This window comes from Eulemur rufifrons, chromosome 2 (genome assembly GCF_041146395.1).
Source record: "Eulemur rufifrons isolate Redbay chromosome 2, OSU_ERuf_1, whole genome shotgun sequence".
Classification (NCBI taxonomy): domain Eukaryota; kingdom Metazoa; phylum Chordata; class Mammalia; order Primates; family Lemuridae; genus Eulemur; species Eulemur rufifrons.
Window position 1 is genome coordinate 9,713,671 of NC_090984.1, and position 71,731 is coordinate 9,785,401.

Here is a 71,731-nt window from a genome sequence, read left to right on the forward strand (position 1 = left end):
TGATATGCCTGGGTTTGGGTTGTTGGGTATTTATGCTGCTTGGTGTTCTCTGAGATTCCTGGATATGCGCTTTGATTTCTATCATGGGGGAGATTCTCAGTCATTCTTCTTCAGTTATTCCCATTAGGTGTGTTACAGCTTTTGCAATTTTTCCACAGTTCTTAAATATTGTGTTTTGTTTTTTTTGTCCTTTTTTTTTCCTTCACATTTCTGTTTTGGGAGGTTATATTGACATTTCCTCAAGATTGGTGATTCTTTCTTCAGATATTTCCACTGTATTGACACATCCTTAAGTGCAGGCTTCATTTCTGTTGGAGCGTATTTTATTTCTTGCATTACCTTTTGATTCTTTGTTAGAATTTTTATTTCTCTGGTTAAATTACCTAGTAGTTCTTGCATACTGTCCACTCTTTCTGTTAGAAACCTTAGCATAGTAATCAGGCTTCATTTAAATTTCTAGTCTGATGATTCTAGCATCTCTTTTATGTCTGAACCTGATTATGGAGCTTGCATTTGCTTTTCAAACTGTTTTTTAAGTCTTTTAGTATGTCTTGTGGTTTTTTGTTAAAATCTGGACATGGTATACTGGAGAAAAGGAAGTGAGGTAAGTAGGCCTTTAGTTATAGGTTTATCCTGCTGGTTTTAGGCTGTTTATTTTTGGTAGTGAGGTGTCAGAGGATAAAATTGCCTTGGTTTTATCTTTTCTGTAATTTTGGGAATACTCTAGAGACTTCAAGTTTGAATTGTGCAGAAACAAACAGTGGAAAATTCTTTCATTGTAACTGTTTTTTTTTTTTTTTTTAAGAGACAGGGTTGGCCGGGCGCACTGGCTCACGCCTGTAATCCTAGCACTCTGGGAGGTCGAGGTGGGCGGATTGTTTGAGCTCAGGAGTTCAAGACCAGCCTGAGCAAGAGCGAGACCCCATCTCTACTAAAAATAGAAAGAAATTATCTGGACAACTAAAAATATATATAGAAAAAATTAGCTGGGTGTGGTGGCGCATGCCTGTAGTCCCAGCAACTCAGGAGGATGAGGCAGAAGGATTGCCTAAGCCCAGGAGTTTGAGGTTGCTGTGAGCTAGGCTGATGCCACGCCACTCTAGTCCGGGCAACAGAGCAAGACTCTGTCTCAAAAAACAAAACAAAACAAAGCAACAACAAAAACAAAAAAAGAGATAGGGTCTTGCTCTGTTGCCCAGGCTGGAGTGCAGTGGCATTATCATAGCTCACTGCAATCTCAAACTCCTGGGCTCAAGTGATCCTCCCACCTCAGCCTCCCAAGTAGCTGGGACTATAGGCACATACCACCATGCCCAGCTAATTTAAAAAAATTTTTTTGTAGAGCCAGGGCCTTGATATGTTGCCCAGGCTGGTCTCAAGCTCCCAGCTTCATGGGATCTTCCCACCTCTGCCTTCCAGAGTGCTGGCATTACAGGCATGAGCCACCACACCTGGCTATATCCAACTATTTTTAATCAGAAGCCCTAATGACACACTGTTAAGCTGTGAGTGGAGGGGAAAAATGCTATGGTCTTATGAGTAGGTCTCAGTTTTTTGGTGAGCTGTACTCCTGAACTGTGGTTTGATAAGGAAGACATTTGGTTTTTAAGTGTGGTTCCTAGCACAGAGCTCCTAAATCTGCTGGATTTTCCTGTGTGATAATGGTGATAGGATTTACATTTGTTGTAAAGAAGTGACTCCAAAGTTCAGGGTGGGAATTCATGACCAGAAAAATAGCCTGCCTTGAACTTTTGGCCATACCCCTAACTTCACTGGAGGGAAAAGGGACTAGAGATTGAGCTAATCACCAATACCCAATGATTTAATCAATCGTATCTACTTAATGAGACTTCCATATAAGCCCATAAATATCAGGGTTTAGAGAACTTTCAGGTTGGTGATTGTATTGAGGTGCTAGGAAGTTCTCCACTCCCACTTCTCATACTTTGACCTATGCACCTTTTCTATTTGGCTGTTCTTGAGTTAAATTCTTTGTACTAAAATGGCAATATTAAGTTACAGGCTCTCCTGTGTTCTGAGAGATGTTCTAATGAATTATTAAACTATAAGGGGTACTGTGTGAACCCCCCCAATTCTATTTAGCTCAATAGAAGTATGTATAGGCTGGGCACCCCATTTTGTGGCTGGTATCCAGCATGGGGGCAGTCTTGTGGGACTGAGCCCTTAATCTGTGGATTCTGACACTAATTCCTGGTATTTACTATTAGAATTGAATTGAATTTTAGGACATGTAGTTGGTGTCAGAGAGTTGGAGAAGTAGTTTCGGAAAAGATACAACATATTTGGTTTTGGGAAGTGAAAAGCTTTTGCCTTCACATGTGCTTCTCAGTCACACCTCCATGTCTGTTAGGCTCTGGTAAAATGCTAGTTAGGCCTTGTTGAAATAGATTCTTGTTAGGACAGGCCTTCTTAAGAACAGCAGAATATTCTGGGCTATTACAAAATAGTTACATTTTCTGTCTGTCTCTCTAATTTGGGGGATAAAACTTTGCCCTATGGTTTCAATACTTTGATGGATCTAAGAAGAGTTATTCATTTTAAGTTTGCTTTTACTTCCATGGATGGGAATGACAGCTTCTAAGTTCCTTGTCAGATCAGGCATTGGAAGTCTCTGACTTCATTTTTCATGATGTTTGACTGCTGACAGCTTTAAAACCTCATTACTGCTTTCCACCCTTGTGTCCCACATCCAGATGTGGAAGGAGAAAATGCCAGGTCACCCTCATTTGGTACTGGCAAGACATCTAATTCACATAAGCTCCTGCCTGTGTGTTTAAACTCTCACACCAGCCCATTCCCTCACCTCAATAAAATTCCCCAGCGATGCTCCTTTTCTTGCTTTCATAGGCATTTCACGACTGCTTGAGTACTTGCCCTGCCCTCTCTGAGATCTCAAGGATGTGAGTAATAAACCTTTACATGAGTATAGGGATTTTGTAGAGGTCTAAGTTGCTATGCTTTATCATGCCTGTTTTTTAACTTCTCAATAATTCTAGAACCATGAAGTGTGACAAAGAGAAAAAGAGAAAACGGAACTTGTGATAAATTTTACACAAATTAAAATTAATACTCTGCAAAGGAATATATTAATTCAACCAGCCCAATGTGCATACTTCTAATGGCCTGGAGTCTTTCAGGACAACATGGCCAGTAGCTTCTTATTACACTTTGGCTTTCCACAGACTCTTCTTGGTCTCTGATGTTTTTTGATGGGATTAGAAGAATATCTTACATTTCTTATAGGTGTATTCATTTACTAAAACCTCATCCAGATTTGACCCCATGTATCATGAAATGACACAGAGCTATGTGGTATGTAATAAGGTGGGAAATGAAAGAGGTTTTTCTCACAAGGAATTGATGGTCTTAAAATTTATTTCATTTGTATAGTCTCCCTCTCATTTCTCTAAGGTGGTTTTGAGTCTGCCTTTAGAGAACAATGAGGCTTCAAGTGATCACAGTTAAATATAGAAGTAATTTCTATGTGTTTATGGTAGTGTTACATTTCTCAGGAAGTGATTGTGGAGATAGTTCTGACAAGCAAGTCATACACTAAATGTTTCTAGATCACAGAATTGTACGTGAACTTCTTATGAATTGAGTATAGATCCTTAGTACTGCCAGTCTCACCCATCTTCCTGTACACATGGGATATTTTAGGACTCAGTCTCCTTTGAGGATGTGGCTGTGAACTTTACCCAGGAGGAGTGGACTTTGCTAGATTCTTCACAGAAAACACTCTACAGAGATGTAATGTGCGAAACCTTCAATAACCTGGCCTGTATAGGTAAGGATAACAACATTTCTCTGCTTAGTTAAGTAGAACATGTTGCTTACTCATCAACTGTGTTCCAAGATTTGAAATTTGGAAGGGGAATAGTTTGGTGAATAATCCATACTAGGTCACAGTTAACCGTGGACCTAGAATGTTATAATTTTCTATATTTTCTAATGAGTTTTCTGGGTCTGCATTTTAGGGAAAAAATGGAATGACCAGGACATTGAAGATGACCACAAAAAGCAGGGGAGAAATCTAAGGTGAGTTGTATTCACGAGAGTACTTATGTGGCCCATGAGAGAATCTTAGTATTGCATGAAATTATAAAAATAAGCAAATAGGCTGGGCACTATGGCTCATGCCTGTAATCCCAAGACTTTGGGGGGTCAAGGTTGGAGGACCCTTTGAGGCTTGGAGTTTGAGACCAGCATCGGTAACATAGCAAGACCGTGTCTCTTCAAAGGAAAAAAAAATTAGCTAGGTGTGGTGGTGGGAGGCTGAAGTGGGAGGATCAGTTTGGCCTAGGAGTTGGAGATTGCAGTGATTGGGTGACTGCACTCTGGCCTGGACAACTGGGCAAGACCCTGTCTCTTACCACCCCCCCCCAAAAAAACCAACAAGCAAAATAATAAGCACAGTTCAAATTTATTCATTCTTAGAAAATTTTCTCCAAATGTTTTGTGAAAAATGTTTAGGATGTAAAAAAATAAATCACTTAGAAGTAGTACTGTAATTCTAATAATAAATATAAAATTGTTAGTAAAAAAGCCGCTAATAATGTGCCACTCATTTTTTACAGAGGTCATGTGGTTGAGAGACTCTGTAAAAGTAAAGAAGGTAATCAATATGGAAAAAGCACTACCCAGATTCCAAATCTTACTATGAACAAGGAAACTTCTACTGAAGTAAAGCCATGTGAATGCAGCATGTGTGGGAAGCTCTTCATGCATCATTCATTGCTTAATGAGCACATGAAATCTCACACTGGAAAGAAAACAAATGAATATCAGGAACAGGAACATGGAGAAAAGCCATATAAATGTAAAGAATGTGGGAAAACCTTCACTCGTTACCACAGCATTCGAATTCATGAAAGAATTCACACTGGAGAGAAACCCTATGAATGTAAGGAATGTGGAAAAGCATTCAGATTTCTCTTTTCATTTCGAAGCCATGAAAGAATTCATACTGGAGAAACACCCTATGAATGTAAAGAATGTGGGAAAGCTTTCAAGTTTCTCAGTTCCTTACGAGACCATGAAAGAAATCACACTGGAGACAAACCCTACAAATGTAAACAATGTGGAAAAGCATTTAATCATATCCAGCCTTTTCAAAGACATGAAAGAACTCACACTGGAGAGAAACCTTATGAATGTAAGCAATGTGGTAAAGCTTTCAGCTGTCCTATGTACTTACGAAGTCACGAAAGAACTCATAGTGGAGAGAAACCCTATGAATGTAAAGAATGTGGGAAAGCCTTCTTCTTTCACTCAAACCATCGAAGACACATGATAACGCATACCAGAGTTCATCCTTATAAACTTAAGGAATGTGGGAAAGTCTTCAAGTCTGATAATTCCTATGCAGTGCAAGAAAGAACTCATCTTGGAGACAAACCCTATGAATGTAAACAATGTGGTAAAACCTTCATTTGTTCAAGTTACTTTCAAATACATGAAAGAACTCATACTGGAGAGAAAACTTATGAATGTAAACAGTGTGGTAAAGCCTTCCTTTATTCCAATCACTTTCGCATGCATGAAAGAACTCATGCTGGAGAGAAACCCTATGAATGTAAACAATGTGGTAAATCCTTCATCTTTTTCAGTCACCTTCAAAGGCATGAAAGAACTCACACTGGAGAGAAACCCTTTGAATGTAAGGAATGTGGTAAATACTTCACTTGTGCAAGTTCTGTTCAAGTACACAAAAGAATTCACACTGGAGAGAAACCGTATGAATGTAAGGAATGTGGTAAAGCCTTCAGTTTTTCCAGATCCCTTCAAGTTCACAAAAGATCTCACACTAGAGAGAAACCCTATCAATGTAAGGAATGTGGTAAAGCCTTCAGTTATTCAAGGTCTTTTCAGTTACATGAAAGCACTCATAATAGAGAGAAACTCTAAGAATGTAAACAATGTTGTTAGGTTGTCAGTTGTTCTAGTTCCTATTAAATGTATGAGAGAACTCACACCAGAGAGAAATTGTATGAATGTAAACAATGCGATTAAGGCTTCAGTTGTCCTAATTCACTTGAAAGACGTGACTCACACTGCAGTGAAGTCTTTCTAAAATGTGGGAAAACCTTCCATTCTGCTAGGCTTGTAAATATATGAAAGGACTCTGGAGAGAAACCCTATGAATGTTAAGGAATGTGGGAAAGCCTTCATTTCACACAATCTTTTGAGGACACATGAGAATGTATGCTGGAGACAACCTCCATAAATTTAAACAATGTGGGTAATTCTTTATTCTTCCCAGTTCATTGTGAAACCGTGAAACCACTCATACTGGAGAGCAACTTCTTGAGTGTAATTGATATGGAAAGTCTTTCAATGATGTGTATAATACGCCTTTCTTCCACCTAGGGAGCCTTCTTAGGAAGAATTGAAGGACTGGGGAAGAAGGACTTGGGCCCTAACAGGCCTTTCTTAGAACCTAGTCTGTAGTTAGGAAACAACTTCTAGCATGGTACCTGCTCTCAGCTCACACACATGACTAGATTAAAGTGATAGGGCTCCCAGAATCTGTCTGTGTTTAAACCAGTTGTTCTGTTCAGATCTGTGGGAATGCTGTGTTTCTGAAACAAAATTGCATCCCATAGTTTTCCCCAAGTGGGATCTGCATGGAGACTTCTTAATTTATGGGCATCAACAAGGCCATTTCCAGCTCCCATTTTCCCATTTCAAGCTTACACTGTGTATGCTTACTGGGAAACATGTCTAAAAATTCACTCTTGCCTCACACTGGAACCTTTCTCTGTGGCAAACTCAAGGTGGTTCTGAGGTGAGAGGGCTGAAGAAGCAATGGCTGAACACATGCCACAGGACACATGCCCCTTGACCATGCAATATCCACTGTCCCATAATCACTAGCTCTGCACCAACCACCACAGAATAGTCTCAAAACCACTAATGGTGTCTCAAAGACACACCTTGCCATGTCTTAGCTATAGAACATACTCAAAGTTCTTACTTGCCCTAACCTGCCTGCCCCAAACTTTCTGGCTCATTCTACTCAGATATTCCGCGGTGTGTGCACTGACTGTGCTTTAGCCTCCATCACCTCAATGCATGCTGAATGTGTACTGCTTGAGGGCTAGTTTTATATCCTCCCCACCAAGACTACCATCTACTTCTTTTGGGAACAGTACCCACCCTGCAGAGCTCCAGCCCTGTGGTTCATGGGAAATGCTAGTGTCAGTTTTGCTTCACAGGCCAAGAGGTGACTCTTCACATCACCCCTATCAGGAAAGGTAAATTCCCAATCAGCTGGCTTCTGGAGCCACTGATGATTTCTCCCTTTTGTGAATTGAATAGGGGCAGTAGGTGTTGGGCCCTTCCCTTGTCAGAGGCAGTGCCCCCTGTTTCTTGCAGAACAAATCAGAGTGTCCTGGAAGGGAAGTGGCACTATGAAGGGAAAGAGGTCACTGTCTCCCCTTATGACAACTTCATTCTTTCTCTGGGCCTCGAAAGTGATCTTTCTCTCACTGGAGACCTATAGTCTGAGCTCACTAGGTCTACACCCTCCCCCAACAGCAGGTATGGGTCAAGTGGCAGCATGCAAGGCCTCTGTGAATACAGTAGGGCCCCTTGAGGCTAATTGGAGCAAGGTTTGCCAGCAGATGTGGCCTCTGGAGGTGATGGCTACCAATAAGTGGCAATGGAAGGCATGTCTGATGAGCCATGCGATATACACCCTTGCTGCTCTAACTGAGGTCTCAGTGGAAAAGCAGACTGACAAAGGATCAAGTCATGTGCGATATATTTCTGGAAACATTTAGAGCAGTTTGAGGGGCTGGGACATTATTACTCAACCCATTGCAGGTCCACCTTTTTGTATTCTTGGGCTCTTTTGTACTCTTATAGAGGTAAGATTTTTGTGCTCTGCTCTGGAAGTGTGAAATCCCTTTACCATCAGAATGGGCTCAAGGAGCCACATTTGTGATTGGTTTGGGAGCCAAGGAGTATCCCTCTGTCACATGGGATGGGGGTGAGAACAATGCAGTCTTTGAAGATCCGGTGTATTTTGGTCTATGATGAGGATTGTGTAAAACCCATTTATGTGTGTGTCTGTCTGAGTCCTGATACTCAGTAAATACCAGTCTCTTCTATATAACATGTTCTCTGATTGGTTTAGTGAACAAAGATGTGCTAATATCTCTGTCTCTTGATACTAACATTCTAGGACACAAGAAAACAAGCAAAAATATACAATGTATCTTTCCTAAAGAGCCAGAGAAGCCCAGAGATGAGATCAGAACAGCCAGGGTCTATGTGTCTCTGGGATCATCTTTTGGTGTCTGGGCTGTTAAATCTGTGGGATTGTGAGTTTATGTGCCTGTGCCTGAGTTTGCTCATCTGTGAGTATAGTGACAAAATGTTTGTGATTTTTGTTTGTCTATGGGATTCTGTATATATGTATTAATCTGGAATGCTTTTGTTGTCTGATTTTCCTGGGAATAGCTTTCTTAACACTTTGAGAGGGACGGGTGAGAGCACATATCCTTGTTTTGTTTTTTATCTTAGATATTAAAAATCTGTTTTTCCACCATCAAGAATGATGATGTAGGTTTTTCATATATGGCTTATAGCAGTTTGAGGAAGTTCTATTTCAAGTTTATTGTGTTTTTTTTTTTTTTTTGTGAATGTGTGTTGGATTTTGTCAAATGCTTTTTTTTTGCATCAGTTAAGATGATTGCTATTTTTCCCATTGTTTTGCTAATGTGTGTTATCACATTATTCGATTTCCATATCTTGAACCGTCTTTTTGTTCCAGGAGTAAATCTCACTTTGTTATGTTGCATAATGCTTTCATTATGTTGCTCAATATGGCTTGCTGTTACTTATTTGAATATTTTTGTGTCAATATTTGTAAGGGATATGAATGCCATTTACTTTGCTCTCTCATGCATTTCACACCTGCTTTGAAGGATTTCCCTGCTCTCCCTGTGACCTCAATTATGTGAGTAATAACCCTTTTCATACTCTCTCAGTGTGTGTGCCACATACCCATCCGTGTCAGCATCAGAACCACAGCTTTTCAGGTGACCATACCAGCTGGCACCTTAGCAGGATATCTAGATGGTGATCACCACCCTCTGGGTCTGTGTTTTGTTTTGAGTCATTAACCTCCCCTGCTGCCTGATGGCTGGCATGCACGTTGAGCTGCTGCTTGCTGGTCTGTGCTGTACAGGCCTGCCAAGTCTCAGTTCTTAATTTAGACGACCAAAGTAGGCACTTGCCAGAAGTCCTTGGTATCGAGGAGCAGGAATGTGGAGTTTGGGTCCTCCTTAAAGTGGTCCTGGGTCAGGCATTTTCACCTGGACACCTACCTGTGTTTTAGAATGAAGCTGCAACTGATGCTGGGCATTGGCCTTGACCTATAGGTCTAGGCTAGGGGTTGGTGGTGAGATTATATCCTGTGTATGTTGGGTGGTCATTTCTAAAAGAGCAGTTATTTGAAAAAGAGAAAGAGGAGAGTGGGTGGGAGGCTGCCATTAGTTGGCATCCTGAAGTTCACACTTACCAGGACACTTAAGTACCTCGCTGCTGATGCTGCTGCTGCCCTTGCCTCTGACTCAACAAAGACCCTGATCATAGCTTATCAGAGACAACACCCATGGCTCCCCTGTGGTTCAGCAAAGGTGTTCAAACCTGAACCAAGCCTGGTGTTCTTAAACTGTGAAGCTTCTGTTGCCATACAGGAGGCCTCTGCTATGCTTTGGATGTGGTCTGTCTCCACCAAAACTGCTACTGAAATTTGATCCCCAATGTGTTGGTTTTAGGCCTAGTGGGAGATGTGTGTGTCATGGGGGCAGATCCCTCATGAAAGCCTGTTCTGTTCTCAGAGTAGGAAGTGAATTCTTGCTCTGGTAACACATGATTAGTTCTCTCAGGGATGGATTGGTTCCCACAAGTGGGTTATGAAGCAGAGGTTCCTCCTCTTGTTTGGTCCCTCTTTGCATGTGCCTGCTGAGACCCTCCACCCTCTTTTGATGCAGCACCAAAGTCCTCACCAGAAAGCAACAAAAAGCTGTTGCCCTGCTTCTTGTACAGCCTGCACAACTGTGAGCCAAATAAACCTCTTTTCTTCTTAAACTACCCAGTCTCAGGTATTCCTTTGTAGCCACACTAAAGGGATTCAAGCAGCCCATAACCCTGATAATATTCTTTTGAGAATCTCTGGAGGAAAAAAATAATAAATATTACATTATGGAGAACCTTATTCTCCCTGAAGTTTTATCAGTAATGGAAAAAAAAAAAAAAAAAGGAGAATGAGAGGGAGGGAAGACACAAATTTGAAGCAAAGGTTCATAATTTGAACCAATTGGAAATTGAATACTAAAAGTACTTGACAAAATTGGACACCCTGTCTTCATAAAAAGCACTTAACTTGGAATAGAAACTTCGTGAACATAATAAGGCAAGGGTGCCCACTCTTACCACTTATAGTCAACCTACCTGCAAGTTGTAGCCAGAGAAATTAAACAAGAAAAAAAAAGAGGCATCCATATTGGACAGGAAAAAATAAAATTATGGTTTTGCAGATGATCAAATTCCTATGTAGAAATCCCTACTGATTCTCTTTGGCAAAAAAAAAACAAAAAAAAAAACAAAAAAAAAAAACTACGATAGGGAAGGTGGCTCTCACCTGCAATCCTAGCACATTGGGAGGTGGAAGCAGGAGGATCCCTTGAGGTCAGGAGTTCGAGACCAGCCTGAGCAAGGGCAAGACCCCATCTCTACTAAAAAGTAGAAAAATTAGCCAGGTGCAGTGGCATGCACCTGTAATACCAGCTACTTGGGAGACAGGCAGGAGGATCGCTTTGCTTGAGCCTAGGAGTTTGAGGTGGCTGTGAGCTTGGCTGACACCACTGCACTCTAGACGAGGCAACAGACTGTTTAATTCCTTTGACTGTTACAACCAGGTCATATGTTAATAAAAAGTGTTTTAAAGTCACATCCTAGGTGCCAGGCATTCCTCAGTATTTCTGTGTAGAATAACGTGGATAATACCCACAACAAGCTCATGAGATGACAGATAGTTACCCTTCATATTCCCATTTTAGAGATGAGACACTGAGGCCCACAAAGCTTAAGTCATTTGCTCCAGGCTACAGAGCCTTCTAAGTGACAGCCTGTGTTGCTTCCCCTTACTTTTATTGTTTTTTTTTTTTTTTAAGAGATGTGGTCTCACTGTTGCTCAGGCTGGAGTACAGTGGCATCATCTAGCTTACTGAAGCCTCGAACTCCTGGGTTCAAGTGATCCTCCTGCCTTGGCCTCCCAAAGAAATGGGATTACAGGCATAAGCCACCATGCTCAGCCATTTTTATTTTTTGTTTTGAATCTCATCGGGTGAGCCATCTCACCTGAAAAAGATTTTGACATTTGCTACAACATGGATGAACATAGTGGACATTATACTGAGTCACAAAAAGACTAATACTCTATGATTCCATTTATATGAGGTCCCCAGGGTCATCAGATTAATAGAGCCAGAAAGTAGAATTGTGGGTGTCTGACTGGAGGAGGGGGATGGGAAGTTAGTGTTCAATACAAACAGAATTTCAGTTTGGGAGGATGAGAAAGTAATTGAAATGGACGGCGGTGATGGTTGCACAACAGTGTGAGTGCACTGAATGCTACTGAACTGTACTCTTTTTTTTTTTGAGACAGAGTCTCACTCTGTTGCCCAGGCTAGAGTGAGTGCCGTGGCGTCAGCCTAGCTCACAGCAACCTCAAACTCCTGGGCTCAAGCAACCCTTCTGCCTCAGCCTCCCAAGTAGCTGGGACTACAGGCATGTGCCACCATGCCCGGCTAATTTTTTTTTTTTTTTTTGAGACAGAGTCTCACTCTGTTGCCCAGGCTAGAGTGAGTGCCGTGGCGTCAGCCTAGCTCACAGCAACCTCAAACTCCTGGGCTCAAGCAATCCTTCTGCCTCAGCCTCCCGAGTAGCTGGGACTACAGGCATGCGCCACCATGCCCGGCTCATTTTTTCTATATATATTTTTAGTTGTCCATATAATTTCTTTCTATTTTTAGTAGAGACGGGGTCTCGCTCTTGCTCAGGCTAGTCTCGAACTCCTGACCTCCAGCGATCCACCCGCCTCGGCCTCCCAGAGTGCTAGGATTACAGGCGTGAGCCACCACGCCCGGCCCCGGCTAATTTTTTGATATATATTTTTAGTTGTTCAGCTAATTTCTTTCTGTTTTTAGTAGAGATGGGGGTCTTACTCTTGCTCAGGCTGGTCTCGAACTCCTGATCTCTAACGATCCACCTGCCTCGGCCTCCCAGAGTGTTAGGATTACAGGCGTGAGCCACCGCACCCAGCCGGAACTGTACTCTTAAAAGTGGTTAAGATAGTAAATTTATTTGGTATGTATTTTACCACAATTACAAACTTAAAATATACAGAAAAGTACAGACGATAATCTTGAAAACATCTCTGTATCCACCACATGAAGCAAATGTTAACATTCTGTCATAATTGCTTCAAATATACATTTTACTTTTAATGAAAAGAAGCAGTAGAGATAAAATTGAAGGCCCCACCACTTGTAATTTCAATTTTAAAAATCCCAAATGGTTTTTTGAATCCTGACCCGTCCCCCAATTGGAGAGAACCAGTGTTGCTAGTTTTTTTTTTTTTTTTAATCTGCTAAAGCTTGGTAACTTAAGTTGAAAAATATACCATAATTTGGCTGAGTTTATTTTATATATATATATTTTTAAAAGAATGAGGTCTTGCTATGTTGCCCAGCCTGGAGTGCAGCTATTCACAGGCTCGATCATAGCCCACTGATGCCTCGAACTCCTGGGCTCAATCAATCCTTCTGCTTCAGCTTCCTGAGTACTTGGGACTACAGGCATGAGCCACATTGCTCAGCTATGTGGCTGAGTTTAGAAGTATTATCAGAATGTTTAAGACAACATAAGTTGCCCCCTTACTTATATGTTTACATTTTAGATTTGTATTATAACTGCTAGAGACCTCAGAAGGGTTTTATGGTGGAAACATTTAAAAAACATTAAAGAATTAAATATATCACATTTATAAATGCCATGTATAATGTTTACATGATTTCAGCTCACTAAATTTGTAGATGATCACAAATAGGTATCCAGTGCCTTGCCTTCTTAGAAAGTCACGATCCCGGGCGAGGTGTAGAGGCTCATGCCTGTAATCTCAGCACTTTGGGAGACTGAGGCAGGAGGATCGCTTGAGGGCAGGAGCTCGAGACCAGCCTGGGCAACATAGCAAGACCAACTTCTTTCCTTCGTTCCTTTCTTCCTTCCCTTTCCTTTCTTCTTTTCTTTCTTCCTCCTTTCCTTTCTTCTTTTTTGAGACAGAGTCTTGCTCTGTTGCCTGGGCTAGAGTGCCGGGACGTCAGCCTAGCTCACAGCAACCTCAAACTCTTGGGCTCAAGCAATTCTTCTCTCTCAGCCTCCCAAGTAGCTGGGACTACAGGCAGTGCCACCAATCCTGGCTAATTTTTTTCTATTTTTAGTAGATATGGGGTCTTGCTCTTGCTCAGGCTGGTTGGCGCTACAGTCCCTGGTACTGGGGAGGCTAGGGCAAGAGGATCATTTGAGCCCACGAGTTTGAGGCTGCAGTGAGCTATGATGACACTACTGCACTCCAGCCTGGTCAGCAGAGCAAGACCCTGTCTCAAAACAAAAACTGAGGATCCACTTTTCCATATGTATAAGAAACATAATCTCCGTAATTGTATCTAGAGGCTTAAGGGAAACTGTGTTTTTAAACCTAATTTGAATTGACTACACATTTACAAAGGAACCACAAAGATGGAGTTTTCTAGGCCTCAAAGCTTTGAAAACCCAAGTTAATCGTGAATTTGATTTGAGGAACCAAAAACAGCTTTGTGCCTGGAGCAGAGTGAGCAATGGGGAATGACGGTGGGGATGAAGACAGAGAGGTGAGGAGGGGGTGGGTGGCACAGATCTGTGGGGCTTTGGAGACTGCGGGGAAGGGGGCTTTTACCCCCGGTGAGGTGGGAGCCATGGAGGGTTCTGAGCAGAGGAGGGACTGATCTGACCTAGGCTTTGCATAATGTTCACCAGCTGTTGGGCTGTGGGTCATGGGCCCCTAGGTGGGTGGGTTAGGTGGGCACAGCTGGGCCATGGTGGCCCCCCCTTTATAAAAGGAGGGGATGTTTTGGGAAGGGAAGCTCTGGGGATACCGCGCTGGTCCGGCGCCTGAGCATCCTTTTCAGACACTTTGACCTGTCCACTGCTGCCCCCGTGTGGCCACAGCCTGGTCTGCGGCACCTTCCTACAGATCCCGTTTACTTTTTAATGAACAAATATTAATGAATGTTCCCTCCAGGCCGCTAAGTGCTGGGCTTGTGCAGGGCGCGAGGATCCTGGGATGGATCTGGCCAGAGACTGCCCCAGGGAAAATCCCAGGGACAGGATGAGCGAGGTACGCTGGGATTAAGATGTTTGGCGGATGAGCAGCCGGCTTCCCGGGAAAACTGCAAACCGAGTCTGCTCCGGAGGGATTCTCAGAGGAGGGATCTTTGGGGAGCGCCTCCAAGGACCGGTAGGAATAGTTCAGGGAGACACAATGAGAAAAGGCATCCTAAGCAAAGGCAACGACATATGCAAAGCAAAGTCAACACTGAAATCCATACCCGACCCCACCCCCTTAACTGCTCCTCCCAACCTGGCTCATGGGGTCACCATTCAAGTCCCATACCCAGTACTCATCCTAAGCTACTGTCTTTTTCTCACTCTCTCCATCCTGATGGCCACCTCTCAGGTCTAGACACACTCTGGGTGTCTGTCCCGGTGTCCTCCCCAGTGTCCCAAACTTCAATTCCTAGTCCCTGACTCTGGTCCCAAGGGGACCTTTCCCCGTTTCTCCCCTGCTCACACATCTCCATGGCTCCCCAGTGCTCTCGAGGGCAAGTCGAAGCTCTTCAGCCTGGCATCTGAAACCGTGAAAGACCCCGCCTTGCCTGTTCCACTGTCTCCTTAGCATGAAGAAATACAAAAAATACATTAATATTACTGATGAGAACTGCACTTACCCTGTTTATTGAGGGCCTACGTGGTGCTGGGCCATGTGTCTTGCAGTTTAAAGGCAGCTTCACAACCCCCTTATTTACACTTTACAGAAGGGACTTCTGAGGTTCAGAGAGCTCAAGGGCATTGTCCAACTTCCCCAGCCTGGGTGTGAACTCAGTTCCTTCCAACTTCAGAGCTCAGGCTTAATCCTAACACTCTGTTCCCTCCATGACAAACCTCTGGTGTGATGGCTGTAAATTCCTTGCTGTTCGTGTCTTTTGCTCTGCTGTAACAATACAATAGACTGAATGGCTTAAACAACAGACATTTATTTCTCACAATTCTAGGTGCTAGGAAGTCCAAGGTCAAAGTGTCAGCAAATTCTGTTCCTGGTGAGTGCTACCTTCTCGCTGTGTCCTCACATGGCAGAAAGAGAGGGGGAGAGCAGGCTCTTTGGTATCTCTTCTTACAAGGGCACTAATCCCATCAAGAGTGCCCCAGCCGCTTGGCCTCACCTAACCCTAATTATCTCTCAAAGGCCCCATCTCCAAATACCATCACATTGGGGATTAGGGATTCAACATATGGGGTTTTTTTGGGCAGGGGAGGGATAAAAACATTCAGTCTCTTCGAATAGTGGAGTTTAATTCTTCTCCCCTTGCATGTGAGTCAGACTTTAGTGATTCACTTTTCAACAAAACTTCTTTTTTAATTTTGAGATCATTGTAGATACACGTGTAATTGTAGGAAATAATACATCCATTTCCTTCCAGTACTAACATCATGTCCCAAGCAGGAAATTGATATAATCCACTGATCTCAGATGTCACCAGATATGTACTCATGTGTATGTGTGTGTATGTTATATCTATGTAGTTTTATCACACCAGTAGTTTCTTGTGACACCTACCACAGTGAAGATATATAATGATTCCATTATAATGGAATTGTTCATTCTTTTGCATGTAGATATCCAGTTTTCCCAACATTATTTGTTGAAGAGACTGTCTTTTCCCCATTGAATGATCTTGGTAGTGTTGTAGAAAATCACTTGATCATATATTCAAGCATTTATTTCTCAGCTCTCTATTTTATTTCCTTGTTTTCTATGTCTGTCCTTATGTCAGTACCATACTGTTCTCATTACTGTAGTTTTGTAGTAAGTTTTGAAATTAGTTAAGTGTGAGCCCTCCAACTTTGTTCCTATTTAAGATTATTTTGGGCTGGGCACCTTGGCTCACGCCTGTAATCCTGGAACTCTGGGAAGCAGAAGCAGGAGGATCACCTGTGGTCGGGAGTACAAGACCAGCCTGAACAAGAGCGAGACCCTGTCTTTACTGAAAATAGGAAAAATCAGCAGGGCATGGTGGCACATGCCTGTAGTCCCAGCTACTCGGGAGGCTGAGGCAGGAGGATCACTTGAGCCCAGGAGTCTGAGGTTGCTGTGAACTAGGCTGACGCCACTGCACTCTAGCCCAGGTGACAGAGCAAGACTCTGTCAAAACAAAACAAAAAGATTGTTTTGGTATCTTGGTCCCTTGAGATTTTATGTGAATTTCGGGATGGGTTTTTCTTTTTATGTGAATTTCAGGATGGGTTTTTCTGTTTCTGCAAAAAAAAAAAAAAAAAAGCCATTAGAACATTGATAGGAATTGCCTTGAATCTGTACATTGCTTTGGGTTGTATTGTCATCTTAATTGTAAGTCTTACAATCCATGCACATGGGATGTTGTTTTAATTTAGGATCTTTAAGATGGAAAGCACTCCCTTGGTGACTAGGAGAGACACAAGATGGAAATAAAGATTTTTTTATGACATACAGATCCTGGAGGGCACACATCCCTGGAATCCACATACACGGAGGTCATAGGGGACAGGCAGGGAGAGAGAGATGGATGTGTGGGCAAAAGCCTTTATTGGGGTCCAGCAGGCATTATCCAAACAGGTTTCCCTCAAAGAGTTCTAGTTGTGGGTTTGAAGCAAGCAGGCACAAGTTCCAAAAGGTTACAGTGAGACTGAGAGGTGGTCACTGTGGTATAACTGGATTGTCCATGCGGGGTGTAGGGGACAGTGGGGCGAGTCAAGTACTCTGTATGTAGCTGTCCCATTGGGAGGTGGTCACCAGGAGGGGATTGTGTACGGCAGATACCGGGATTGACTACATCGTGGAAGGAGGAGGAGGCGGAGAACTTGAAACTGTGTCAAGGAAGACTAAACCCTGCTTCTGGTACGAGAAAAGTAAACATATTTAAAATGGATGTTGAGTCAACATAAATTTATAAGAATTCAGTACAACTACACTTCTCAGAATCAGTGAAATCCAATCAAGTTTCACAGGATTTATCATGTTATTAACAACATAAGAAAACTTAAATCGTGTAAATAAAACCAAAGTGAACAGTGTTACCTGTACTTCTGTCAACGGTATGTTCCTATGTCTCTATGTAAAAGTCCTCCAGGGCCGGGCATGGTGGCTCACGCCTGTAATCCTAGCACTCTGGGAGGCTGAGGCGGGAGGATCACTTGAGGTCATGAGTTCGAGATCAGCCTGAGGAAAAGTGAGACCCCCATCTCTACTAAAAAATAGAAAGAAATTAGAAATTAGCTGGACAACTGAAAATATATAGAAAAAATCAGCTGGGCATGGTGGTGCATGCCTGTAGTCCCAGCTACTCTGGAGGCTGAGGCAAGAGGATCCCTTGAGCCCAGGAGTTTGAGGTTGCTGTGAGCTAGGCTGACGCCACGGCACTCTAGCCCAGACGACAGAGCAAGACTCTGTCTCCAAATAAATAAATAATAGTCCTCCAGAAAACTGCTTTGAGCCATTTTCCAGAAAGGGAACATGGCGGGGGTGGGGGTTCCCTCTTGTGGTGACAGCATTAACACCCACACACCCTGTCTGCACTGTGGATTTCACAGAGCTGTGCTGAGACCTTCAGTATTTACAGCCAGTGATGTCTAGTTTAGAACATTCTGGCTAGACGTGGTGGCTCATGCCTGTAATCCTAGCACTCTGGGAGGTCGAGGCAGGAAGATCACTTAAGCTCAGGAGTTTGAGACCAGCCTGAGCAAGAGCAAGACCCCACCTCTATAATAAGATAGAAAAATTAGCCGGGCATGGTGGTGCTCACTTGTAGTCCCAGCTACTCGGGAGGCTGAGGCAAGAGGATCCCTTGAGCCCAGGAGTTTGAGGTTGTAGTGAGCTATAATGGCGGCATGGCACTCTAGCCAGAGAGACAAAGTGAAACTGTGTCAAAACAAAAAAAAAAAAAAAAGAATATTCTGTCTGTGCTCTCAATGAGCAGATGGGGTGACAGGTTAAGGAGAATAGAAGCAAAGGAAACCGATGTGGTCTTCACTCAGGATATCACAATCTATCCTGGGAGACAATTTCAAATGAATAATTTAAATGGAGAGATATAAGAGAGCCGCAGGTGGATTCAGCGTGGAGACAGCCAGACTGCACACAGGGAAAGATAGTTATACAAGCCTTAGAATGTAGCTAAGCAAGGAGTGGTGGGTCAATAGTGTTGGTGTGGACTCGAGAGAGTTTCAAATGGGAAAACTGAACATGTACATCCCCAGGCAGAGAGTGCCTAGTGACAGCCATGAACTGTGACAGTCCTGGAGCCACTGAAGCACAGAAAAGGGGGGAGCATTCACATTTGATTAGTTGTTTTACATAACAATTCGTTAACCTGAAAATAATAGTTTACTGGTGTTTGGAAAAACTCAGACCACATTTTCCTCTGCTCTCATGCCACCACAGCAGTGAACACCAAAGACTTCTGTGTCCCCAAAATATGTGGGATTTTTCTCCCCACCAGCAAGCAAGCAATCTGGCAGCAGACACCAGCTGAGTGTCCTCCAATTCAGTTTCGACATTACCTAGAGACAGCATCAGATCCCACAGGTTGAGGGCTCAGTCCTGAAGACTACCTCCCTTCGGATACCAGGCACAAGTCCAGGCTCTGGAACTTCTTACTGAGTCACTTCAAGTTGGGGTTCCCACAATCCTCTCTTTGGGTTTGGTTGATTTTCTAGAGTGGCTCACAGAATTCAGGGAAACACATTTACTTATTGATTATACAGGATATTTTTAAGAGTCAAATAAACAGCCAGATGAAGAGATACACAGGATGAGGTCTGGAAGGGTCCAAAACACAGGAGCTCCTGTCACCATGGAGTTGGGTTATGCTACTCTCCCGGGATGATTTTTTATTTGCCTTCCTGTAACAAGCCTCCATGTGTTCAGTTCTCTGGAAGTTCTCCGAACGTGTCCTCTGGACCTTTTATGGAGGCTTTATTGGATAGGCATGACCTGAAGCATGGACAACCATGTTGCAATGTGATTGGACAAAAATGATATGATCTAAACCCAACAAGGCCAGGAGTGGTGGCTCACCCCTGTAATCCTAACACTCTGGAAGGCCAAGCTGGGAGGATCGCTTGAGCTCAGGAGTTTGAGTTGAGTAGGAGTGAGACATCGTTTCTACTAAAAATAGAAAAGTCATGGCATGAGTCTGTAGTCCCAGCTACTCAGGAGGCTGAGGCAGGAGGATCGCTTGAGCCCAGGAGTCTGAGGTTGCAGTGAGCTATGATGACACCACTGCACTCTACTCAGGGCAACAGAGCAAGACTCTGTCTCAAAAAAAAAAAAAAAAAATATATATATATATAAATAAAATTAAACTCAACAAGGCCTGTCTGTGCAGATTCTTCATTGCCTCTCTGTGCAGCTTCCTCCAGGGTGTGGGCAGGACTCTAATCTGATTGTGTGTCATAAGATCCTCATTCCAGAGAGGCAAGTGAAAGAAGGGTAGGAGGCTGGAGAGAGAGGTTCTGTTTACTGTAGCAAGGGCTGTGGGAGTTATGAAGTACAAACTGTGGATGAAAACCAATACAGACATGCACACACACACACATCTCATGAGATCACAGCTGGCATCTTTGTTTTCTCAGAGGAATAATTATTTGCCAGTTGTTACATCCATATGAAGTATTTTAGAATCTTCCTCTTCTACTTTATACATAAACGTAGGAGGAAAGCAGGGGCCCTGCTGGTGTCTCGTTCTATCACTGGGATTGCGGGTCTTTGTCCCATTTAACTGATCAGTGTTGGTAAGAAGCGGGTGAACACCCTGCAGTGGGCAGCAGAGCCTGAGGCCAGTAGCTTCAAGCTCAGGCCAGTCTGGAACCTGCAAAAGGAGGGACATGGGGCTCCCCTCAGGCTTCCCAGGCAGCCTGCCCCCCACTGCAGGTGCCCTCCAGCTGCTCAGGACAGACACAGCAGCAGTGCTGATTCTGGGAAGCCCCAGAGCACTGGACAGCAGGGGACCCACGTGCAGATGTGGTTGGGGGCTTCTGTGTTTCTGAGGTTGTATCTCTTGTTCCTGGGGCCATTTTCTGGACAGTGTTTTGGTTGTGGCATGCATAGGGTCACTGGAGTCAATACTATAATTTCTATATATGAATTAAGTCTGTGAAGGTCAGGTTCAGAGAAAGACTTGTCTGGGTTGTCTCCTGGAGAAAGGGTTTATGAATTAGAAAGTTTATTTAGGTCAGAAGCTTAAACTGACTCCAGGTGAGGGTTTCCTGCTGGTGAAAATGGAGGTTTTGAAGGAAGGAAAGTTTCCACACTGTGAGCAGGGGACAGGAGGGCATATTGAGCCTCCAGGGTTAAATTCTTAGGTATCTCTGCCTTATCACCAGGGAATGATCCACCCTGGAGCTCCATTTCAGCAATGAGAATCTGGCTCCTACGCTTGGGAATACGTTTAATCTTTTCAATGTGAAGTTTCCTTGTGAATTGTTCAAATGTTTGCTTTTTCTTCCCTGTTGATTTTTTTAATAGCATTTTGCTGCCATATAACTCTAGTTTATTCCTATGCATTTAATAATTTTATTTCCTTGTTGGTGTTTTTATTTTCTTGCCTGAAAATGAGTAGCTTGAGGGACAAGGCACGATAAAGCATTGGTGATGCTGCCAAAAGCGTCATTCCAAAATCTGACCCGTGGAGGTCATCAGCTCCTCCCTCCTGTTCCACCGTGGGCAGGCCTGGCCTGGGCGCTCCTCCTGCCCTGTGGCTAGGGGATGGCTCCACTGGACACTGAGTCTGGAATTCCGTGGGCACACACGTTTGACCCCGTGTCCAGGAGGAAGACGCAGCAAGGGCACACTGGGTGCAGAAAGACGCCAGTGTCTGCTCTGCGAAGCCCGAAACACTTTCTGCTTAAATGCAAATATCCTCCCCAGCATAGACAGTTACAGGCGCAGGGAGGGAGCCGGGCCTGCCGAGGGATATGGCCAAGAACCTGTCAATCTAGCGGCCACTCAGCCACTTATAGCATCGCATCTCCTGTCACTCAGGCTTCAGGGGCGGGGCCTGAAAAAACCATCCAATCAGGGGAGGCGGGGCGGGGCCGCGCGCACTGTCCAATCGGGAGCTCCGCAGGGGGGAGGGGGCAACGTTCAACAACTCCGCGGGGTCTTCCTTTCTTGCGTCCGCAGAGCTCGGGGTTCCGTCTCCGCTTCGCTGAGAGGCCTCGGTGCTCCACCACAGCCTCCGCCGCGCTGTGGCCTGCACAGGCCGCGGGAGCCGTAGAGAGGACGCCAGGTCACCCCGGAAGCCAGGAAATGGTGAGTGCGCGGGGCCGGGCATCCCCAGGCGGGGAGGAGGGGCTGGTTGGAACCGGCCGGAACCGGCTATGGCGGGACCCGGGCCTCTCCGCGGTCCGCTCCGGAGTCTGCGGACCCGAGTCACCGCTGGCGCAGCTCGCCCCTCGGTCCCTGCGGCCCTCTGAGGGTGGGGCTGGGCCGGCAGCCGGGCCCCCGAGCGTCCTGTTCGGTTCCTGCGCGGCTGCCTCGGCCCCGGCGCCCTGTCCGGGCAGCTCCGCCCACAGCCTCGAGTGTCCCCAGATTGTGCGGTGACTGCGGGAGGGTCATCGGGGAGAGTCCCACTCGGTGTGTGGGGGTCTTGCGTGGGAGAGGCTGCGGTCTGTGGGCTCCCCAGTCCCTCCTTTCTTCCTGGGGGGCTGGTTTCCTTTTGAGTCTTCTAAATGGATCGGAAACAGGGTCTCAAAGCCACGACTCTGTCCCCAAGCCTAGTGTTTTCTAGGGCTGGGAATAAATCCCTAAATTTCTGGTTCCCTCCCGTCATTCCCAGACGGGGACTTCCCTTCTCCAATTCACGACAACATTATCAACTATTTGTGTTTTTCCATATTTCAGACAGACACATTATTTTAAATGTTTATCGTTTTTTTCACAGAGCAATAGATGGCTCTTTTGAAAACATTTGTTTTCTGTTTGTGAATGTTGAATCTGAGAGGAAAAGGGATAACAACTACCTGAAAATCTGTAAAAACATCTTTGTGCTTCTCCTCCTTTTATTTTTCCTAAGTACTGATGCCTTGTCAGAATGTCTTTGGGTAGTGGATATTCTTTGGAAACTACATAGGGTCATGTGTCCTCAGCCAACATGACCCTTTAAAGGTCATGGGTTTCAGAACTGCCTGGGCCTGACCCAAGATGCCTACAGCTGCTAAGTCTTTTGGAGGGTCTGGCTCACTCCTCCTAGAGGACAACTTGAGCCGTCACCTTGAGGTTTGGGGGAGGGGGTCCTGGGGGGGCGCGGGGAGCAACTGGATGTCCCCGAGCTGGAAGGAGCCTCCTGGTGTACCCTTCATCTAAATAGCCCTCCCGTGGGACACACAGCTTTTCTTCCCTAGCCCAGTTTCAATTCCCTTCAATATCAGTTCGTATACTGGTATTGAGGGGATAAGACAGAAATTTCTGCCCTCTGGATCCTTCTAGATTAAAGAAGGGAGAAAAACTGTCCCAAAAGGACAAGAAAAACCCACTTCTTTGAAGTGGTGCAAGAACCGGAAAAGTAAAATGCACTTTGGCAGGCAGTGGGGCACAGCAATGTTGCTTCGGAGGGTGGTCAGTGAGCCAGGGTGGTGGTGGTGGGGGCGTGTGTGCAATATGATAGGTAGGTCAGCACTGCCCCACCCTAGACTTACCAGCTTGAAAAGATTTGTTTACTTGTTTTATCCTGTTCTTCATTAAATGTAAAGTACTTTATCAGTAGAGCTTGAATGATAAGATGATTACAAAGATGCAAAAAAGAGGTGGATTTGAGGAGAAAACATTAAATATCTTGTCTTATATTTATTCCATTTGTTAAAAATTCTTATTTTCTTCCGCAGACGTGTGGTAGGTTTCTCAGGTCTTTTTCTTTTGGGTGATTGCAAATGAGTTCCAGGGTTTAGCCTTGAGAATGCTGCTCTTTTTTTGTTTGTTTGTTTGTTTGGAGATGGTCTTGCTCTGTTGCCCGGGCTAGAGTGAGTGCTGTGGCATCAGCCTAGCTCACAGCAACCTCCAACTGCTGGGCTCAAGCGATCCTCCTGCCTCAACCTCCTGAGTAGCTGGGACTACAGGCATGTACCTCTATGCCCAGCTAATTTTTTCTATTTTTTAGTAGAGACGGGGTCTCGATATTGCTCAGGCTGGTCTGGAACTCCTCACCTGAAGTGATCCTCCACCTCTGGCCTCCCACAGTGCTAGGATTACAGGCATGAGCCACCTCACCTGGCTGAGAATGCTATTCTAAATAAGAATCTCAGAGAAATACGGAAAATTACTCTTCATTATGGCTGCAGAGAAGTGAATACATTTCCACAAGAAAGTGTTGTAGATAAATTGGTGAGAGATTCACTAAAACACCAGTTTTCCTTTGCAGGGTGGAGAATTTGTGATAGTGGATAATTCTGTTCTGTATCCTGTTATCTGGACATTTGAGATTAATCCTCAATCCTATCACATGGAACCTAGAAATATCCAAAAATAATTTTTTAGTAAATAATCTGTCATGGAAATAATAATTAAATTACATCTTTATCATCTGAAAGGAATAGATACTTGAGCTTTTTCTGTTGAGCTGTAGAATATAAATGCCTTACAATTTTCTTTCCTCCCCCTTACATAAACAGTGAATTTCAGTGGTTTTGTTGGATTCTTCAAACACTGGGTATTTTCTTTTTTAAAAGTAAAGCAGCCTTGACTGGGGAGCAAAGGGCTGAGGCTATTGACTCCAAGCTAAGGCCAATTTTGAGCCTGCAAAGGGAGGTCATTGCAAGCTCGGTTGTGTCTTCCTGGGGAGACTCCCCTGCAGGTATTCCAGCTGCTCACAGTGACCTTGGGAGGATCCCTTTATACTAAGAGAAGCTCAGAGCTCTGGAAAGCTGGGGACCCATAGGCAGATATCCTTCCTGAAGTTATACTTGTCCTGGGGCTGTTTCTAGATGTTGTCTACTGAAATAAATCTGGATTTAGGTAAGAAGTGACTTTATTTCAAAGGAGTATTGCAGTGGGGAAAGCACCCAGTATATTTCAAGCAGAAATAGCCTCTTTTTTTCCATAGAGAAGAGCAAACAATATTAGTAATAAAATAGGAGGGGAGAGGATGGTGGAAGATGGCAAAATCAAATGCTAGATCAGAGACTGTTTTACCCTGAGTTCAGCCTGGCTTAGGCTGAGGATAAGTTAAAGTTCAGAGGCCTGGAAGCAGAGAAACTTAACCAAAGTTTGGCTCACAAGTATTTTGTTTTGACTGATGAGTGAAGATATAACTGTTAGCTAATCACTCATGAGGCAAAGAATGGGGATTTGGAGAGTCTGTGTCTGGCCTTGTCAAATATACAAAGGGGACATCTAAGTTGTAGTGGGAAGGGTGTTTCTTTGCGGTAGCCTGCTTCTCTAGAACACTAAGGATGGTTTTGGTGGGGGTTTCTTTAATCATAGCTGTTTACCAGGATTACAGAGCTTGGGTAAAATTCAACATTGTCAGCAGTTTGCTTTTCCATCCACAGAGTTGCTTTAGTCAGAGTGTAATTTGTGCAAAATGAGAATGTCTGTAAGGGTCAAACTTACAAAAAGACACCTTTGAGTTCTGCCTCTTGGAGAAAATATATGAATTTAAGAGTTTATTTGTTTCTGTGGTATAATAAAAAATATATTTGGTGATTGTCTGCAGTTCCTTGAGCAGAGATCCTGTAACCCTTGGAATTTCCTGAGGGATAGGAAGAGTGTCTTTTGTTATTCCTAACAAAGCCCCTTCAGACCATACTTGAGTTTAGGCTAATGAACTGGGTTCTCTATTCTGTTCCATTGATCTGTGTGTCTGCTTGTATACCAGACTCACGGGGGGACTCCTGGATAGCTTCAGAATGGGTATTAGAGACCAGAAAGACCAAACCCATGATTGAAAGGTTGTCGCTTTCAGCGCCAGCCCCCAACCTCAGGAAAGGGAGGAAGACTGAAGTCTGTGTTCCGTAAAAACTGGTGAATAAAAACACTCAGTGAGCTTCCAGGTTGGTGAGAACAGTGATGTGCTGGGAGAGTGGTGCACCCTGAGAGGGGGAGCTTTGCCCATCCGCCCCTCTTTCCTTGCTGTATACATCTCTTGCATTGGCCGTTCCTGGGTTATATCTTTTGTGATATACTAATAAACTTAAGTACAGCGTTTTGCTGAGTTCTAGTTCTAGCGAATTATTGAAGCTAAGGAGGGGGCAGTGGGAGCCCATGATTTATAGGCAATTGTTTAGAAGTATGAGTTGTCCTCGGGGCTTGTGACTGGCATGTGAACTGGGACAGTGTTGTGGGACTGAGCCCTGAACTTGTGGGTTCTGTGCCAACTCCGGGTGGTGTCAGAAATGAACAGCTGGACATCCAGCTGGTGTTGGAAAATTGGTTGGTGTCACAAAAAAGACACTGGAGGTCAGAACCTTAAACTGACTCCAGATAAACATTTGGCTGCTGGTGAGAATTGAGACCCTGTTGGAGGGAGTGACTCCACACCGTGAGAAGGGGAGAGTAAGGTGTGTGGAGCTCCCAGAATTGAATTTCCCAGCTGTTCAGGTTTCCCTCCATCAACATGCAGATGTGAGTTAACTGAGGGCTGCATCTTCACAGGAGTGGTCCCCAGGCTTGGTAATGTGTTTAACCTGAATGTGGGTTTCCTTGTGGACTGTGGGTGAAACAGACTTCTAGGGAAGAGATCCCAGAGAGAAGAGTATAGCATGGCTTGTAGGCCAACGGGAGGGGGATAGCTGTCTGGGATGTGCACACTCAACCAGCAGGTGGGGAGCCAGAGAGGGATCTGTGGGTGGAAGCCTTTACTGGGACCCCTTGGGGAGTTCTAATTGGTGAGTGTAGAGTAAGCAGGTGGGAGTTTCGTGGCATCATGGTGTGGCTGAGAGGTGATGGCTACAGTCTGTCTGTGCAGTGCAGTCCATGTGGGGTGCAGGGGACAGTGGGGCCATTCTAGTAAGTTGTAGTTGTCCCATAGGGAAGTGGTCACCAGGAGGCGGTTGCATAAGGCAGATATCTGGATTGACTACATTGGGGAACTGGTAGGAGGTGGAGAGAACTTGAAATTGTGTCAAGGGTGACTGAGCCCTGCTTCTGGTATGAGAAAGTTCAACCCATGTTCAAAATGAATGCTTAAGTAACATAAAATTATATAAGAATTTGCTACAACAGGCAACTCTACACTTAATGATTATCATATATGGAGATGATGGGTACAAGATTGATTATTCTCTTATAGATAACCGCTTGTCGCTGTCTCTTGTGTGGAGCTGTCCATCATTAGTATTTTCTATATCCCCTCTGTCATAGATTCACTTACCTTTTATAGATGCCTGGGTTTCAGAATTTCCTATTTTTCATGGGTCTAGTTGTCCATCTCTCTGTTACTGCCAAAATGTCCTGATTATTTCAAAGCCTTGATGTGTTGTAGAGAAAGTGGCCCACTATTTTAGTAACTTTGGGCTGCTCTAATAAATTATTATTATTATTATTTTTTGAGACAAGGTCTTGCTCTGTTGCCTGGGCTAGAGTGCACTGGTGTCATAGCTCACTGTAGCCTTCAGCAGCTGGGCTCAAGCGATCCTCCCACCTTGGCCTCCCAAAGTGCTGGGATTACAGGCATGAGCCATTGTGCCTGACTTAGAAGTAGTTTTCCTTAAGTTCAGCAACATATTAAATCTGGTGTGAATTTCATGGAATTTAATAAAACACTATATATATTTGGGAGAAGTTACATCATAGTGATATTCAATCTCTTTCTGAGGACATATGTCATTTCTCCATGTGTTTCTTTCTAAATTGATGTCTTTCAGTGTATACTTTCCCATTATAATCATTTTATACCCTCACTGGACATTTTTCAGGACTTAAAAAATTAGTTTTGAGAGGAATTAGTTTTAATAGGCTATATTATCCTCTAAAAATTTACTTTCAATGGTTGTGGCTAGTAATTCACAATGCACTGAAATTTATTTGTGTATTGAGTGTGCATTGTGGAAACTTACTCAACCTGTTACATATGAGGAAATTACATAAAACAACTGCACAGGCAACTGAAACATTGTAAAGGGAATGTCCTTCTAATGACAACTAGGCCAAAACTTTGAAGAAGACTTACTGTCACTTGCCCCTCTTAAAATGACTCCTAGAGGCCAGATCATCCCATTTCTGTCCAGATGGGGCCAGTATTATGGATTATAACATTATGTTCTTTTCTTAACTGTGTATTTAACCCCGTATTTTATTTTTGCATGAATCTTATACAAATGGTATCATACTGTGTCTGTACTGTAAATGTCAGGTTTCTTTTTTTGCACAGTTGTGAATCTTGCATGGAATGTCAGTTTGTTTGCCTTTAAAATTTTTTTCTTTCCTTTTATTTTTTTTGAGACAGGGTCTTGCTCTCTCACCCAAGCTGGAGTGCAGTGATGCTCACTGTAGCCTCAAACTCTTGGGCTCAAGTGATCCTTCTGCCTTAACCTCTTAAGTAACTAGGGCTGCAGGTGTGCACCACCACCCATGCCTGGCTCATTTTTTAATTTTTTGTAGAGTTGGAGTCTTGCAGTGTTGCCCAGGCTAGTCTAGAACTCCTGGCCTCAAGCAGTCCTCCCACCTTGGCCTCCCAAAATGCTGGGATTACAGGTGTGAGCCACTGCACCCAGCTGTTTCCTTCTTTAATTAATAGTTAACAGAAAAATTGAGCAGATTATTTCCGAGTTCCCATAGACTTCTTTTCCCGTAGCATTAGTTTCTTTTATTTTTAACATCTTGCCTTAGGTATAGTGTATTTGTTACAATGATGAACCAACGTATTACCTCTGATATTGAGAACTGAAAAACTGTTAACATTGTTATTAACTAAAGTTCATGCATAACATTGGGGTTCACTCTGTTGTACACTTCTGTGAGTCTTGATAAATGCATGTGTCATATACCCAGCACCACAGTGTCATATAGAATAGTTTCATGGTCCTAAAAATCCCTTGTGCTGTACTTTTTTTTTTTTCCCCCCGAGACAGGGTCTCACTCTGTCACCCACGCTAGAATGGAGCGGCATCATTATAGCTCTCTGCAGCCTCAAACTCCTGGGCTCAAGTGATTCTCTTGTCTCAGCCTCCCAAGTATCATGGGACTACAGGTGAGGGCTACCACATTGGCTAATTTTTTTATTTTTTGTAGAGATGGGGTCTCTCTATTGCCCTTGCTGGTCTGGAAACCATGGCTTGAAGCAGTCCTCCCTCCTTGGCCTCCCAAAGTGCTGGGGTTACAGGCATGAGCCACTGCCCAGCCCTCCACCTATTCATCACTGTTCCTTTCCCCTAACCCCCAACCCCCCACAATTTCTTTTGGGGTTATTAAAATATTTTCCAACTTGGTGGTGGCATAAATATACATCTGTGAAAACTCACAGCTATGCTTATAGCAGTATGTATATATGTTAAAAATAGTTAATAGAAAAAAACAAAAATGCCTTCATGTGCTAGGAGAGTATTAACTTCTCCTAAACCTTGATTTTTACCTTTGCAACACTTCTTTCCACCACCCACCGTGGGATCCTTCTTTGGAGGAATTGAAGGACTGGGGAAGAGAAATGCTGGCTCCCAACAGCCCTTTCTTGCAACTCCTTGTGATGTTAGGAAACACCCTCTGTGGCCAAACCTGCCCTCACCTCACAAACATCACCTGATAGAAGGGAAGGGATTCCCGGAGTCTGTCTTTGACTTTACAGCAGGTTCCACAGGTCAGACGGTTGGGATCTCTGTGTTTCTGAAACATAAAGACATTCCCAGTGGTATCTCCTTGTGGGCATCCTAATCCTTGGGTATCAACATTCTGTCTTTCCAAGGCTAGCCTTGTGGCCATTCTCAGCTCTAAATTTTGTATCTCAAGCTCCCTCTCTGTGCCTTCTTGATGGGAAACTTCTCTGGGAATTGGTACCCAGTCCATTCTTTTGAAAATTTCTCAACAGCAATTGAGATGGCTGTGATATGAGATGGAGGCTGTGATGTGAGATGGAGGAAGCAGTTGTAAAGTCAAAGACAGACTTTGTGAGCCCCCTCCCTTCTATCCAGAGCCTAGGTCATGAGACTCACACAGCCTCTGCACTATCATCAGCTCAGCAGCCATGAACACAATCACAGGATAGTAAGACAACTCAAAAAGGCCCCAGGCTAAAATTTCTTCTGCTTTTATTGAGTTCCCTAAGTTTAGGTATATTGTGGGGGTTTTTTTGTTTTTTGTTTTTTTTTTGAGTCAGAGTCTTACTCTGTTGCCCGGGCTACAGTGCGTTGGCGTCAGCCTAGCTCACAGCAACCGCAAACTCCTGGGCTCAAGCAATCCTCCTGCCTCAGCCTCCCGAGTAGTTGGGACTACAGGCATGTGCCACCATGCCCGGCTAATTTTTTCTATATATATATTTTAGCTGTCCATATAATTTCTTTCTAATTTTAGTAGAGATGGGGTCACACTCTTGCTCAGGTTGGTCTCCAACTCCTGAGCTCAAACGATCTGCCTGCCTCGGTCTCCCAGAGTGCTGGGATTACAGGCGTGAGCTACCGCACCCGGCCTATATTGTGTTTTCATTTTCATTCCTCTCTATTTTTCTGATTTCTCTTGAATCCTCTAATTGTTTAGGTGAGTGTTATTTTCCACAGATTTGTGAATTCTTGAGTTTTCCTTGTGTTCTAAGTTCATCCCATGTAGTTAGAGGAGATAATTTGTACATATATATTTTTTATTTAATTTTTTATATTTTATGTTTTAGTTTATTACATATAAACAGTATAAAATTTATTATTCATATTCATATTTAAATGTGTATTATAAAATCATATTTTTAATTTATAATATTTTTTATTTTTTATTCTATTTTTAAAAATCTACTGAGACTTAATTCTTTCACCATTACTATTCAGCATAATACTGGATGTTCTAATCAGAGTAGTTAGGCAAGAAAAAGAAATTAAAGATATCCAAATTGGACAGGTAGATGAGAAATTTTTGCTGTTCGCAGATATTATGATCTTATATGTAGAAAAACCAAAGGATTCCACACCCCCCCAAGAAAAAAAATTTAGAAGTAATAAATGAATTTAGTAAATCAGCAGAATACAAAATGAACCTGCAAAAAATCTGTCATATTTCTATACGCTGTCACTGAACAATCCAAAATGGGAATTAAGAGAATATTTCCTCCTGTATACTTTGAATCCTCTCTAGATCACTTGTAATACCTAGTACCATATAAATGCTCTGTAAATAGTTATTATACTATGTTGTTTAGGGAATAATGACAAAAAAAGGTCCGTACGTGTTTAATACAGACCTAACTAACCATTATAGGCCTAACTAGATGATACACAATCGCCATGATTGGAGGTTGGCTGAATCCATGGATAAAGAATCCCTGCGCAGGGAGGACTGACTGTAATCCATCAGTGGATGAATGGATAAACATAATGTGTAATATCCATGCCATGGACTATAATTCCACTGTAAAAACAAAGTAGTGGAACATGCTATGACATGGATGTTCCTTGAAAAACCTATACTACGTGAGAGAAGTCAGCCACACACACTGCATGTGACATGATTCTGTTTATATGAAAGTCCAGAATAGGGAAATCTACGGAGGCAGAAGGTTTACTGGTTTTCAAGGCTGGGGACTTGGGGAGGAAGATTGGAGGGCAGGAGGGACAGGTAAAGGGGATAGGGGCTTCTTTTTTTTTTTTTTCTTCCTCATTCTTCAGCATCAAAGGGATATAAAATTTTAAATAAAATGAAATGAATAAAATAAACCGTGGAGCAGGCCTAATCCCCTTCCCTGCCTTAAGTTGAATGAGATGGAACAGCCTGGGAAACTTAGGCAAGGGCCTAAGGGTCATGAAGAAAGAAATTTTCGTGAACCTGGTACCATCTGAAGATGATGGGTTTCTTTCTGAGGGATGAAAATTCACTGTGGTAGTGATTACATGTATCTGAATATACTAATACTAAAATCCATCTGTTAAAAATACTAAGTTTCCAGATTCATTCCAAATTTATATAATCTGTTATTGTTTTTCTTATATTTACCAATGAGAATAAAAATTTAGTTGCCTTAGAGATATCATACCCTTTTATATTTTAAAGTTCTTTTGGGCTGGGTGAGGTGGCTCATGCCTATAATCCCAGCACTTTAGGAGGCTGAGGTGAGAAGATCTCTTGAGGCCAGGAATTTGAGGCCGGCCTGGGCAACATAGCAAGACCCTGTTTCTACAAAACATCAAAAAAAATTAGCCAGGCATGGTGGCACTTGCTTGTAGTCCCAGCTCGAGAGGCGAAGGCAGGAGGTTCGCTTGAGTCTGGGAGTTTGAGGTTGCAGTGAGCTATGATGATGCCACTGGACTCTAGCCTGTGTGACAGAGTGAGATAGTGTCTGGGGGAAAAAAAAAGCAAAACAGAAGAAAATTATCCAAGTGTGGGGGCATGTACCTGTAGTCCTAGCTACTTGGGAGGTTGAAGCAGGAGGATCGCTTGAGCCCAAAACTTTGAGGTTGCAGTGAGCTATGATCGTGCCAGTGCATGCTAACCTGGGTGGCAGAGGGAGATACTGTCTCAAAAAAAAAAAAAAAAAAAAAAAAAAAGTTACTTTGGATCACACTCAAAAGACTGAATACCCTTCCAGTGTAAGATGTGCACTTGACAGTTGTAATGAACATGTCTTATTGGTGGTAGTTGGTGTGAGAAGAGTTCCCGAGCCCATGCTATGGCTGCGGTGTTCAGGCAGCAGTGTTCACACTATCTCCTACCGTCACATGTGTGGGAGGTGAGGAAGGAACGGATGGGTGGAAGCCTCAGTGATGCCATCGGTCAAAGATCAAAATGGGCGCAGACTCTTTATTACATATGGTGAAGTCACATTTACGTTTGTGTGTTTCTAAACAAGGGTGACAGTTCCATGAGTGGCCTCGTAGCCTTGTGCCAAGCCCCTGGTCCCTGGATAAGAGGTGACCCTCCTGTTCCATTCTGGCCTCATCTGGGCGCTCCTTTTGCTCTGGGTGAGAGGATCACTCTATGAGGGAACTGAGCTTGGAATAATAACCTGCTCACGCCTGTGCCAGTACTCCTTCTAAACTGGGAACAAGTTCTTAAATGTAATGTCCCTGGCTAGGACAGATTATAAAGGACAGAGGAAGCCAAGCCAAGTCTGCTCCGCCATGTAGCCTCTCTGGGCTCTCGCAACTGTCGCTCTGGCTAAAGGAGGCGGGCTGTAGAAACTGTCCAATCAGACGCGCCGCGGGGGGACGGGGACGGGAGGGGAGTCCCTATTGTGGCGTCACTGAGCCCGTTTCACCTGCCCCTTACAGTGTCAGGTGGCTCTGCCTCAACTTCTGTTGTGCTGTGACCTGCAATGATCGCAGGAGCCCTAGGGAGGACACCGGGACACCCCTGAAGCCGGCAAATGGTGCGTGTGCAGGGCGGGCGACTGAACGATCAGGAGGGCCTGATTGGAACCTGCTGGAACCAGCTGTGATGGGACCTAGGCCTCACAGCGGTCAACTCCAGGGTCTGCAGTTCGGCCGTCGGCCCCCTCCAGCCTGCACGGTGGGGCTGGGCCGGCAGCCGGGACCCCGGGCGTCCTGTATCGTCCATTCACGTGGTAACCTGGGCCTTAGCCCGGCAGCCCTGCGTCTGTCCCAGATTGTGCTGTGATCAAGGGAGGATCCCCACTCGCTGTGTGGGGTTTGTGTGTGGGAAGGGCTGTGGTCCTGGGGGTCCCTAGTCCCTACTTTCACCCCACGGAGACCCATCTCCCTCCTGTCTTTGAAAGGTTTTGGAAGCAGGGTCTCAAACCCACCACCCTGTCCCCCAGCCTAGCTCTTCCTAAGGCTGGGAATCTCTAAATAACCAGATCCCATCCCATATTACTTAAGGCTTACTTCCCCTCTCCAGTTGACAGCATTATGATCAACTATTTGTCTTTCATTCTGTGTTTCAAACACAAGTGGCGTTTTAGTTATAATTTTCCCACAGGACTATGGATGCCTTTTTTTTTTTTTAAAGATTTATCTTTGTTGTGGGTATTTTACATGAGGGAAAAGCAGAGAATAACCAGCTGGATGTGGTACACTGTCTAAAATCTTTGTACCTCTCCTCCCGGTATCTTTATGGGACCAGACATCCCACGGGAACTTCTTTTGTTACCTCCCAAATAGAGAGGTTTGTTCACATGGCAGGATAAGGCCCACAGACACAGCCAAGTTGGTTACAGCAAGGGGGCTTTATTACTTGGCACAAGTAAGGAGCACACTAGGGATAGTTCCCAAAGCAGTGTGTCCCCGAACAAGGGGGTTGGGCTGGTTTTATAGTCAGAGGATAATAAGGAGTGATCTGTGATTGGATCTTGCAATGAGGTGATGCTGGGAGGCGTGGTCTGACTGGATCCTGCCATGGGGTGATGCCAGGGCTTGATCTGATTTGATCCTGAATGCTACCATGCAGTGTCTGTGTCTTAATTCAGTTCCTGCTCCTCAGTCCAACCACTTAGTGTCTGTGGTTGCACGCTTGGTTCATCTGGGCATGCTCGGTTCATCTGGGCATGTTCATGAGCTTCAACTCTTGCTGGAGGTCCATGGCAACTGAAAAACAACTCACAACTTTGTTATATAAAAGTTGAGCCATATTGGTCTGGTGTGGTTATAGAGTATCCCCTCGGTGTTTGTGTGTGACACACCATCATCAGCATCAACATCAGGACCACACCTCTGCAGGTGATCATAGCATTTGGTGCTGTGAATAAGACATCTAGATGTTGACCACCACACAGTTTGTCTTCTCTTGCTCTGATTTATTAACCTGTTCTGCTGCCTGATGGCTGGCATGCAGTTGGAGCTGCTGCTTCTTGGGGAACTTCTGCTTTGAGCTGTGCCACTCTGTTGCATTGTCGAGACCTAGCAAGTCTGGGTCAACCAGTTTTGATACCCTCCTTGGCATTTAGAAACAGGAGTATGGCATTGGGGCCCTCCTTAATGAGGTTGTGGGTGGTATGTCTTGGTCTGGACCTCTCTTTCTCTTTTAGAATGAAGCTGTGACTACTGCTATACTTTGGCCATATACTTTGTCCAGCACCCCTCAGGGTGCTGAGAGGAAAGACTGTACCAGAGGGAACAGTCATTTTAGAAGAAGAGAGCAGGAAAGGCAGCCATTAGATGGCAAGTTGAAGCCAGGCCACACTCCTAATAGCAGAGGGCTTACCAGGACCCTTAAGCACTGTGGCTACCACTGCCTGTGTGTCCATCACCACAAAGATCCTGACTCCTGTTATATGGAATGATACTTGTGGCATAGCAAAGCTTCAAACCCAAGTTAAGCCAAGAGTCCTTAAACCTTACAGAATAATCACTGCTGTGGAGGAGGCCCATTGCACTGATGATACTGATGCGGGGGGAAAATTTATAAATACTGGGGTAGACAAGACAGCCCCTTTTCCCCTCCCTGAAGTGTATCCAGAGGCCAAAAAACAAACCTGGGAGGGAGGGAACAAAAAAATACATAGATACTGAAACAGAGGTCCATAATTTGACCCAATTGGAAATTCAAAATACATTAATAAAAGTATTTATACAACAAAAAAGATAAAAGAAAACTGCATGGTTCTTGTGCCTGTTACAGGGCAGGTTTTGAATTCATATCTGCTGTAATGCACTAATTATCAATCCTTAGTGCAGTTAATTAACATAAGGCTCAAATTAAACTTATACTAGGTGATCCCGCTAAATTTAAGCAAGGTACACCCTGTAATCTTAGGAGAGTAGTGAATAAAGTAGAGGATAAACAAATATGCCTGCTTAATCATCAGAACTATTATCCTGCCTGGATTCCCTATGGTCATAGCACCTGTGGTCCTAAAATATCCCATACTGAGCAGGGTCACTTTTACGTGGTAAGAAATAAATTAAGTCTTTGGTATTTACAAAGTGGCAAAATGGAATCTCACAGACTTTCATCGCCAGTTAAATTAGTTAATGTGGCCTAATATAAATTAAATAGGGCCTTGAAGGATTGGAAAGCATTATTATAATAGATTAACTGAGTGAACAACAGTGAGGAGTTGGTAGATTTCATGGACAACATTGCCACATGCTTACATCGTGGAGCTCAGTGGAAAGTTGCTGCTTTTCATGACACGTCTGTGTTAAAGGATCCAAGGGTCAGCACAACTGACCAAGCATCAGGCTTTCATCTTAGCACTGGGCAAAAATTGTCCCCATTTGCACATGTTTACAGATACTTGGGTGATTGTATAAGTGTTTCCCATCTGTAGTAAAATATCTGTGTTTCTTAGGTCACAGATACCCAAAATATAAATCTAGGTAATATGTGTCTCTCTATATACTAAGTCCACAATGCAAGGATACTCATCCATGTCCTAGTTCCTGACAGTGCTGGGCTCCTGAACAAGGTATTGGATGGAACTTTCTCCTCCCTTCCCAGTCTTAGGCTGAAGACCTCATAATGGCTTACTGAAAAATAAGTTTAATTCAATTCCATGAAAGATGACATGGTGAGTGTCTACTTATTCTTCAGGGGTGAATTGTCATTAGTCTATCTTCATTTTTTTTCTCCTAATAGATGTTATTTTTTTACAGAATGATTTTAAATTTACATTAGAATTGATCAGTAAGTACAGGTGTTTTTCCACTTTACTTTTCTGTTTCCACACAATTTGCCCTATTTTTGGCATCTTGTATTACTGTGGCGCATTTGTAACAATTGATGAATGAGTATTATTGATTCATTAACATCCACAATTTACATTAGAGTTGATCTGTGTTGCATATTCAGTGGGTTTTGACAAATACGTAATGACGTGTGTCTGTTGTTTCTGTATCATATAATATAGTTGCACTGCCCTAAAAATCCCCTGCAGTTCGTGTATTCATTCATCCTTCCTTCCCATCCTGAAATCCCTGGCAACCAAAGATCTTGTTAATGTCCCATAGTTTGTCTTTTGCAGAATATCTTATAGTTGGTATCATACTATATACAGCCTTTTCAGTTTGGGTTCCGTCACTTAGCAGTGTGCTTTTAAGATACCTCTGTCTTATTATCATGGCTTGATATTAATACTTTATTGCTTTTTATCATTGAGCAATAATTCCATCATATGGATGTATCACAGATTATTTATTCATTTGCTTATGAAAGATATCTTAGTTAACTTGAATTTTTGGAAATTATGCATAAAATCTATAAACAGGTTTTTGTGCAAACATAAGTTTTCAATTTAATATATTGGTAAATACCAAGGAGTCTTTGATTGGTAGGTCATATGTTAAGATGACGTTTAGTTTTATAAGAAACTGACCATCTTCCAAAATAAGTGTATAGTTTTCCATTCCTACCAGTAACAAATGAGAGTTCTGTTGTGTCACATCTTTGCCATCATTTGGTACTTTCAGCATACTCAATTTTAGTCATTCTAATAAGGGTTTTGTTAGTCTTTCATTTTTTCATTTGCAATTCCCAAATGACAAAATGTGCATGCCTTCATATGCTTATATGCTATCTGTATATCTTTTTATGCAAGCATGTCTTATACAACAAAGACAATTTTATTTCTTCCTTTTTTTTAAATTTTTTTGTAGAGACAGGATCTCACTATTGCGCTGCCTGGTCTCAAACTCCTGGCCTAAAGCAATCTTCCCACTAAAGTGCTAGGATTACAGGTGTGAGCCACTATGCCCAGCCTCTCTTCTTTCTTAATCTGTGTACTTATTTCCTCTCTTGTCTTACTGATTTATCTAGGACTGGTTTCTGATCTTATCTAGAAAGCATCTACTTTCTCACTGTTAATTCTTTCTGAGAAGGAAGTTCCCCTCTATTGTGGTTTTACTATCATGAATGGATGGTGGATTTTTTCAGATGCTTTTTAGTTTTTGCTTTTTCCTCCTTTCATTTCTGTTCTTCAATAACCAGCTTTTGCTTTTGTTTTTTATCTCTGTTGATTTCCTGCAGTTCCATTGATTTCTTCTCTAATTTTTGTCTTTTTGTGTGCTTATTTTGGGTTTAATTTGCTCTTGTTTTTCTATATTCCTGAATTAGATGCTTAAATTACTGATTATAGACCTTTATTCTTTTCTAGTGTTATGTGTTCAATGTTGTAAATACTCCTCTATGCACTGCTTTTGCTGCAAGCCACACATTTTGATAAGATTTGTTTTCATTTTCATTAGGTCAAAATTTTTGATTTCTCATGAGACTTCTTTGATCCATGTGTTATTTGGAAGTGTGTTGTTTAATCTGTAAGGATTTGGGAGGGTTGGTAAGTATCTTTCTGTTTCTGATTTCTAGATGAATGACTTGTGATCTGACAGCATACTTTGTATGCTTTCTCTTTTTTTCAAATTTGTTGAAGTGTGTTTCATGTCCCAGTATTTGGTCTATTTTTGTGAATGTTCCATTTAAACTTGAGAAGCATGTGTATTTTGTCATTGTTGGAAGAAGTTTTCCGTAGTTGAATTCAATTAAATTGAATTATTTGGTGCTGTTCAATTCAACTGTGTCCCTCCTGATTTTCTGCCTGCTGGATATCTTGATTACTGGTAGAGGGATGTTGAAGTCTCCAACTATACAAGTGGATTCATTTATTTCTCTTTGTAGTTCTATCAGTTGTTGCATGTATTTTGCCACTCTCATATACAAATACACACTAAGGATTGTTAGGTTTTCTTGGAGTGTTGAGCCCTCTGTATTATGTAATGTTCATTTATATCTCAATGTGATTTTTTATTTTTATTAAATTTTTTTAGAAATATGTTCTCATGTTGCCTAGGCTGGAGTGCAGTGGCTACTCACAGGCTCAATCATAGTGTACTACAGCCTTGAACTCCTGGGCTCAAGTGATCCTCCCACCTTAGCCTCTGGAGTAGCTGGGACTACAGGCATGTGCCACTGCGCCCAGCTTATCTGTTTTTTTCCCTTCCTCTGACGTCTACTTTGTGATATAAATATAGCTATGCCATGTTTCTTTTGCTTACTAGCATCCTATGTATTTCTCTATCCCTTTGCTTTTTAAAAAATTCCTTTTAATATCTGTTTGTCTTTGTGTTTAAAGTGGATTTCTTTTAGACACGATACTAAATTCTCAGTCTTACAGTGAGCTTGTGGCCCTGGGTTGTGGCCTTCTGTGGTATTATGAGAAAGATACCCATTTCCTACTGTGGCTCTCCTATGTACTTTTGAATTTCATGTCAGATAAGGGTGATAGAAGTGTTTTTTGTCCTAATGAAATGATTCTTGGCGGGTCCCTAGATAGCTTCAGGATGGGAGTTTGGTCCTCAGAGCACTGTCTTAGAGGCTTGGAACTTTAGGCCTCAACCTCTAACCCCCATGGAGGGGAGAGGGATTGGAGAATTAGCTATTCACCAGCGACCAGTGATTTAATCAATTATGCCTGGGTGATGGGACCACACTAAAACTCTTAAATGAAGGGGTCTGCAGTGCTTCCGGGTTGGTGCTCGGAGGGTGGTTAACCTGGAAAGGCACAAAAGCTCTGTGCCCTCCTGTCCATACTTTGCCCTATGCATGTCTTCCATTTGGTAGTTCCTGAGTTGTATTCTTTGTAATGAACTGGTGTACTAAGTAAAGTGCCCTCTTGAGTTGTGCGAGTGTTGTGGGGCATTATCTATCATGAAGGTGTGTTATGGGGATCCCATATTCGTAGTATACTAGACAGATTTGTGTGAGTAGTCTAGGCACCACATTTGGAGTTTGCATTTGAAGTGGGGGCAGTCTTGTGGGACCGAGCCCTTAACCTGTGGAGTCACATGCTATTTCTGCAGTTAGTATTAGAGTTGAATTGATCTGTAGGACACTTAATTGGAGTCAGAGAGTTGGAGAAGTAGTGTTGAGAAAGACTCAACTTGTCAGAAGTGGGGAAAAAGAAAACTATCATCTTCACCCTTGTTTTTTGGCCTCCCCCACCCCCTCACCTCCTTAGTTGAGGCAGGAAGGCTGGAGGGACTAAGGTTGGGTATTTGCTTCACCCAGTTCGGTTATGTACAGGTAAAATCCCAGTGATTAGACTCTGTTGAACAAGATCCTTCTGATGACAGGCCTTGGTAAGAGAAATGGAATATTCTGGACATAATTCAAAATGGCTACTTTTCCTGACTGTCTCTCCAGTTTTGGGGTCACTGGTTTGCCCTGTGACCTCAATTCTCTGATGGACCTATGTTTCGCTTTTTCTTATGAGGATGAGAATGATGGCATCTAGCTCCTTACAGTTCAGACCAGAAACTGGAAGTCTCTAATGTTATTTTTTCATGTTTGGTGACAGATTTAACTCCTCAACCCCTCCTTACTGCCTACTGCTGTTGTCACCCACTTCAAAAACAAGGTGATAAAAAAAGCTTAAGATCTCTGCTTTTTTTACTGGCAAAATATTCAGTCCACAAAAGCCCCTTCCTTTATGTGTGAACATTCACACTACCTCACCCTCAACCTCAATAAAACATGCAGGCCAGGCTCCTTTTTTGTGCTGCCTCAAGCCATTTTGTATCTGCTGGAGAGGCCTGCCCTGCTGTCCCCAGAGACCTCAATTATTAAGTAGTAAACCCTTTGGTATATGTGTTGTGTTATCAGTCTCGACATTTGAACCAAACCTTAGAAAGGGGTCCATTTTTGTCTTCAGGTGATCATAACAGTTATACAAACAGGAATGGTATATATATTGTGATATACTTTTTTTTTTTTTTTTTTTTTTTTTGAGACAGAGTCTCACTTTGTTGCCCAGGCTAGAGTGAGTGCCATGGCGTCAGCCTAGCTCACAGCAACCTCAAACTCCTGAGCTCAAGGGATCCTCCTGTCTCAGCCTCCCGAGTAGCTGGGACTACAGGCATGCACCACCATGCCCGGCTAATTTTTTCTATATATATTTTTAGCTGTCCATATAATTTCTTTCTATTTTTAGTAGAGATGGGGTCTCGCTCTTGCTCAGGCTGGTCTCGAACTCCTGAGCTCAAACGATCCGCCCACCTCGGCCTCCCAGAGTGCTAGGATTACAGGCGTGAGCCACCGCGCCCGGCCTTGTGATATACTTTTTAAAAGTTGTTCTACTTGTGTATCCTTCAGATCTTTGCATATCAATGCATGCCACCCTTCATGTTTAAAAGATGAATTAGATGGTACATTTATATAATCAGTTCTTTCTAAATAAACACTTGGCTCATCACCAATTTTTGCTACTGCATTACAGGGCAGATAAATAAACATAATACAAGTTATGTTCTTTTCCAGGCTTAATTAATTCTTTCAATTTTTATCATGAGATACATTCACAAAAGAATGAATAAAATGTTTTGTGGTATAATTTAGTAATAATAACAACACAAACACCCTTGAAATCATCATCTAGATTCATAACTGGGTCTCAGGCAGTGGTTAGAGTCTTATACGTCCACCTTGGACCAATCTGTCATGCCACATGGATGACCATTTTCCTGATACCTTGGTTATTTCTTACTCTGTTACCATCTTTTCTTTTTCACTAACCTGTGTTCTTCTAGTTTTGCCCCTTTGAACTTTCAATAAATGAGTATTAGTGGAATTGCAATGAAAAGGTTTGCCTTTAGTGGTTTCTTTACCTCCATATGCTTCATACATACTGATGTCTGATGTTGCAGCCCATCCGACTCACTTATCTATTCCAGTGGTTTTGATGTTTGGGCTTTTTGAGTTTATTTCTTGCTCTTGTAAAAATACTATTCCTATCATTTTTGTATCAGTCTGCAAGTTCAAATGCACAGTAAATTCTCAGGACATTAGAGAAAGATTGCTGGGCTACAGATTGTATCAGTTGACCTTTCTGCCATTCCTGCATAACTGTTACTTGTTCGCAGTGGTGATCAACACTTGGGATTATATTATTATCTTTCTAATTAGTGTGAACTGGGATCTACGTGGCATTTTATTTGGCTATTTCCTCTTTTGTTAAATATGTTTCAGTTATATTACATGTATTACTGATATTTGTCATCCTCTTAGTTGTTTGTCTTTTAATTCCGTTAATTTTTTTTTTTTTTTTTTTTTGAGACAGAGTCTCACTCTGTTGCCCAGGCTAGAGTGCTGTGGCATCAGCCTAGCTCACAGCAACCTCCAACTCCTGGGCTCAAGCAATCCTCCTGCCTCAGCCTCCCGAGTAGCTAGGACTACAGGCATGTGCCACCATGCCTGGCTAATTTTTTTTTTATATGTATATTTTTAGTTGTCCATATAATTTCTTTCTATTTTTAGTAGAAATGGGGTCTCGCTCTTGCTCAGGCTGCTCTCAAACTCCTGAGCTCAAAGGATCCACCTGCCTCGGCCTCCCAAAGTGCTAGGGTTACAGGCGTGAGCCACCATGCCTGGCCAAACTCCCTTAATTTTAATACATTTGATCTGTCAATCTCTTCCTTTATGGGTTACAGTCTAGGTCAAGAAAAATTTACCTGTGACTTTGAAAGTATTCTGGTTTTATCTTTTGTATACAAATCTACAATAAATTTATTATTGCCCATGGAATAGAAGGGAATGCAGTATACATTTCCAATTAGGTAGCAGTTTTTCCCTGCCCATGTATTTAGCCACTGCTCCACAATGCCTGTTCTGTCATTTTTTTTTTTTTTTTTTTGAGACAGAGTCTCACTTTGTTGCCCAGGCTAGCATGAGTGCCATGGCGTCAGCCTAGCTCACAGCAACCTCAAACTCCTGGGCTCAAGCGATCCTACTGCCTCAGCCTCCCGAGTAGCTGGGACTATAGGCACGCGCCACCATGCCCGGCTAATTTTTTCTATATATATTTTAGTTGTCCATATAATTTCTTTCTATTTTTAGTAGAGACGGGGTCTCGCTCTTGCTCAGGCTGGTCTCGAACTCCTGACCTTCAGCGATCCACCCGCCTCAGCCTCCCAGAGTCTGTCCTGTCATTAATCAACTTTCCATTCAACTTTCCATATAAATGCCAGGCCATTGGTGACTCTGTCTTTCCCTTAGGCTATTTATTTATCCCTCTGCAATATTTTATTTTTAGAATTCTTGATAAAGATTAGGGCAAGCCATCATGATGTTCTTCAGAAGACTTTAAGTATTGTTAGACATTCATTATTCCCGTTAGGTTTAAGGAAGTACTTTTTGTTGACTCTTAAACAATCTTTTGGGGATTTATAGAATTTAGAAAATATTTTGAAAAGGGGCTATCTTGGGGATATTGAGTTCTTTCCAAGAACCCATCTTTCTCCTTATTTCATTTTGCTTTGACATTATACAATGGAATGTCATATAAGGATTGATCAGGAATCATTCCCTCCTGAAGTCAAAGAAAGAAGATGTTACATTCTTTCGGGGGAAAGCATTGCTCATCTCTTTATCATTATATAATCATGGGCAAATTCACCACTAAACCATATGGATTTAAATGAAATCTCTTTGAAATTGCAGCTCTTAATCTGTTCCTCCAGGTCAGCAAGGCGCATAGGGTGTATAGTTGGAGATCTACCAGGAAAAGTTCTTCTGGTATTTTGTCTTCTCAGTATATGTGTGCTAAAAATGGGTGGAAAACTGCCCTGAGGCTCATGGCTGTAGGGATTTTTTTCAGGGAGTCTAAGTTGTCGTCTTCCTCATGCCTTAGTTCTATCTTCTCAATAACTTCCTAGCCTCATGAAATGGGACAGAGAATGAAAGAAAACACTAAGTTTATAATAAATATTACACTGCAAGTTAAAATTAATACTTCTGCAGAGGAATATTTTCATTCAGCCAGCTTGATCTGACCACTTCTGATGGCCTGGAGTCCTTCAGGAACGTATGGACAGCTGGACTTTGCCACGAGGTGGATTTCTACAGGCCATCTGGCATCTCATGTTTGGTGAGGGGAATAGAAGAAAATGCTTCCACTTCTTCAGTGTGTGTTCATGGAAACTTGACTCAGATTTCACTTTGTGTTTCATGGAATGCTGAGTGTTGGTGTGTGATCTGAAAGCAAATGGAAGAGTTTTTTGCACACAGAATGATGGTCTTAAAATTTGTTTTGTTTGTATAGCATTTCCTTCATTTGAACTGGATCCTGCCATTAGAAACCAATAAAACTTGCAGTGACCACAATAAAAACATGGACATCAGTTCCATGTTTTCATGGTGCTATTAAATTTATGAGGAAGTGAGTGTGGACAGAGTTAGAATTCTGAAATCATGTTTATTCATCAGAAAATGAATGTTTGGGGAACGCCAAATTCTTTCTGAACTTTTATGAATTTAGTATACATCCCTGTTCTGTCGTCTCACCCTTCCTCCATTAAACATGTGTGGAATGTTTTAGGACTCAGTGGCCTCTGAGGATGTGGCTGTGAACTTCACCCTGGAGGAGTGGGCTTTGTTGGATCCTTCCCAGAAGAAACTCTACAGAGATGTGATGCGAGAAACCTTTAGAAACCTGGCCTGTATAGGTAAGGATGACATCGTTCCTACTCTTGGTCAATTATAGAAGTGTTTCTTGCTCATTAACACTGTTGCGTGATGTTGAATGTAGAAAAGGGAATACTTGGGTGAATAAATCAGGTTTGTTTGCAGCCCATCAAGAACCTAAAATGTAATCACTTTTCTATAATTTCTATCAATTCATAATGGTTTTTCTGACTATATTTTAGGAAAAAAATGGGAAGACCAGAACATTGAAGATTGGTACAAAAATCAGGGGAGACTTCTAAGGTAATTTGCACTCATAAGAGAAAATAGTGTCTCATGAAAGAACCTTAGTATGTCATGGAATTTAAAAAACAAACAAAATCAGTAAGCCCAGCTTCAAATTTATTCATAGAACTTTTTCACCAGAAATATATACATAAATGAGACACAGATGTTCAGTGTTTGCAAAATAGTTAATGTAGTAACAGTATTAGGAAACTGTATATATATATGAATATTGTAGTTATGTTAATAGCTACTGTTGAGTCCTCGTGCAGAGCACTTAATCCATTCACTTTTAAATAATTCAGAGCTAAAAACCTACTGTTTCCTCCATTGTGGTAAAAATGGAAGTCCACTACCCATTAATAAATATAAAGTCATTAATAAACCATTAATATCATGCTTTCTATTTTTTACAGCAATCATATGGTAGAGAGACTCTGTGAACATGATCAATGTGGAGAAACCTTCAGCCAGATTCTAAATCTTAATCTGGACAAGAAAATTCCTAGTGTTGTAAAACCTTGGGAATGTAGTTTGTGTGGGAAGGTCTTCATGCATCATTCATCCCTTAGTAGGCACATCAGATCTCACGCTGGACACAAACCATATGAGTACCAGGAATATGGAGAAAAACCGTATAAATGTAAGCAATGTGGGAAAGCCTTCAGTTCTTGTCAGTCTTTTCGAAGACATGAAAGAACTCACACCGGTGAGAAACCCTATGAATGTAAGGAATGTGGAAAAGCCTTCATCTCTCTTCCAAGTGTTCGGAGACACATGATTAGGCACACTGGCGAGGGACCTTATAAATGTCAGGAATGTGGGAAAGCGTTTGATCGTCCCAGTTTATTTCAAATACATGAAAGAACTCACACTGGAGAGAAACCTTATGAATGTAAGGAGTGTGGGAAAGCCTTCATTTCTCTCCCAAGTTTTCAAAGACACATGATTAGGCACACTGGAGATGGACCTTATAAATGCCAGCAATGTGGGAAGGCCTTTGACCGTCCCAGTTTATTTAGAATACATGAAAGAACTCACACTGGAGAGAAACCCCATGAATGTATGCAATGTGGGAAAGCATTCATTTCTCTCACAAATTTTCAAAGTCACATGATTAGGCACACTGGAGATGGACCTTATAAATGTAAGGTATGTGGGAGAGCCTTCATTTTTCCCAGTTATGTTCGAAAACATGAAAGAACTCATACTGGGGAGAAACCCTATGAATGTAATAAGTGTGGCAAAACCTTCAGTTCTTCCAGTAATGTTCGAACACATGAAAGGACTCACACTGGTGAGAAACCCTATGAATGTAAGGAATGTGGAAAGGCCTTCATTTCTCTCCCAAGTGTCCGAAGACATATGATTAGCCATACTGGAGATGGACCTTATAAGTGTACAATATGTGGTAGAGCCTTTGACTGTCCTAGTTCATTTCAAATACATGAAAGAACTCACACTGGAGAGAAACCCTACGTTTGTAAGGAATGTGGAAAAGCCTTCATTTCTCTCAAAAGGATTAGAAAGCATATGATACTGCACACTGGAGATGGACCTTATAAGTGTACGGTATGTGGTAAAGCCTTTGACTGTCCTAGTTCTGTTCGAACACATGAAAGAACTCATACTGGAGAGAAACCCTATGTGTGTAAAGAATGTGGGAAAGCATTCAATTATGCCAGTTCCATTCGAATACATGAAAGAACTCATACTGGAGAAAAGCCCTATGAATGTAAGAAATGTGGGAAAACATTCAGTTACTCCAGTTCCTTTCAAAGACACGAAAGAGGTCATAGTGAAGATAAACCTTATGTTAGGGATGTGGGAAATCTTTCGTTTGTCACACAGCCATCAAGTACACATGAGAATGCATAGTGAAGGAGAACTACAAGTGTAAAAAATATGGAAGGTTTTCAGTTTACCTTCTGGATTTCAGACTTGCTTGGGAGCTCACCCCTTCTTCCTGTCTTGTTCTCCCTTTTGGAATGGGAACATCTGTGTTATGCCTGTGTCTCTATTGTACTTTGGAAGTACACGACTAGTTCAGTTTCACAGGTTTGGAGCTGAAGAATTTTGCCTCACCGTGAATCAGGTCTCGCCCATATCTGATTTATATGATATTGAGATGATCCTTTGGAGTTTAGACGTTAGAATTCCTGCTGGAATTAATTAAGACTTTTGAGGCCTTTGGGATGGGATGAATGTGTTTTACATGTGAGAAGGACATGAATTTTGGGGGACCAGAGGTTGAATGTTGGAACTGGGTGTATATGTCTCCCCCAAGTTTATATGCCCCCCATTATGTGATTGTATTCAGAGGAAATGTCTCTGATGGTTGTTAGGATTAGATGAGATCATAAGGGTGGAGGCCTCATAAATGGGGTTAGTCTCCTGATAGGAATCCCTAGAGAGTTAATTTTGCTCTCCACCATGAGAGGACACAGTGAGAAGATAGCCTTCTTTTGAAATAGGAGGCAGGCCTTCACCAGACACCGAATCTGCCAGTGCCTTGATATTGGACTTCCTGGCCTCTCAAACTGTGAGAAATAAATGTTTGTTACTCACGCCATCTAGTGTATGGTATTTTGTTTTAGCAGCCCACCTGAAGACACAACCCAATTTTAAAATGAGGAAAGGACTTATATGGACATTTCTCTGAATATGTACAAATGGCTAATAAGCACATAGCTCAACATTGTTAGTCATTAGGGAAATGAAAATCAAACCCATGACATATCGCTTTACACCCATTAGGATTAGTACTACCAAGAAACAAGAAATGCTGACAAGGATATGGAATGATTGAAACCCTTGTGCACTGTTAGTGGCAATGTAAAATGGTACAAGTACTGTTGAAAACAGTATGGTAGGTTGTCAGAAAATTTAACATAGGAATAACATTAAGTTTTTCTACTGGGAAAATAAGAAGATTGAAAGTGAGGTCTCAAATAGGTATTTGTATACCCATGTACGCAACAGCATTATTCACAACAGGTAAAATGTGGAAGCTACTGAAGTGTTTTATGAAAGCAGAATGAACAAACAAAAGGTTTTTTATTTGTACACACACACAATGGAGTATTACTAAGCCCTAAAAAGGAAGGACATTTTCACATATGCTGGAACATGCATCAACCTTAAGAACATTATGGTAAGTGAAACAGGCCATTCATATAAAGACATACTATGTAATTGTACTCAAATCAGGTACCTAGAGTCATTATATTCAGTAATGCTATTCAGTGTCATTTGCCAGGGGATAAGGAAATTGGGCAATGGGTAGTTATTTAATGGGTGTAGAATTTCAATTTTGCAAGATGAAAAAGGGTTCTAGAGATGGGTGGTGATAGCTGCACACCTGTATGAATGTTCATAATGTCACATCTTTATACTTAAAATTTGTTAAGCTGGTAAATTTTATGTGCATTTTTTACTACAAAGGAAATGGGGGACAAAGGCTGCACAATACTGCACAGATCCCATGGGACCCTCAACAGACCAAGATACTGTAGGTCTCTTTCCTACTTGTTCTCAGCATTAGGTTTTTTTCCCCCTAGATCCAAGAAGGATCTGATCTCACACAGTTCATTTATGTACACATTTACATTGGATTCCCAGGTGTGGCTCAACCTTCCTCAGCAATTCACTACAGACCTGGACCCTATCCCCAGAGCCAGGGCCTTTGCTAACCCCATCCTATTATTTATTGAGAAGGGATAATTTTAATTTCCTCTACATATAATTCATAGAATGCATATCGATAATTTGAGCAAATAGAACATTTTGCTTATGAACAAATCTTTCAGAATATGAGAAGAATTAAGTAGAATATAGTACCAAAAAATAAGAGAGACCTTAACTATGGAAAGTTCATGCAATGTAATAGGTAATTTGTAATTATATACCACTAATTCTGTATCTGGGCTAAAGGGATAGTTCAAGAAATGAGAGAAAAAGAGGTCCCTCCATGCACTACAAGAGAAGAAATGCCTGATGTTAATAGTAGTTTCAGTGTTGGTGGTTAAATATGTGATAAAACATGAAAGTTTCCAGGACAGGTTCATGAGGGGAAACTTGCCCTCCCATTATTACAGAATGTATGAGAGTCAATTTTTAATTGAAGGTCAGTAAATTCTTTTCACCCAACTTTTATTTGCAAATTAGGATTACTTATTTTCCTTTTGCTTGTTAATGATTGCTCTAGTGTTCATCATTGAAGTCATAACACAATCAGTATAGTATTCTGTCAGATGCAAGCTATAAGGCTATAAGGCCCACTCGGGCATCTCACAGGGCCAACACTACATGTCACTTGTCGGTATGATGCAACTTGGCCCAGAGATTTCCAGTAGACAAGGCCACGTCAGCACAGATTCAACTTTCATAAAGCTTAAAACAAAGCTTACCCTTACAAGAATAGCTGAAACACCCTTTATGAAGGAAACACATGGTGACTGACCCAGATTGAATACAGGTAAGAAAGGGAGAAGACTCCCAGAAACTCAGAATGGTCTTTGGACAGAGACTCTCGGATAGTTGGTCATCTGACCCCTGACTGTGTCTTGCTTGTGACATGGATCTGTTCCCACTATCTGTCTTGTAATAGCCCTGCCAGAATGAATGTGAGCATCAGTGTGTGAGGCTCATCTTTGACATGAATTGCACAGAAGAGAAGTTCCTTCTGTGGAAGGTGTTTAACTAGGACCACATGAAACCCCTGAACATGACAATCAGCTTCAGATGTCCTGTGATATACGGCTTATTTCCAGAGATATATGAAAATACTAATTTTCCTGTGATTCCTCTGAATTAGGAGTTAGCTTAGATTCCAGCTGTCCCTTATACTTGGCACACAATTATGTTCATATAGTTCGACCTATCACATCACCCTTGCGTTTGGATTGAGTAACATGGCAAATCAAGCAGTACAGGGGCTTTTAGTTTCCTGGGACAGACAGTGGCAGCAGCAGTGGCAGTGCCTTTTGGCAGTGGACAGTTTATTTCCTGTCTCTATTCGATGGCATGAGTTTCTGTGGCATTCATTGGGCATCCTCCACACTGGTTCTTTCCTTATCTTTGCAGTTCTGAAATGTGATGGTTTGGGCATTTTTTTTTTTTTTTTTTAGATATTTGGCCCTCAGAAATTTTCTGGGTTACCCAATATCCCTATAATAGTAGATATGTTTTTTGTGCCTTGTATTCCTCTGTGCATTTCAGCAGCTGAGCAACTCCTAGTCCTAAGTCATCACTGTTTCAAGGCAGCTAGTTTTTAACATAAGATCAAAGATATATCCTGCATAGTCATCTCTCAGTGGGGCTTTAGGCAGGCAGTTGGTGTGTACAAGGTCTTGAGTGTTACAATGGGCTCATTGAATGTACTTTGCCCAGGAATGGCGGAATGGTAACTGCCTGAGGGATCTGACCTCGTGAGTCCCTGATCTTTTGCCAGGTGAAAGACATGTAATTGGAGGGATATTGCTATTGCTGTTCACCTGTCCGATTGAAAGTCTCCACGTGAGCAAGTGATTCTATAAAAGCAGCAAGCAAGATTTTGCTTCTTAGGGGTTTTCTTTCTTTTTTTTTTTTTAAGGGATGGGGGGTTGTGAGGAGGGATGCTCAGTTTCATTGTTTTTTGTTGTTGTTGAGACAGAGTCTCCTTATGTTGCCCTGGGTAGAGTGCAGTGGTATCATCATAGCCCACTGCAACCTCAAACTCTTGGGCTCAAGTGATCTTCCTGCCTCAGCCCCCCCCCCCCCCCCCCCAAGTAGCTGGGACTACAGGCATACACCAGAATGCCTGGCTGATTTTTTTTTTTTTTTATTTCTTTTTGGTAGAGACAGGGTCTCACTCTTGCTCAGGCTAGTCTCAAACGCCTAAGCTCAAGCAATTCTCCTGCCTCAGCCTCCCAGAGTGCTAGAATTACAGGCCCGAGCCACTACGCCCAACCAAGACTTTTTTGAATCTAGAATCACAGTTCTCACTGCACATCCAGCATGGAATCTGATCATAAAATCAAGAAGGACATTTTCTCAACATGTGCATTATGCACAGAAAGTTACCCACATATAGACTGGAAGGTTAATACTATTGGGTTTTTATGTTCCACGGAAAACGTCAACTACCAACTCTTTCCCACTGGTGGGATATCATGCTGTGTGATCCTGATCCACACCTTTATTGTGATTACATTATTTCAACTTTACTGAGGCTATCAGAGAAAGGATGTCTATATAAATGGTAATCACACTTGCAGGTGAATCAATGACAGGAGAGGAAAGTTTATTCTGAAAATGATTGGAATCACTCCTTGGCAGGCATCCTCTTTGTAAAGTATGCACAGATACCATTTCTGATCACTTCCTCTCTCAATTCCCAGAGGAATTGCTCATCTTTAATATCATGAGACAAACAGCCCCACCTTAATCCACCCAAAATGCAGCAATAACTACACGCAGGGGCAGAGAAGTATCTCTAGAGCCCATCTGATACAGAGATGGAAACTGAGGGAAGATCCAGTCGAGTGATCTGAGCAGAAAGAGAAAGGGAAGGCCCAATGTGTGACTAATACAGGAAAACACTGCTGGCAGTAGCATCCTCAATCAATAATACCCCACACACTATAGGAAGAAAAGTTCTCTGGAGGTTCAGCAACAAGAATAAAGAGATGGAGAAAATGTTTGCATTTTATTATCTGTGTTTCCTCTTCTGTTTAAGAAGTATCTGCAAAACTATAGTTTAGAGGCAGGTTTACTTGAAAACATTGTGATTTCTTAAAGTCAGTATTGCTTTTCTCTTTGTGCTTTATCTCCTAACTGCTGATCTCTACTCAAATAAAGAAACCAACACACAAAAAATGTCTGTCCACTGGGGAAGATACATTAAGTCTGGTTGTCCTTTTTCACACTGTTGAGATACAAGAACATGTTCCTAAGGAAACATTTTTTCCCTTCCCTTTGCCATCCTGCTTTCAACTGCCCCTGTGGGTATTTGTTCAGTTTGAGTAGCGCCTGCATCTGGGCAGAAAATGCCGATGTAGTTTCTTCAGTGTTGGCAGTGGAATAGTTCTGCTTCTGCCAGGTGAACTTAGGAACATCTTTGCCCTGTCATGACAGTCTCATCATGGTGCTTTCAGTGTTCCTGTGATCACTGTTGTAGGCATTGCAGATGTGAAATTTTAAGGTTGTGCTGAGTAACATGAGAGAATTTCTGTTGATTTTCTTGAAAGCAAACATACCAGCCATCATGTATTTAGAGTCTTGTTGCATTCACCTGTACCATGAGAATCACATTAAAACTCTGGACTTACCCTGATCTACTGGATAGTCTTCTAAGCCAAACAAAGGGCTCTATTTAAGGAACTCATGGAATTCTTGGTTATTGGGGTGGGGGGGGGGATACTTTCCCTATAAACATGGAATGTGACCCTAAATGAGATAACCAAGGTTCAAGAAGCTCTGCATGGAAATAAAGGAACAAGTGATTCCTCTTGGGGTGGATTTCACAAAGTACCTTTACAGAGCAGAACATCAAGTTTTTGTTTGTTTGTTTGTTTTATTTTTTTTATTTTTGAGACAGAGTCTCACTCTGTTGCCCAGGCTAGAGTGCCGTGGCATCAGCCCAGTTCACAGCAACCTCAAACTCCTGGGCTCAAGGGATCCTCCTGCCTCAGCCTCCCCGGTAACTGGGACTACAGGCATGCGCCACCATGCCTGGCTAATTTTTTCTATTTTTTAGTTGTTTGGCTAATTTCTTTCTATTTTTAGTAGAGGCGGGGTCTCACTCTTGCTCAGGCTGGTCTCAAACTCCTGAGCTCAAGCAATCCTCCCGCCTCGGCTTCCCAGAGGACTAGGATTACAGGCGTGAGCCACCGCACCTGGCCCTATCTATTTTTGCTTTTAAGTGCTTTTAAGTTCTTATCCAAAAATCTTTGCTCAGATCAATGATTTATCTCATGTTTTTTTCTAGTAGTTCCAAAATTAAGTCATTAATCCATTTTGAGTTAGTTTTTGTGTATGGTGAGAGATAGGGGTCTAGTTTCAATTATGAATATCTACATGTGGATATCCAGTTTTCTCAGCACCATTTATTAAAGAGACTGTCCTCTCCCCTGTGTGTGTTTTTGGGGACTTTGTCAAAAATCAATTGATTTTAAGTTTTTTCTATTTCTGTGAAGAATGTCATTGGTATTTTGATAGGGATTGCATTGAATTTATAGATTGCTTTGGGCAGTATGGACATTTTAACAATATTAATTCTTCCTATCCATGAACACAGAACATCTTCCCATTTATTTGTGTCCTCTTCAATTTATTTCACTGATGTTTTATAGTTTTCATCGGAGAGATCTTTCACCTTTTTGGTCAAATTTATTCCTAAGTATTTTATTTTATTTTTTGGTAGTATTGTAGATAGAATTGCTTTTTTGATTACTTTTTCAAGATAGTTTGCTATTGGCAAATAGAAACACTACTGATTTTTGTATGTTGATTTTGTATCCTGCAACTTCACTGAATTTGTTTGTTACTTCTAAGAGTTTTTTTGGTGGAGTCTTTCTATATATATGATCATGTTATCTGCAAAAACAGACAACAGATAACTTCTATGCAATTTGGATGCCTTTATCTAGCTATCTATCTTTTTTCCACCTAATAGCTCTGATTAGGACTTCCAGTTCTACATTGAATAAAAGTGAAACTGGGAATTCTTGTCTTGTTCCAGACCTTAGAAAAAAAGCTTTAAAATTTTCCCTGTTCAGTATATTTGCTGTGAGTTTGTCACATATGGCTTTTATTGTGTTGAGTTATGCTCCTTTTATACCTAATTTGTTGTGAGTTTTTGTCATGAAGTTATATTGAGTTTTATCAAATCTATTTCTCCATTTATTGAAATGATCATATTTTTTCCTTGATTGTGTTAATGTGATGTATCATGTTTATTGATTTGCATATATTGAACCATCCCTGCATCTCTGGGATGAATCTTACCTGGTCAGGGGAATGATCTTTTTAATGTGCTATTGAATTCAGTTTGCATGTATTTCGATGAGGATTTTTGCAACTATGTTCATCAGAGATATTGGCCTGTTGTTTCCTTTTTTTTGTTGTGACCTTATTGGGTTTTGGTATCAGGGTGATGCTGGCCTTGTAGAATGTGTTAAGATGAATTCCGTGCTCTTCAACTTTTTGGAATAGTTTGAAAAGTATTAGTTTTAGTTCTTCTTTAAATGTTTGGTAGAATTCAGCAGTGAAGCCATCAAGTCCTGGGCTTTTCTTTGATGGGAAACTTTTTATTAATGATTCAATCTCATTACTTGTTATTAGCCTGTTCAGATTTTCTATTTTTTCATGATTCAATTTTATAGGTTGTATGTGTCTAGGAATTTATCCAGTTCTTGTAGGTTTTCCAGTATGTTGGTGTACAGCTGTTCATAATAGTCTCTTATACTCCTTCATATTTCTGTGGTGTCAGTTGTAATGTCTCCTTTTCATCTGTGATTTTATTTATTTGAATCTTCTGTTTCTTCTAGTGAGTCTAGCTGGAGGTTTATTGATTGCATTTATCTTTTCAGCATAACTAACTCTTCATTTCATTGATATTTTATTTATTAATATTTACCTCTTTTTTTTTTTTTTTTGAGACAGAGTCTCACTCTGTTGCCCAGGCTAGAGTGAGTGCTGTGGCGTTAGTCTAGCTCACAGCAACCTCAAACTCCTGAGCTCAAGCGTTCCTCCTGTCTCAGCCTCCTGAGTAGCTGGGACTACAGGCATGCACCACCATGCCCGGCTAATTTTTTCTCTATATATTTTTAGCTGTCCATATAATTTCTTTCTATTTTTAGTAGAGATGGGGTCTCACTCTTGCTCAGGCTGGTCTCGAACTCCTGAGCTCAAAGGATCCGCCACCTCGGCCTCCCAGAGTGCTAGGATTACAGGCGTGAGCCACCGCGCCTGGCCAATATTTACCTCTTTAGAGATAGGGTCTTGCTCAGTTGCTCGGGCTGGAGTGCAATGATATGATCATAGTTCACTGCAGCCCTAAACTCCTGGGTTCAAGTGATCCTTCTGCTTCCACCTCCCAAAGTGTGGGGATTATAGGCATGAGCCACCATGTCCAGCTGCATTGGTCTTTTGTATTGTGTTTTAGTTTCTATTTCATTTATTACAGCAAATAGTACTGTCTCACCATTGTGGTTGCCCAGACTGTTTCAGATATTAATAAGCTATAACAGCTGAAAGATACCTTGTGCTAATCATGAGAGGTATTCTTCTTCCTACTGACTATACCAATTTTTAATTTTCTGATCTTTAAAATAGATAGCACCCCTTCAATGACTAAGATGGACAGAAGATGGAAATAAAGATTTTATTACTTACAAGTCCTGAGAGGTACACAGCACACGCGGAGGCCACATATATGTAGGTCAGGGATCCCACAGAGAGAGAGCAAGATGAACACATGGGTCAATGCCTTTATTAGTCTCCAGGGTTTTACCTAGGCAGATTTCCCTCAGGGAATTTAATTGGTGGGTTTAAAGCAATCAGGCATGAGTTTCAGGAAGTCATGCTGTAGCTGAGAGGTGGTCACTGTGTTATTCATTTTTATGGAGTCCAAATTTTATATAGGTATGTATATATACACATATATATTTATATATATACACACATATATACACTCTTAGCACTTTTTGCTTTTTGCGGTCATATGTAAAATCCAAGATCATCAGTATCCCCCCTTTTTTCTAAAAGTATTATAGTTTTCCTTCTTCTGTTTTGGTCTGTGGTCAATTTTGGTAAATTACTGTATTTGGGGTGATGTAAGAGCCCAACTTCATTCTTTTGCATGTGCCTATCCAGCTGTCTCAGCACCAGTTTATGAAAAGAATATTCTTTTCCCATTCTAGGCACATTTTTTGAAATAAGCCAGTCCGATAATAACTGTATATTGCACTTATATGAAGTACCTAGAGTAGTCAGATTCATGGAGGCAAAAAGTAGAATGATGGGTGCCAGGGACTGAGGGGAGGAGGTATAGTGGAGTTGTTGTTTAACGGGAAGAAAGTTTTAGTTTTGCAAGATAAAACAGTTCTTGGAAATTAGCTTCACAATGTCAATGTTCTAAACACTACTGAACTATACTTTTTTAATTTTATTTTTTTTATTTTTTTGTTTTTCACCTCATTTTGGGGGTACAAAAGTTCAGGCTATATATATTGCCCATGCCTCCCCATCCCCCCAAATCTGAGCTTCAATTGTGTCCATTCCCTAGATAGTGCACATCACACTCATCATGTAGGTGTGCACCAAAATTTTTTAAAATTTCAGGATATTACAGGGATACAAATGTTTAGGTTACTTATATTTCCTTTGCCCCACTGGAGTCAGAGCTTCAAGTGTGTCCATTCCCCAGACAGTGTGCTGAACGGTACGTTTAAAAATGGTTAAGATGTAAATTTTATGGTATGTATCTATTGACACCATTAGAGTAAAAAGTTTTAAAGCAAGAGAGTGAAAACACAAACCACAGAATGCAAGAAATTTTGCAAATCATATGTCTGATAAAGAACTTGTATTGAGAATACAAGTTACATAAAGAACCTTTATGACTCAATAACAAAAAGATAACCCAATTTAAAAATGGCAAAGTTATTATATGTAATGTGGTGGGGAAAAAAAGGCAAATGATCTAAATAGGTATTTTTTCCAAGAAAGAAAGATGTACAAATGGCAAAGAGCACATGGAAAAATGCTGGACATCATTAATCATCAAGGAAATGGAATGAAAACCACAATTTGATACCACTTCACACCCACTAGTGGGGCTAGAATCAAAAAGTGAAATAATAAATGTTGTCAAGGATATGGAGAAATTGGAACTTTCCTGTGCCGCTGGTAGAAATATAAATGGTGCAGCCACCTTGGAAACCAGTCTGGCAGTTCCTCAAATATTAAACATAGAATTACCATGTGATCCATCAATTCAACTCCTAGGTATGTGCCCAAGGGAAATTAAATCATGTATCTACAGAAAAACTTCTACATGAATGTTTATAACAACCTTATTGATAAGAGTTAAACGGTGGGAAAACCCCAAATGTCCATTAATGGATGAATGGATAAACAAAATGTGCTATGTCCATACTGTGAAATATTGTTCTGCTGTAAAAACAAATGAAGTATTGATGCATACTCCAACATGAATGTTCTTGAAGCAATTATGCTAAGTGAATGAAGTTAATCACAACACATATTGTATGATTCCATTCCAGGTCCCGAATGGAAAACCTATATAGCAACAGAAAGTAAATTAGTGTTTGCCTAGGGTTAGCACTTGCAGGAGGAAGATGAGAAGACAGGGGAGCAATAGCTAAGGGGTACAAGGGTTTCTTTTTTGAGGTAATGAAATGTTCTAAAAGTAATTGTGGTGATGTTTTCAGGTTATCTGTGAATATACTGAAAACCATTGAATTCTACAGTTTAAAGGGATGCATGGCATAGTATATGCATATCTCAATAAAGCCATTTAAATAAACAAATGCATTAGGAGGTTTTTATCTGTGTATTTATAGAAACGGGAATCTCACTATGTTGTCTAGGCTGGTCTCTCTCCAACTCCTGACCTCAAGTGATCCTCCCACCTGGGCTTCCCAAAGTGCTGGGATTACAGGCGTTGAGCCACTGCGCTTGGGCGCATTAGCAGTTTTGATGCAAGTTCTTAAATATATTAAGTTTCCATGAACATTCCAAATTTACATAACCTTTTATTGTTTTTTTGTAAAGTCACTGAAAATAGGAATTAATTGCCTGATGGACAATATAGCTGCTTACATTTCCAAGTTCTCCAGGAACACAGTCAAAAATTGATCCAAAATAAATATCTTTCCAGTGTAAAATGTACACCTCACAGTTTTACTGAACACATCTCATGGCTTGAGGTTGGACTGAGAGCTCCTCTGCTCAGGCTAGGACTATGGGATTCAAAAATTCCCACTAGAGGCTGGGCGCTGTGGCTCATGCCTGTAATTCCAGTCCAGGTGGGAGGATGGCTTGAAACCAGGAGTTCGAGACCAGGTTGGGCAATACAATGAGACTCTGGTCTCTACAAAAAATAAAGAAAATTACCCGAGGGCTACGGATACCCGTAGTCCCGGCTACTTGGAAGGCTGAGGCCGGAGGATCGCTTGAGCCCAGGAGCTCCAGGCTGCAGTCAGCTATGATTTGGCCACTACACTCCAGCCTGGGCGACAGAGAGAGACCCTGCCTCTAAAACAAAACAAAACAAAACAAAAAACAAACAAAAAACCCAACTTCCTACTAGAGCTAAGTGCTAAGGAGCTCTAAGGATTCCTTTTCTAAAGTGCCAGACGTGCTGGGGGTAAAGAAGGGAGGGGTGTAAGCCTCAACCCTGTCAACTGTCAAAGATCAAAATGTAGCCAGATCCTTTGTTACAGATGATGAGGTTACTTTTAAGTGTCTGCATTTGTAAACAAGGGCCACAACTCCATGAATGGCCTCACAGCCTTATGCTAACCTTGGGAAGGCATCGACCCTCCCGTTCCAGTCTGGCGTGACCTTCCCTCCATCTCCCCGTCCCCCAGCTGTGGACAAAAGGCCTCGCTTTATCTGGAAACTGAGTCTAGAATATCCTGTGCACACTTGTGTCTCCGCGCTCAGAAGGGGCTGCGGGCAGATACCAGTGTGAGAGCTGGTCTGGAACAAGTTCTGCGTAAATGGAAATATCCTTGGCAGGGACAGACGCCTGGCGCCGGGCGAACGCAGGGTGGGCTCAGCTACGCGACTTCCGGCCGGCTGTCAATCAGGCAAAAGAGACGGGTCCTCGCGCTCTGACTGTTCAATCAGAGGCGCCGCCGGGAAGGCGCGGCGGGAGGTCGGGGGCGGCGACGCTGCGCTCACGGCGGGGACGTAGCCAGCGGCTCGGGCTGCGCTGGGCCTCGGGTCTCCCAGCCCCGGCAGGGCCTCGGTGGCGCTGGGACCTGTACGGGCCGCGGGAGCCGTGAGGACGCCGGGACACCCCGGGAGCCGGGAAATGGTGAGTGTGCGGGGCCGGGGGTCCCCCAGACCGCGAGGAGGAGCTGGTTGGAACCGGCTGTGGCGGGACCCGGGCCTCCCCGCGGTCCGCTCCCGAGTCTGAGGACCCGAGTCGCCGCTGGCGCAGCTCGGCCCTCGGTCCCTCCGGCCCGCGGGGTGGGGCTGGGCCGGCAGCCGGGCCCCCGGGCGTCCTGTCGCGTCCCTGTGCGGCGACCTCGGCCCCGGCACCCACTCTGGGCAGCTCCGCGGCCTCAGCCCCGCGTGTCCCAGATTGTGCGGTGACGGCGGGAGGGTCATCGGGGGAGGGTCCCGATTCCGTGTGTGGGCGGGGCTGCGGTCTGCAGGGTCCCCAGTCCCTTCTATCTCCCGGAGGAAGACCTATTTACCTGTGAGTTTTCCAAGTGTGCTGGAAGCAAGCTCTCAGATCCGTGACCGTGCCCCCGAGCCTAGCTCTTTTTAGGGCTGACCATAAATCCCTAAATTTCCAGGTCCCTCCCGAATTCACAAATGCCAGCTGCTTCTCTCCAGTTCACAACGTCATTATCAACTGTTTGTCCTCCGTGGTGCATGTCAGCCAGCGCCGTATTTTAATTATCATTTGCCACAGAGGAATGAATGGTATTTTTTCAAAAAAAAGATTTAATTGATGTTTTTGGATATTTGCATGAAAACAAAGTAGAATATAAGCACCTGGAGCTACGTTGTATGAAATACTTACGCTTCTCCTCCCGGCATCTCTCCTGGGACCTGACATCCTATGGGAACTCCTTTGGCTTGGTTCCTTTGTAGAAATTTTCCTGGGTAATCTAGCCTTTCAGCACAGGTTCCAGGTCCGCAGGGCCCCTCCCTGGGTTTGTCACCTTGAAAAGATTTATGCACTTATCTGGGTCTCATTTTATTAATAAATGTAAAGTATATGTAACCAAGAGATCTCGAGAGAGGATGTAAAAGAGGTGAGTTTCAGGAAAAATAAAATATCCCAGTATTACCTTGCATTTGTTAAAAATTCTTGTTTCTCTTTTTTCTTCTGCAGAGGATGTGTAGTAAGTTTCTTAGGTCTATTTTTTTCCTTTTGGGTAATTCCAAATGGAATTACAAGGCTTAGATTCACAACACCCAGAATTGTTCAAATAGGATTGTTTACCAAACTATTCCTTGCCATGGAAATAATAATTGACTGACATCTCTCGCTCTGACACCCGGGCTAGAGTGCAGTGGCGGCATCATAGCTCACTGCAACCTCAAACTCCTGGGCTCCAGTGATCCTCCTGCCTCAGCCTCCTGAGTAGCTGGGACTACAGGCACCTGCCACTGTACCTGGCTAATTTTTTCTATTTTTTTCTTTTAGTAGAGATGGGGTCTAGCTCTTGCTTAGGCTGGTTTCGAACTCCTGAGCTCAAGCAATCCTCCTGCCTTGGCCTCCCAGAGTGCTAGGATTATAGGCATGAGCCACCACAAAGGAATAGATACTGGTGGGTTTTCTTGTTGAGCTAGAAAAAGTGTCTTACAACTTTCTTCCCTTTTTTATAGGTATATAATGGGTTTGAGTGATTTTGCTGATTTCTTCAAACACTGTTTTTGTTTCATGTAAATGTCAGCGCTGAAGGATCGTTTGAGGTCAGGAGTTCAAGACTTACCTGGGCAACATAGCCAGACCCCCATCTCCACAAAAAATTAAAAAGAAAAAAATTAACCGGATATAGTGTCAGGCACCTCTGGTCCCAGCTACTCTGGAGGCTGAGGTGTAAGGATGTGAGGATGGTTTAAGCCTAGGAGTGTTTTTTGTTTGTTTGTTTGTTTGTTTGAGACAGACGTCTTGCTGTGTTGACCAGGCTGGACTTCAACTCCTGTCCTTAACAGATCCTCCCACCTCAGCCTCCCAAAATGCTGGGATTACGTGAGCCACTGTGCCCAGCAGAGCACAGGAGTTTGAAGCTGCTGTGAGTTATGATTCACACCACTGCACTTCAGTCTGGGTGACAGAGTGAGACCCTGTCTCCAAATAAATGAACGAATGAAGGAAATGACAGAGCGAGACCCCGTCTCTAAATGAATGAATGAACGAATGAATGAATGAACATATGTGTATCAGTGTTGGCCCAGGCCACTCGACTGGCGAACAGACGCTGAGGCCAGTGACTGTAAGCTAAAGCTACCCTTGAGCCTACAAAGGGAGGTTATTGAAGGCCCGGTTGGGTTTTCTTGGGGAGCCTCCCCCAGCAGGTGTCCCAGCTGCTCACACTCACCATGGAAGGAGCCTTTTGAACTGAGAGAAGCTGCACAGCACAAATGACAGAAGCTGAAGAACCACATGCACTGTGAGGGGTTGGGTTGGGGGAGGGACGCCCTTTCTGAGGTTGTAATTGTGGTTTCCTTGGGCCCATTTTTAGACATACAGGTTTGAGTTTTGCAACTGTCGTGTAGTTGCACTCAGTGTAGTTTTTCCATATTGAGAAATTTGTAAAGGTCAGGAGTTCTGTCTCCTGGACTCAGTGTTAATGAATCTGGGAGTTCATTTGGGTCAGAAATTTAATCCGAACCCAGCTGAGACTTTCCTTGCTTATGAGAATTGAAGGGACAATTTCCCTGTCACCAGGGGAGAGGAGGGCATGTGGGGCTCCCAGAGTTCATTCCTGTGGCTGCCTAGGTGTCCCTGTCCTCCTCCAGGGACTGACCCTCTCTAGGGGTTTTACCCCAACAGGGAGAGTGTGGACCCCAAGCTTGTGTATGTGTTTAACGTTCTAAATATAGTTTGTCCTTCTGAACTGTGGGGAAGCAGGCTGCTTATCTGAAGCGATTAGAGTATTTGTGGGTTTTTTCCCTTTTGGATTCCTTTATCTATTGAATATTGTAACACTTTAATTCTAACTTCTATTAAAACTTTGTAATTTTACTCCCTGTGTGAACGTGTAAGCTTTTTAGCTTCTTGGGCTTGAAATGTAAGTTGATTGTAAGACATGATGCAACTAAGGCAAGAAAATTCTGGAACCAAACAGAGTATTTGTTCCTTTGGGCAAGAGAACTTCAAGATAAGAGATGGGTGTATTTATGTTCTCAGGTACATTTTTCATTTTTAGTTCAGTTTTTATATGTGCATGTCCTCGATTACTTTGAAATTTAAAAGGCTATACTATTCCTATTTCAAGTGGGTTCCCATTTTTACTGGTAAGAGAAAAATGCAATTGAATTTCACTTTTATTTGATATAGGAAAACTACTCAAAGCTTATACATATCTTTGAAAACCCTAATATATTTAAGAAATTAGGCCCAAACCCTAATACATTATAACATATTACTCATTCCTGATAATACCTCCCAGAGTGACATGGTGGAAGGACACACTATGCTGCAGCTTGTCATAGTTAGAAAGACATTTGAAAGTTTTCATTTTTATGGTTTGCACTTGGGTAACTGTTAATATTTAAATGATTAAGTCTCAGAATGGTTTCCTATGTAGAAAATTTTAAATTTAAAAAAGCAAAAGTAAGTTAATGAAAAATAAAGATTATTAAGTAGTGAAATATGATTTATATAAACTGATGTTTATTTTCAAGAATTAATGTATGCAGAGGTTCAAAAAAGTCCACAGTGGTAAAGTCTAATTTGAGAAGACTCAGTGCCAACATATCATGGTCCACTCCAGTGCTCTTGCTCCAGCCATGCCCAAATACCCACTTTTGGTAATTTTTTGAGCATTCTATCAGTGTTTCTTTTCATAAAGACAAGTACTTGCAAATGCATGTTTTTCTTACTCGTGTTAGTTTTCATAATGGGTAGTCAGATCCACATTTTTTGATTTTGGCCGTGGACATCATAAGCCTCACACTTCTGCCTTCTTGTGCTGCACACCTGGACAAGCTGTGTCAACACTGGAACCACACCTCTGCTGGTCACCATAGGAATTGCTGCTGTGAGCATATTGTCCAGACCTTGACCGCCACCGCGTGGGCCTGTGTTCTCTTGTTCTGACTTGCCAACCTGCTGTGCTGCCAATGGCTGGCATGCAGTTTGAGCTGCTGCCTTGAGCTCTGTTTCTGCATGTTGCATATTGAGCCTTACGAAGTCTAGGTTCTATGTTCAGCTGACTGGAGTCTGCAGTTTTCATAGTTCCTTGGCATTTAGGAACAGGAAGATAGGATTGGGACCCTCCGTACTGTGGACCTGGGTGGTGTGTCTTGGCCTGGACCTATCTGTGTGTTTTAGAGTGAAGCTGTGACTACCTATGTGCTCGGCCCTGGTAAACCAGGTACTCACGGGAAGACTACTGCAAGAACAGTCATTTTTTTAAAAACAGAGAAGGAAACGAGAGAGGGAAAAGCAGCCATTAGATGGTGGGCCAAGTCCACACTCCTAACAACACAGGGCTCATCAGGATGCTTAAGTGCTGCTGCTATTGCTGCCCTGCGTCTATTGCAGCGGGAATGCTGACCCTCAGGATTATAGGGGACAATACCCATGGTTCCCCTGCGCAACTGCAAAGGGTTTATTCAAACCCAACTGAAGCCCAGAGTCCTTAAACCCTATAAAGCAACCGTCTTAATGAGGGAAGCCCCTAAGCCTGATAATAGTGATCTGTGGCTCTCTAGAGGGAAAAATTTATAAATATCAGAGTAGAGAGGACACTTTCTCTTCTGAAATATATCCAGGGACAAAACAAACAAACAAACAAAATCCAAGGGAGGAAGGAAGAGAGGAAGGGAACAAAAGAAAAAATGCTGAAACGGAGATTCACAAATTTGACCCAGTTGGAAATCTGAAATATTCTAAAGGAATTTACATAACAAAAAATATAAAAAGGGTCTTTACATCATAGGGTCTGTCTTAATTTTAACATCTTATATAATGCACTAATTGACAAAGCTTTATATAGGGTAAACCAATACTAGGGCTCAAATTATAGTTGTGCCCAGGAGACCTGCCAAATTTAAGCAATGTATCTCCTGATAATCTTAGGGGAGTTTCTGAATACAAAATAGAGGACAATTAGGTGTGTCTCGCCTTAACCATCATCTGTTGTCTTGCCTGAATTCTTCATGGTCGATGGCACCCATTGTCCTAAATATCTCATAGCAGTTAAGCTCCGAACCAGTGAGTGAGTCATAAATGAAATTTAAAGTAAGTCTTTGCACTTACAAATTGGTTTAACACAAGGGGACCCCACAGACCTTACTCCCCAGGTAAGTTAGTTACTATGGGCCAATATCAATTGAACAGTGCCTTGAAAGATTGAAACCTATTTAGTGAGGGGGTAATTATTCCCAGTGCTTTTTTTAAAAGCCCAGTTTGGCCTGTTCTCTTTCTTTTCTTTTCTTCTTCTTTTTTTTTTTTTTTTTTTTGAGACAGTATCTTGCTCTGTTGCTCGGGCCAGAGTGCAGTGGCATCATCGTGGCTCACTGCAACCTCAAACTCCCAGGTTCAAGCGATCCTCCTGCCTCAGCCTCCCAAGTATCTGGGACTACAGGTGTGCACCACCACGGCTGGCTAATTTTTATTTTATTTTTTTGTAGAGACAGGGTCTCACTCTTCTCGTTTAGGCTGGTCTCGAACTCCTGATCTCAAGCAGTCCTTCCTCCTTGGCCTCCCAGAGTGCTAGGTTTACCGGCAGACATTTTCTAATTAAACAATGATGTCATATGCAATTAAGACAGTTATATTTCTTGCTTCCCATTCTGTATATCTTTTATTTCCTTTTCTTGTTTTATTGCCTTAATTATACTTTGAGTATAATGTTGAATAGGAGTGGTAAGAGGTGACACTTTTGCCTAGTTCCTCATTTTACCAGGATAGCATCTTAGTTTCTCACTATTAAGCATGATGTTGCTGGGTACCGTGGCTCGCCCTGTAATCTCAGTACTTTGAGAGGCTGAGATGGGAGGGTTGCTTGAGGCCAGGAGTTCAAGACCAGCCTGGGCAACACAGCAACACCCCAACTCTACAAAAAAATTTTTTTTTCTTTTTAAAAAGTATGATGTTAGCTGCAGGTTTCTTATAGATGTTGCTTTTCAAAAGAGGAGGGTCTCTTTATTCCCAGTTTCTGATCACAAATGTATGTTGGATTTTATCTATAGCTTTTTCATTTTTATTTTTCCCCACTTTCATTTATGATTATCAGTAATTTCTGTTCTTTTTTTTTAGTTAGCTTGAATATACGTTTATCAAATATATTGATCTTTTCAAAGAACCAACTTTTGGTTTTGCTTAATTTCTCTTTTTATTAATTCTTTTATTGTGTATACTTTGGGTTTAATTTGCTCTTTAATTTTTCATTGCTCTTGAAATTTTTCCTTTGAGCCATGTGTCATTTAGAAAAATGTTAGTTTAATCTCCAAGCATTTGTCGGGAGGGCTTTCCAACTATCTGTTATTGATATCTAGATTAATGCCATTGTGGTCTGAAGCATATTGTGTATGATTTCTGTTCTCTCTGTTTTGTTGTATTTTTTCCCCCACAGTGTAATTGTCTCGCTAAATGTTCCTTGTAAACTTGAGAAGAATATGTCTGCTGCTATAGTTGGATGAAGTATTCCTTGGATTTCAATGAAACCCATTTGTTTGATGGTGCTGTTGAATTCAGCCTTGTGCTTCCTGATTTTCTGCCTGCTGGGTCTCTTAATTCCTGATAGAAGGGTGTTAAAGTTTCCAACTATACTAGTGGATTCATGTATTTTTCTTTGCATGTATTTCTCTATCAATTTTTGCCGTGTGCATTTTGCCACTCTGTTATTATGCACACATACAATAAAGATGGGTACGTCTTAGAGAAGTGACCCCTTTATCATTATGTAATGCCCCTTTTTACCTCTGTGAGTTTTCCCTGGTCTGAAGTCTGCCATGTCTGAATTTAATAAAGCTATGCCAGTATTTTCTTGGTTAATGTTAGCATGGTATATCCTTCTCTATCCTTTCACTTTTAATCTGTGCTTTATATTTAAATTATGTTTCTTAGAGGATACAAATAATGAGGTGTAATTTATAAATTCACTGTGACAGTTTTTTCTATTGTTGTATTTAGACCATTGATGTTTAAGTGATTATTGATATAATTAGAGTGATATCTGCCATATTTCTTCTTGATTTCTATCTATTGCCCTTATTCTTTGTTTCTTTTTTGTCTTTGACCTTTTTTCTGACTTCTTTGGCCTTAACTGAGCATTTTACTTGAGTCCATTTTTTTACCCTCTTTGCATATCAAAAAATATACTTTTTCTTTTCTTTTTTTTTTTTTTTCAAATTTTAGTGGTTTCCTTTAACAATATACCTGTACAACTAACCCAAGTCCTCTTTTAATCAACACTATATAAATTTATTTCCTATGTAAGTAGTTCACAACAGAGTATTCTGGATTCCTTCGTCTCTGTTCCTTATAATGTTGCTGTCATTCATGTATCCATAAGCTATAATTATTGCATACATTATTGCTATTACTATTTTAAACAAACTCTTATCTGTCAGATTAATTTAAAAATGGCCAGGTGGGGTGGCTCACACTTCTAATCCCAGCACCTTGGGAGGCCCTAGGCAGGAGGATTGCTTGAGGCTAGGAGTTTGAGACCAGTCTGGAAGACATAGGAAGACCCTGTCTCTGCAAAAAGTTTTTTAAAAAATTCACTTGGCATGGTGGTGCACACCTGTAGTCCTAGCTACTTAGGAGGCTAAGGTAGGAGGATCTCTTGGGCCCAGGAATTTGAGGCTGCAGTGAGCTATGCTTGTGCTACTGCACTCCAGCCTGGGCAACAGAGTGAGACCTTCCTAAAACAATAACAACAGCAACAACAACAACAACAAAAACAAAAAAGGAAAGAAAAGAAAACCAAGTACCAAATGATTTCATTTTACTTTCATCTTTTCTTTCTCAAACTCTCTATATTTCTTTATCATTTATCTTCTTGTAATGAATTAATTTTAACATTTTTTGCAAAGCAAATGTACTGGGGACAAATTCCCTCAATTTTTGTTTGTCTAAGAAAATCCTTCTTCCTTATTTTTGAAGGATAATTTTGCTTGATGTAGAATTCTGAAAGGCAGTTTTCTGTCTTTAAATACTTTAAATATTTCACTCTACTCTCTTCCTGTTTCCATGGTTTCTGAAAAGAAGTCTGATTTAAATTTATCTTTGTTCCTTATAACTATGGTTTTTTTTTTTACCTACTGGCTTCTTTCAATATTTTCCTTTTGTGTTAGGTTTTCTATATTTTCAAATGATGTGCATAGGTTTACATTTTTTGGTAATTATGCTGCTTAGTGTTCTCTGAGCTTCCTGGATCTGTGATTTGGTGTCTGTCATTAATTTTGGGAAAACCTCAGTCATTGTTTCAATTATTCTGTTTTCTTTCTTTCTCTCTTTTTTCTCCTTTACACAGTCTTGTGTATATGTTACACTTTTGTAATTGTCCCATGGATCTTTGATATTCTATTCTGTATTTTTTGTATTTTCTCTTTGCATTTCAGTTTAGGAAGGTTCTATTTACTTTTCTTTTTTTTTTTTTCCTTTCTTTCTTTCTTTTTTTTTTGAGACAGAGTCTCACTCTGTTGCCTGGGCTAGAGTGCCATGGCATCAGCCTAGCTCACAGCAACCTCAAACTCCCGGGCTCAAGCAATCCTACTGCCTCAGCCTCCCGAGTAGCTGGGACTACAGGCATGCGCCACCATGCCCGGCTAATTTTTTTTCTATATATTTTTAGTTGTCCGGTTAATTTCTTTCTATTTTTTTTAGTAAAGACAGGGTCTCGCTCTTGCTCAGGCTGGTCTTGAACTCCTGATCTTGAGCGATCCTCCCGCCTTGGCATCCCAGAGTGCTAGGATTACAGGCGTGAGCCACTGCGCCCGGCCTTATTTACTTTTCTTTAGGGTCACTGATTTTTTTTTCCTCAGACATTTCCACTGCATTAATAATTCCTAAAAGGCATTCTTCATTTCTATTGAAGTGTTTTTTTTTATTCCTAGCATTCCCTTGTGGTTCTTTTTTAGTGGTTCCATCTCCTGTTTACATTACCTACCTGCTGTTCCATGTTTTGTCCACTCTTTCCATTAGAGCCTTTATTAATCATGGTTGCTAGACATTTCTGTGTGGTAATTCTAACATCTCTGCTGTATCTGAATCTGGTTCTTTTGCTTTCCTTGTCTCTTCAAACTGTGTTTTTAAAGTCTTTTAGTATGCCTTCTAATTTTTTGTTGCAAGATGGACTAGAAAAAAAGGAACTGAGATAAATAAATCTTTAGTGTGAGGTTTTAGGTTTATCCTTCTAGTGTTTAGGTAAATACTAGAAGGATTTACCTTCTAGTATTTACCTAAACTTTGACACCTACTTTCGGTGTAGGTGTCAAAGGCTAAAATATCCTCTGGTATTTTTGCTTGTCTTCCCTGTCATCTCCAAGGTTCTCTAAAGACTTCTTAAATAAGGTCTTAAATGTGCAGTTCTTTCAGTGTATTCCACTGTTATTAAGCAGAGATGCCTGAGAGGCCTGCCCAGCCCTCCTCAGAGACCTCACTTAAGGAACCCATTCATACCTTCTTGGCATGAATGTGGTATCATCATGCTAGACATCTGAACCAAACCCTGGGTGCAGGTCAACTGACCTCTGCCGGTGATGATAAGAATTACAGAAAGGTCAGGTGCATATATTTTAACAGTGGTCTCTAACCTTTTTGGCGCCAGGGACCGGTTTCATGGAAGACAATTTTTCCATGGGCTGGGGGGGTGGGAGGTGGAGCTTAGGCAGTGATGTGAGCAATGGGGAGCAGCTGTAAATACAGATGAAGCTTCACTTCCTTGCCCGCTGCTCACCTCCTGCTATGTGGCCCAGTTCCTAAGTTTCATGGAAGACAATTTTTCCATGGACCAGGGAGGGGTGGGAGAGTGTGTGTGGGAGTAGGTGGAACTCAGGTGGTGACATGCAGCCTGGTTCCTAACAGCCTAAGGTCTGGTACTGGGCCACATACCCGGGGTTGGGGACTGCAGTATTATAATACCCTTACTTCGGGCTCAACCAATCCTCCCATCTCAGCTTCCTCAGTAGCTAGTACTGTAGGTATGCATCACCATGCCAGCTTATTTTTCCTATTTTTGTAGAGATAAGATCTTGCTATGTTGTCCAGCCTGGTCTCAAATTACTGGCCTCAAGTGATCTCTCTGCTTGGCTTCCAAAAGTCCTGGGATTACAGGCATGAGCCTCTGCACCTGGTCTCTTCTTTAGGCTTAGTTATATTTTTTTCTGGAGGAAAGGAGGGCAAACTACCAGATGTTCTCTTCTAATATAATCATGTGGAATGGGCTCAATTCCCCAAGCAGCAAGTATGACAACATGTTATATATCATGCACCAGGGAAGAACATTATTGACTCAGTGCTCAGAGTGCTTTTGGGGGGCTGATCAAATAGGAAACCTCTGGCATGTAAAAAAATCCAGATTCTAAGGAGGAAAACAGGTTTTCGGTACATCCTATATTGTTTATGTAAATAGCTTAAACACCTTAAGCCACTCCTGTCACTTAAGTTGGTGATGTCCCTCCTAAATTCTCACTTCCCAGATACCAGTTAAGGACAAACTTTGTGATTGGGCATTACTAAGGGTAAGAAGTCTCAGGCCTACTAATGTTAAACTCTCTTCTGCACACTAGGTAGTAGGACTTTCTTTGAGTAAGTGACACAGATCAGCTGTACAAGGAATAATTAGGGCTAACTGAGAAGCTCATTGTATATCCCGAACCCATCAACAAGAGAAGTGTGGATATTCTGCTTTTACTTTACTGAATAGGTAAATTCTAATATCAGAATTGCAGTTCAGAAGCTTATTCTCTGTCCCCTGTACGTGGACATCAGTAGGTTAGTGATCTTTTTTGGAGACCATCATATAGAGGAATTATGCATCTGAAGGATTCCTAAGCTCAGGTGTTGGGATCTCATGCTACTGTGAACCTTGTGGAGTTCAAAACGAGAGACGTTGGAAGGACAGCCTCTAGAGTGGCTGGTTGGGAATCACTTCTTTCTGAAACTGGAGAAAGGGGATTTCTTTTGGAGGACAGCACTGCTGAACCCTTTATGTATTTGTAATCATGGGCAAAAATCACCATGAAGTCATCGTGGACTTCAGTGAACTCCCTTGCAAATTGTAACTCTTAACCTGTTCCTCAAGGTCAGCAGGGCTCAGGGTACACTGTTATGGTTCTGAGGGAAAGAGCTGTTCTGCTTAGCTCAATCCTTTTTTAATTTTTTTTCATTTTTGTTTTTATTTATTTTCTTTTTTATGTTTTTATTTTTACACATCTATGGTTGTAAAGCTCAATCCTATGAGTGCTAAAAATTGTTAAGAACCCACCTTGGGGTTTGTGAGCATAGGAATTTGTGAAGATCCAAGTTGCCGTGCCTTCTTCCTTCTGCCTATGCTTTTACATTCCAGTAACCTCCCAGCCCCATCAAATGGGACAGGGAGAAAAAGGAAACACTGAGTCTGTGGTAAATATTACACAAATAAGTTAAAATTAATACTTCTCTAAAAGAATATTTTCATTCTGTCAGTTGCACCTGGCTACTCCTAGTGACCCGCAATACTTAAGTACAGCGTTGCCAGTTGGATGTTGATACAAACAAGGTGGATTTCCACAGGCCTCCTGGTCTCTCATGTGTAATCATAGGAAATAGAAGAAAAAAATTACAGTTCTTCAGTATGTATTTATTCATTAAAACTTCATACAGATTTGACTGTATTTCATAGGATGCTGAGTAATACGGTGCATTATGAGGCAGGAGATAAAAGCATTTTTCTTACAAGGAATTGCTGGTCTTAAAATGGAAATATTTGTATCATTCGTATAGCATTTCTCCAAGGTGCTATGTATCCTGTCACTGGAGATCAATAAGACTTGAAGTGATCATAGTAAAAATGTAGAAATAATTTCCACATATTCACGGTGTGTTAAATTTATGAGGAAGTGAGTGTGGACAGAGATTCAGAGTACCAACGACCAAGATATAGAATAAACGTTTGGACACCAGAGAATCATATGTGAACTTTTTATAAATAGGTTATATATCCCCGGTGCTGTCAGTCTCACCCATTCTCCTGTACACATATGTGGGATGTTTTAGGACTTGGTGGCATTTGAGGATGTGGCTGTGAACTTCACCCAGGAGGAGTGGGCTCTGCTGGATCATTCTCAGAAGAAACTCTACAGAGATGTGATGCAGGAAACCTTCATTAACTTGGCCTCTATAGGTAAGAATAAAATTTTTCCCTCACTTAGTCAGTTAGAGAACAAGTAGTTCTTGCTCATCAACAAGGTTCCAAAATTTGGAATGTGGAAAGGGAATACTTTGGTAAATAAATCAGGCAGAATAGCAGCTCAGCTTGGACCTAGCATTTAATAATTTTTCTGTGATTTCTAATAATTTACAATAATTTTTCTGGGTATGCATTTTAGGGAAAAAATGGGAGGACCAGAACATTGAAGATCAGTACAAAAACCAGGGGAGAAATCTAAGGTGAGTTGTACTCACAGAAAAAGTACTGTCCCATGAGAGAATTTTAGTGTATCATTAAAATTTAAAAACAAGTAAGCAAACAAATAAGTGCACTTTTATATTTGTTTATTTTTAGAAAATTTTCACCAAGAAAGTTTATTTAAACATGGCATAGATGTTCAACATTTGAATAATAGTTCACCTGAAAGCAATATTAAGAAACTCCAGCTGGTCTGAAGGTAGTGAGTTATCTCACTTGATTGTTCACAGTCAGTTACAGATTGAACTCCTTGTTCTACTACTTTCCCCCCTCCTCACTACTGCACTTGACTAGTCAAAAAAAAAAAAAAAAAAAAGAAAGAAACTCCACGAATTTCACTGTTTTAGTAATCACTATGGTCCTCCTCCAGAGCATTCATTACATACACTTTCCCATAAAATAGTAAAAGATATAGTTACTACTTATTAATGATTGTGAAATCTTTAATAATCATTAATTATAAAATCATTAATAGAAATGTAATCATGTGCTTATTTTTTACAGAAGTCATACAGCAGAGAGACTTTGTGAAAGAAAAGAAGATAGTCAATTTGAAGAAACCTTCAGTCAGACTCCGAATCTTAAACTGAAAAAGAAAACTCTTACTGGAGTAAAACCATATGAATGCAATGTGTGTGGAAAAGTGTATATGTGCCATTCATCTCTTAAGAGGCACATGAGATCTCATACTGAACACAGACCATATGGATATCACAAATATGGAGAGAAGTCATATGAATGTAAGGAATGTGGGAAAAGATTCAACTTTCGAAGCTCATTTCGAATACATGAACGCACTCACACTGGGGAGAAACCCTATAAATGTAAACAATGTGGTAAAGCTTTCAGTTGGCCCAGTTCCTTTCAAATACATGAAAGAACTCATACTGGAGAGAAACCCTATGAATGTAAGGAATGTGGAAAAGCCTTCATTTATCATACAACTTTTCGAGGACACATGAGGATGCACACGGGAGAGAAACCTTATAAATGTAAAGAATGTGGGAAAACCTTCAGTCATCCCAGTTCATTCCGAAACCATGAAAGA

The 71,731-nt window shown here is 41.8% G+C and overlaps 3 protein-coding genes across 4 annotated transcripts in view; all 3 read left to right on the forward strand.

The window, feature by feature from the left end:
• Window positions 1-577: 577 nt before the first annotated feature.
• Window positions 578-21,662, forward strand: ZNF490 (zinc finger protein 490). Its single transcript, XM_069489095.1, has 5 exons — window positions 578-604; window positions 3,682-3,808; window positions 3,999-4,059; window positions 4,599-5,860; window positions 21,214-21,662. The coding sequence occupies exons 1-5, from the start codon at window positions 578-580 to the stop codon at window positions 21,660-21,662; spliced, it is 1,926 nt and encodes a 641-aa protein (XP_069345196.1).
• On the forward strand, window positions 21,547-46,672 carry LOC138400293 (zinc finger protein 564). 2 transcript variants are annotated; one of them, XM_069495350.1, is made up of 7 exons: window positions 21,547-21,697; window positions 43,767-43,893; window positions 44,095-44,155; window positions 44,554-45,049; window positions 45,134-45,251; window positions 45,336-45,500; window positions 45,753-46,672. In XM_069495350.1, exons 1-7 carry the CDS (start codon window positions 21,695-21,697, stop codon window positions 46,013-46,015), a joined length of 1,233 nt encoding a protein of 410 aa, XP_069351451.1. In that variant the 5' UTR covers window positions 21,547-21,694; the 3' UTR covers window positions 46,016-46,672. The 2 variants fall into 2 exon arrangements, with proteins under 2 accessions (XP_069351451.1, XP_069351443.1); XM_069495342.1 differs by having other exon boundaries at window positions 44,554-46,672.
• A 23,590-nt stretch (window positions 46,673-70,262) lies between these two features.
• LOC138400304 (zinc finger protein 709-like) overlaps window positions 70,263-71,731 on the forward strand; it is a 2,663-nt gene continuing 1,194 nt past the window's right edge. The window contains 3 exon segments of the mRNA XM_069495361.1: window positions 70,263-70,398; window positions 70,604-70,664; window positions 71,188-71,731. The exon segment at window positions 71,188-71,731 is cut by the window's right edge and continues 1,194 nt beyond it. Coding sequence (XP_069351462.1) covers window positions 70,263-70,398; window positions 70,604-70,664; window positions 71,188-71,731 — 741 coding nt within the window.

Bases quoted from the DNA above. Each gene is read 5' to 3' on its own strand.
- ZNF490 (XM_069489095.1), top strand. From the start codon at position 578: ATGGTATACTGGAGAAAAGGAAGTGAG. The intron at 3,809-3,998 runs GTAAGGATAACA...TCTGCATTTTAG, and splicing joins CAATAACCTGGCCTGTATAG to GGAAAAAATGGAATGACCAG. The intron at 5,861-21,213 runs GTAAAGCCTTCA...CCCCGTGTCCAG, and splicing joins CTATCAATGTAAGGAATGTG to GAGGAAGACGCAGCAAGGGC.
- LOC138400293 (XM_069495342.1), top strand. The intron at 43,894-44,094 runs GTAAGGATGACA...ACTATATTTTAG, and splicing joins TAGAAACCTGGCCTGTATAG to GAAAAAAATGGGAAGACCAG. The intron at 44,156-44,553 runs GTAATTTGCACT...TATTTTTTACAG, and splicing joins AATCAGGGGAGACTTCTAAG to CAATCATATGGTAGAGAGAC.